General features: G+C 43.4%; 2 protein-coding genes across 4 annotated transcripts; both read right to left on the bottom strand.

Annotated features, from left to right (window-relative positions):
* Window positions 1-944: 944 nt before the first annotated feature.
* Window positions 945-5,753, bottom strand: LOC120033670 (ATP synthase-coupling factor 6, mitochondrial-like). Of its 2 annotated transcripts, none has more exons than XM_038980100.1 (4): window positions 5,653-5,753; window positions 5,057-5,227; window positions 1,792-1,919; window positions 945-1,057 (listed from the first exon to the last, which is right to left on the bottom strand). In XM_038980100.1, the coding sequence occupies exons 2-4, from the start codon at window positions 5,224-5,226 to the stop codon at window positions 1,029-1,031; spliced, it is 327 nt and encodes a 108-aa protein (XP_038836028.1). In that variant the 5' UTR covers window position 5,227; window positions 5,653-5,753; the 3' UTR covers window positions 945-1,028. The 2 variants fall into 2 exon arrangements, with proteins under 2 accessions (XP_038836028.1, XP_038836027.1); XM_038980099.1 differs by lacking the exon at window positions 5,653-5,753 and adding an exon at window positions 5,543-5,598.
* A 3,550-nt stretch (window positions 5,754-9,303) lies between these two features.
* On the bottom strand, window positions 9,304-51,386 carry appa (amyloid beta (A4) precursor protein a). 2 transcript variants are annotated; one of them, XM_038980205.1, is made up of 16 exons: window positions 51,191-51,386; window positions 28,705-28,872; window positions 26,488-26,617; window positions 26,110-26,222; window positions 25,484-25,668; window positions 24,662-24,948; window positions 24,067-24,234; window positions 20,825-20,958; window positions 20,510-20,584; window positions 20,148-20,306; window positions 19,790-19,918; window positions 19,281-19,380; window positions 15,851-16,075; window positions 15,496-15,641; window positions 12,047-12,193; window positions 9,304-11,383 (listed from the first exon to the last, which is right to left on the bottom strand). In XM_038980205.1, the coding sequence occupies exons 1-16, from the start codon at window positions 51,248-51,250 to the stop codon at window positions 11,282-11,284; spliced, it is 2,328 nt and encodes a 775-aa protein (XP_038836133.1). In that variant the 5' UTR covers window positions 51,251-51,386; the 3' UTR covers window positions 9,304-11,281. The 2 variants fall into 2 exon arrangements, with proteins under 2 accessions (XP_038836133.1, XP_038836134.1); XM_038980206.1 differs by having other exon boundaries at window positions 20,148-20,297.
* Between the last annotated feature and the right edge of the window lie 10,142 nt (window positions 51,387-61,528).

The raw sequence follows: 61,528 nt of genomic DNA, 5'->3' as shown, positions 1-61,528 counted from the left end.
CAGCACTGAGGTGCTGAGCCACTCAGGGAACCCAAAATTACGTAGTCGATGTCCTCGCCCCCCCGTTAGTCTAATTAGCATACAGGTAACAAAACAAAAAAAATCCACATCAAAGTCCATCTGTTTTAAGATGAAGAAATAGTTTTTTGTATGGGCCACGCCCCAATAATAGTAAAGCAGTGTTGGTCAGAACAGGAGACATCCCGAAAAACACCAGAGATCACCACAATAGTCTTATGGATTGCTTCCTCCATTTTGAATATAGGCCATCCACTATATTCCTTTCAGAACAGTGCAGGTGAAGGAAATTAGACACTTTGGGATCGATTCAATCCGTAATGACGAAGTTCAGTGCTATGATTGAAATTTAAAGGCGATGTTCCTATTTTCGCAGACTGCCTTCACGTTGAACGCTGCACATGTTGGCTCAATCATAAATTACCTTTACATTTCAATCGCGCAATACTAATTGAATTGAGACCTTTGAGATAGACCCCTGCTCACCCGAAGATGCCTACATTTTCTGTGATGCCCAGTGCCTTTCAAAAGTAGTTGTTATATTCTATCTAGGGGCTCTTTTGTAAGTGTTTTCTTGTTTTGTTTAAGCTAAAGTATTATTGTGCTACTGCATTTTTGTCTAATAGTGTATGTTTCTTAGGCTATGGATGAAGGGGTTGCTGTACGTTTATTCTTTGTAAGATGTTTATTGAGTATTAAAGATTTTCTATCAAACTTGTTCAATCATTTCTCACCATGTGGTCTTCTCCCACAGCCGCTGGAACAGGGTGGAGTGCCATGAGTCAGGCGAGCGAGACTGTAGTGTAACGTCATCATTCAAAATCAGTAAATGATCAAAAATGGAAGCATGTAAAGGTTGAACATGGTTTGCAAAATCACTCTTACTGTAACCCCTTGACTGATTAGCGTAAGAAAACAAAATGTTCTCACATTTAATCCAACATCATTTATTAAATAGTACATTATAGTGGTGACATGTAGGACAGAGACAACGTCATCATGGCCAGTGTTCACTTGGCCACTTCCTGCAGCTGGGGCTCTGGAGAAGAGAGAAGGGAGATTTGAGTAATGCTGGGTCGTATTCATTAGTGCATACCGTAGTAAAACACTTTACAAAACAAAAACAAGTGTTTATTGTTCTGGTAGTTCCTTTCATGTTTTGTGTATATATATATTTTTTATTTTGGTGCCTAATGAATACAACCCTGGTTGATGGTGAATGAATCCTTTAAAACCACCCGTGTCAAACTAATTTCATGGAGGGCTGAGTGTCTGTGGGTTTTTCCTCCTCCCTTGTACTTGATGAATTAAGGTCACTAATTAGTAAAGAACTCCCCTCACTGGTTGTCTAGGTCTTAATTGAAAGGAAAAACACGCAGACACTAGAACCACCATGGAATGACTGACACCCCTGCTTTAAGCATAGAACGAGTAAGCTACGTAGGGTGAGATGGGGGTATTACAATTTAGTCTATGACTAAGCTACCAAGAAATGCTACTTCTGCAGTAGAGCTGGGTGACATCCATATCACAATAATGAGAAATCAAACGACACGTTTGTTAAAATGAATTTACACCCCAGTTACTTTTTCTATTACACTTTAAATGTCATTAGCTATCTATTGTTCCATTAGCAATCGCCCATATTATTTCAAACGTCACATTTCTCTACTGTAGGCAACTTGTCGTTATTAATGATATCAGTAAAATGTCTGATCCTTTTCAGTTTATCGTCCCAGCTCTATACTGCAGCAGTGCATGGCCTTAACGAACCTGTAAATTTGAAGTCAGGGAATTTGGTGAGGTCACCGGTCCCGTATAACCTCTGCAGTTTGGTGATCTCCTCTGAGACACCCTTTTCGTAAGAGGGGCCTGCATCAACAATCCCACCTGCTGCAGCCCTGGAGAAAAGAGAAAGATGGGGAATGAACCTTTAAAAACAACACTGTAGCATAGAATACACTGTTGTTTAGGGCTGACCCCATTTAGTCAACTGGTCAACCGATAATTCTTTATTGGAGCAGTAGCAAAAATATATATAGATATATATCATTGTGTACAAGACACCGGTCTGATTTGCCCCTGTGAGTGGACTAATCCATTGTGGAGGCCGTGGGGATGGCACAGTCAATCACTCTAATACATGTGCTACTAAAATTGTATATGGTTATATTATATTTGAACAACGGTGCAACAATAATAACAAATATATTTTATAACAAATTTGCTTTCTCCCGCGTTTGCTAGTGGTCGCTGTCCACGGTTCTGAAACACACTGTTGATTTGGCACCTTTTCCTAGACCATGTTGCTATGTGCATAATAGCAAAGTTAACGAGCATATTGGTTCACGAGCATAAAGCGGAGGCAGCAGCAGAATGAGGGGAGACACAATAAGGGCTGTTTTCCTAAGAAAAGTGAGGAAACCAACTTATTTAGGTCTAGAAATCAGTAGCCTTACTATTAAATGTGCCTGGCTTTATAAATCATGCATATACACTGCATTTGGAGAGTATTCAGACCCATTCACTTTGGAGCTGGTTTTCATCAAGGACCTGTGTAATTTGCTCCGTTTATCTTTTCCCTCAATCCTGACTAGTGCCCCAGTCCCTGCCACTGAAAAACATCCCCACAGCATGATGCTGCCACCACCATGCTTCACCTTAGGGATGGCACCAGGTTTCCTCCAGACGTGACACTTGGCATTCAGGAGTTCAATCTTGGTTTCATCAGACCAGAGAATCTTGTTTCTCATGGTCAGAGTCCTTTAGGTACCTTTTTTTGGCTGTAATGTGCCTTTTACCGTGGACTACCACTTTTACTACCATAAAGGCCTGATTGGTGAAGTGCTGCAGAGATGGTTGTCCTTCTGGAAGGTTCTCCCAGCTCCACAGAGGAACTCTAGAACTCTGTCAGAGTGACCATTGGGTTTTTGGTCACCTCCCTGACCAAGGCCCTTCTCCCCGGATTGCTCAGTTTGGCCAGGTGGCCAGCTCTAGGAAGAGTCTTGGTGGTTCCACACTTCTTCCATTTAAGATTGATGGAGGCCACGGTGTTCTTGGGGACCTTCAATGCTGCAGAAATGTTTTGCTATCCTTCCCAAGATTTGTACCTCGACACAATCCTGTCTCGGAAATCTACGGACAATTCCATCAACCTAACGGCTTGGTTTTTGCTCTGACATGCACTGTCAACTGTGGGACCTTATATAGACAGGTGTGTGCCTTTCCAAATCATGTCCAATCAATTTAATTTACCACAGGTGGACTCCAATCGAGTTGTAGAAACATCTAAAGGATGATCAACGGAAACAGGATGCACCCGAGTTCAATTTCGAGTCTCACAGCAAAGGGTCTGAATACTTATGTAAATAAGGTATGTTTTTTGTTTTTAATACATTTGCAAAAATTTCTACAAACCTGTTTTCGCTTTGTCATTATGGGTTATTGTGTCTATATTGATGAGGATTTTAAAAATGTAATCCATTTTAGAAAAAGGCTGTAGCGTAACAAAATGTGGAAAAAGTCAAGGGGTCTGAATATTTTCTAAATGCACTGTATGTCTACAGAAATAAGAAAGATCCTGCTTCAGTTGCCTGTTTGACTGTTTGTTTAATAGCCTAATTATTCCGTGAGCACCAAGCTCCATGTCAAGGAAACAACTTCACAAATTTGGCTGTTTTTTATATTTTCTTTACACTTTTTTCCCCGTTAGAACAGCCTCTCTGATATTATTTATAATTTATTTAGTGTTTACACTGTTCCAAATTGTCAGAAAAATAATAATAATAATAAGTAATGTCATTATCATTAGTAGGCTGAGTTGAGCAGCATTGTATAACCACCATTGAGCTGTAGGCCTAAGAGTGCATCCTATTTAGTCCTAATATGTTAACTTACTTAAGCCTACATTTGAAATACTTATTGGATACTGTATCAATCATTCATAAGTTCATGTCATCAAAGCATATGAGTCATTCATGATTTCGTTTTAAAATAAAGCGAACCTCGAATAATTAGCTTAAACAATAAATAAACCGTTCTAGTCTAGTTTATTTGTCACGTACTCTTCATCCATTTTGCTGCCATGGTGTTCGGAATTTGTTAGAACCAATTTATTGATGTGATTATGATATGATATATTATGATATGCTATAGGTCAGGCCCTATAGGTCACGTGCGTGCGATGCTCACGTGTCATGTAAAGAGAGCAAGTGTTGAGGGAATGTTTTTCCTAAACAAATGAGGGATTTCGGTAACAGAACTTTCCAGTCAGAATTTGGCTGTAATTATGTTGCAGCTTAAGCAACACGATAAACACTGATGTTCTGTGGTGGTCACTGCAGCAGGGAGGAGAGACAACAGGTGATTGTCAAAGTCACTCACTGTCTTTTTTTTAACACAGCAAGTCCCTCTAGTCATGTGTGTGTCTTAACTATTTAATCAAGCAGTGTGCTTAAAGCATCAGACAAGCTCAGTGAATATAGTTGATTTGGCTAATGCACAGAACAGGCAAATCTTGGTCGACCAAGATTTTTTGTTGTTGTCGTCGGGGACAGCCCTACCTAATTTCCACCTTTTGTCTATTCCATTTGCACAACAGCATGTGAAATTTATTGTCAATAAGTGTTGCTTCCTAAGTGGACAGTTTGATTTCACAGAAGTGTGATTGACTTGGAGCTACATTGTGTTGTTTAAGTGTTCCCTTTATTTTTTTGAGCAGTGTATATTATATAGAATGAACACGACTCTGACATGTACTGTATAATCAAGAATCAAGTCTGCAAACTCTGTTCCCGACATTTTTATTTGTAACGTCCCACAACGGTCGCCTACTGAACATATGGCCCAGCCTTTTGCAAATAGCTCTGCAGTGCTAAAAGGACGTGCAGTCAGGAAGTCTCCCTGCCACCATCTCTGTCATGACATCACGGGTCATTCCACTTAAGCCTAGCTAATTTATAGCCTACCAACATGAATAAACAAGTAAATTAGCAGTAGTGACAGTAGGACAAATAGTGCGGTTATTTATTGCACTCACTTGCTCTTGGTGCTGTAGTCGCGGATCTTGTCTAGGAATAGTTTCTGGATAGGGTCCAGGTCCTTGGCCCGGTTGAAGAGGACAGCAGACAGGCCGAAATTCCTGCGCAGTGTCAATGACACCGCAGAGCGGAACAGCGAGGACAGCCGGAATAGTTTATGAAGCGCCATACTGTTAAACAGAGAGGGACAAATGACAACTGTTAAGTTTGACAGTAACGCTACCAAACTAGCTAAACTGAACATGTATATTACTGGCGAAAGCTAAACAGTGCGTGTACAGTAGCTAGCTGAAGTTAACGTTGCTAGCTAGTTAACGGTTCCTAGCTAGCTGGATAGCTGACGGCGGTAACGTGGCTGTGGGATCTAGTGGAAACCCAACCCTGTGCATATCTTCCATACACCCATCTGAAGCAACCACAAAAAACATGACACTAGCTAACTTACAGTATTTGGGGGAAGTTACAATATTAGTCGACTCTCTTACCGGCTGGCTATGACTTGTATTAGCATGAAGATGACGAACATGTAAGATTTGGCGTTAATACAATGAAAACGATTATAATGCGTTTAATTCTGCTAAAAAACACCACTCACCTTGGATTTGACACTCGTTCACAGTGATTACTTCCAATGTGATAAACCGCTTTGCATTGTGGCTATTTTTCAATCGGTCGTGTTCCGGAACATCAACGTGCGTCCTGGCTGCGCATCTCTACAGCGATGTTCTTTTCAGCACTACACAGTTTTTATCATAGCAATGTGCACAGCTTTCATATCACTGACATAATAATGATGCTTTATTTGCTACCTTATTTGGTATTTTATTCTGAAATGAAAATCAAACTAGTCAATGCCTTGAAGGTGCATGTCTTTGCCCCTGTGGCAAAGCAACAACTGTCACACAAAAAACATACTTGCTGGATTTACACAAATGATTTCGTCTTTCCCTCAACTTCTTTGTACAGTCCTCTAAATCTATTTTGTTTTTCTTTAGGCTATTGAAAATTGGATTTACAGTGTGTACCAGTAACCTACTGATTGTTTTAATCTCATTAATCTGATTTTAGTTGTCTATGATCACCTACTGAAATAAAATACTACATGGGCTATAATAACATGACAATAAGCAATCATGTGGTGTTGTTCAAAGCAAAATCAAACAGGACAAAAACATACGTATCTTTTCAATTACATACCTTCCTACTCTCTCAGAAAAAGAGGTACATAATTGTAGCCTAGTCTAGGCCTACTTAAATGGGTACAAACTAGAGGGCTACATTCCCACGGGATGCCTGCAGAACCAGATAGAGATCATTGCAGCACAGTCTGCATTTTTCATGCAGCGGGTGGGAGTGGGCAGTCAGAGACTACTTAGGGAGAACGTCAATGACTTAGCAGTGTAGTGCCAGGATAACAATATCTCCTTCAACGTCAGGTTGACCAATGAGCTGGTAGAGGACTGAAGGAGAAAGAGGGGACAGCATGCCCTCATCCACATCGACGGGGCTGTTGTGGAGCAAGTCCAGAGCTTCAAGCTCCTTGGCGTACATATCACTAAGGACTTAACATGGTCCACACACAGCCGCACAGTCATGAACAGGGCACGGCAGCGCCTCTTCCACCTCAGGAGGCTGAATAGATTTGGCAGGGGCCCTCAGATCCTCAAAAAGTTCTACAGCTGCACAATCAAGAGCATCTTGCCTGGCTTCATCACCACTTGATATGGCAATTGCACCACCCTTGATCGCAAAGCGCTACAGAGGGTGGTGCGGACAGCCCAGTACATCACTGGGGCCAAGCTCCCAGCCATCCAGGACCTCAGTAGCTATGATACTTGAAATTGAGCTCAGGTGCATCCTGTTTCCATTGATCATCCTTGAGATGTTTCTACAACTTGCCATATATTTATCAACTGTACTGTTTCACAAAAGTTTTGAAACATTCTATTCTCAAGATTCTACATATTGTAAATTAAAGATAAAATGTTTTGCTAAGAGTATTATTATATTATTAATCAATTGACTTTTTAAATCACCCAGCAGTGCTATTTGCAGAGTAAGCTCCAGGTAAATGTTGCAATTCTTCAGCCTTTCCTGAACTTGCGACCAAAAACAAAACTACATATGGAAAGTACCAAAACAAATTATCCAATGATTCTGTCTCATCGCAGCAAGATCTGCAGAGCTGGTATGGTTGTATCCCCCATCTATATAACATTCTATTGGTTGCAAGAATTTTGTATAATAATTTAAATTGAAAAACTCTACGCTTTGAATCCGGCGTCATTTTGTGTATCAGTTCCATTTGTCATGGAATCAGTACATCGAAAATCTCTTTCCAACTATTTTGCAAACTATATGGCACAGCTGTCAATTTTTTGGGGTCCTTATTAAATAAAACTGGTATACTTTTTTATTTATCACAATTTTCTTTTGCCAATTTTGGTCTTTAATGCAGGTCCGACAGACAAGCTCCTTACTTTCTCCTCCTTCCACTTGCCTCTTCCATTTTTGCAGTAATGCTGCAATTAGATGGTTGTAATTTTGAGTAGAGCAGACATTTCCATATACACTGCTAAAAAATATATAAAGGGAACACTTAAACAACACAATGTAACTCCAAGTCAATCACACTTCTGTGAAATCAAACTGTCCACTTAGGAAGCAACACTGATTGACAATAAATTTCACATGCTGTTGTGCAAATGGAATAGACAACAGGTGGAAATTATAGGCAATTAGCAAGACACCCCCAATAAAGGAGTGGTTCTGCAGGTGGTGACCACAGACCACTTCTCAGTTCCTATGCTTCCTGGCTGATGTTTTGGTCACTTTTGAATGCTGGCGGTGCTTTCACTCTAGTGGTAGCATGAGACGGATTCTAAAACCCACACAAGTGGCTCAGGTAGTGCAGCTCATCCAGGATGGCACATCAATGCGAGCTGTGGCAAGAAGGTTTGCTGTGTCTGTCAGTGTAGTGTCCAGAGCATGGAGGCGCTACCAGGAGTCAGGCCAGTACATCAGGAGACGTGGAGGAGGCTGTAGGAGGGCAACAACCCAGCAGCAGGACCGCTACCTTCGCCTTTGAGCAGGAGGAGCACTGCCAGAGCCCTGCAAAATGACCTCCAGCAGGCCACAAATGTGCATGTCTCTGCTCAAACGGTCAGAAACAGACTCAATGAGGGTGGTATGAGGGCCCGACGTCCACAGGTGGGGGTTGTGCTTACAGCCCAACACCGTGCAGGACGTTTGGCATTTGCCAGAGAACACCAAGATTGGCAAATTCGCCACTGGCGCCCTGTGCTCTTCACAGATGAAAGCAGGTTCACACTGAGCACGTGACAGAGTCTGGAGACGCCGTGGAGAACGTTCTGCTACCTGCAACATCCTCTAGCATGACCGGTTTGGTGGTGGGTCAGTCATGGTGTGGGGTGGCATTTCTTTGGGGGGCCGCACAGCCCTCCATGTGCTCGCCAGAGGTAGCCTGACTGCCATTAGGTACCGAGATGAGATCCTCAGACCCCTTGTGAGACCATATGCTGGTGCGGTTGGCCCTGGGTTCCTCCTAATGCAAGACAATGCTAGACTTCATGTGTCTGGAGTGTGTCAGCAGTTCCTGCAAGAGGAAGGCATTGATGCTATGGACTGGCCCGCCCGTTCCCCAGACCTGAATCCAATTGAGCACATCATGTCTCGCTCCATCCACCAACGACTGTCCAGGAGTTGGCGGATGCTTTAGTCCAGGTCTGGGAGGAGATCCCTTAGGAGACCATCCGCCACCTCATCAGGAGCATGCCCAGGCGTTGTAGGGAGGTCATACAGGCACGTGGAGGCCACACACACTACTGAGCCTCATTTTGACTTGTTTTAAGGACATTACATCACAGTTGGATCAGCCTGTAGTGTGGTTTTCCACTTTAATTTTGAGTGTGACTCCAAATCCAGACCTCCATGGGTTGATAAATTTGATTTCCATTGAAAAAATTTGTGTGATTTTGTTGTCAGCACATTCAACTATGTAAAGAAAAAAGTATTTAATAAGAATATTTCATTCATTTAGATCTAGGATGTGTTATTTTAGTGTTCCCTTTATTTTTTTGAGCAGTGTATAATTAGAAAACAAAATCTAGATCAGGGAACCATTTGGTCCTGTGCTTAAAAGGAGGTAGTGCATAATTCATAAAATCACACTACGGTAGTGAAAATATCCCCATCCCGCAAGACTTAGGAGCCATGACTCAGTGAGAGCTGTATGTACGTTCAAAACTTTATTTATGGAATACAGTGTAGAAAGCGTTTTTCCAGTCAAAGCAAATGGCTTGCACAATTACACACAGTGGAAATAAAGCCACAGAGAAATAAAGAAAGAAACCCTGCTCTCTCTAACTCTATTCTGGCTATAGTGAGGTACTGCATCCTCTGAAAACCCAAGCAAAGACTGACCCACCTGCAGCAGTGTGTGATGCACACAGCTCTACACACCACCACAACACTGCCTTACCTCTAGTACTGCGTCGCAAAATGGCACCCTATCCCAGGCCTATATTTTGCACTACTTCTCACTGAAACTGTAGTCCATCCAATTACTGACGGCCCTGCTACCCCCTGAAAGTTGCCTTCTAGGCCGTGGTAGAGGTCGTCGTATGGCTGGCTCTAGACAAGTGCTTGAGAGAGGTGAGTCGTATGCCTGAAGTAGGGGGAAAGAGGGGAGGAGGGTGGTTGGAGATTCATTTTACAGACTGCCTGTCTGACTATCCATCTGGAACAGCTAGTATCTGGAACAGCTAGTAATTCCCTCTACCTCAAACCTTCCTTCCTTCCTTCTCTCAATCTTTCACATGCACACCCCCCAGGCACTGATCCTGCTCTGTTTCTAGTCTCAGCAGAGAGAGAAAGAAAGAAGGATGAGCTGAAGCAAGAAAGGAACAGATTGGGAAGAGTAAGTAAGCCCAAAATGGTATTTGATTGTTGTTATATATCACAATGTACAGAGGAGAAGAACGGTGTTTATTTCTGCGGAAACATAGAACCGGAACAAGAATTCTAACTAGACTGGAGAACACACAGTCATCCACCCCCATCCCTCCATTCTCCCCTTCCTCCGGCTGGAACCGGCCTTCCCGCCACATACACACCCCCCATCTAAAAAAAAAAAAAAACACAAGACAACATGGAATCAAAGAAAGAAATCAAAAATTAAATAGGGTTGATTCATTAGGTCTGCAAAACGCAATAGGATGCCAACGCAATAAACTAAAGATAATCATAATTCAAATAATAATATACAAATACGGATCAAGCCAGCCCCCCGCAGTTTTAGGAACATAGCATGGTTGAAATAAAAAAGGAAGAAACTTAAATCGAAAAAGCACAGATCTCTCTTACAGTGTATTTAACATGATATCCAAACAGAGAGCCCATTCACCGAGATTCATATATATTTTTTATCCAATGTAATTTAAGTCACGTAATCACGAGAAAGATACTAAATGTACAATCCTGCTAGAATGATCATCTCTATGTGAGAATCTCTCTGGAGACGCAGAATTTGATTATTTTCAATAATAACCCCGTCGTAATGTTTGTCATCATGCACTAAATAGGAACAGCTACTTTGTTACATTACACGCAACTTAAAAAAAGACATTTTTCTCTTTACATATGATTTTTTTCTAATTTTAATTTATTTTTTGAAAAACAAAACCGAAAACGATAGAATAACTAAAATAAAGAGCTCATTCCGAGTACATCATCATTATCATCATTTTAGCCTTGTGTGACCTAACACAGCACAGCTGTCATAAGAATGCACAGAGAAGGAAAGAGGGAGGAAGGAAGGATAGGAGGAGAGGAGGAGAGGAGGCTTCATTGACCCATAGACCTCACCTATTCCCCAGTGTATAGAGAATGCAGTAGTGTAGGGTTGGGGACAGTGTGGCTGGCACTACAGCCAGAGAATGCCCCCTTAAATAACACTGGTCTGGAGTCAGATCTCCCTATCCAAATCCATTCCTCAACTCATTCCAAATCAAACTAAAGACTGACTCTGGACCAGTGTTGAAGGGGACAGTCTATCTACACCAGGAGTGATAGTGGTGCCTGGTTCCAACCTGCACTGCTTGAGGGTAGGATAGGGTTGGTTTGGATTGGGGATAGTGTTAAGGGCATAGGGAGGGTTAGAGCGGTTGGGTAGTGGTCATAGGGGTGAGGGGGCTTGTCATTTCTCAGTTCTGCATCTGCTCGAAAAACTTGTAGGTGGGGTTCTCGTAGCCGTTCTGCTGCATTTTGGACAGGTGGCGCTCCTCAGGGGTGACTGCTGCATCCACCTGCAGAACAGAGAGATGTGTTACACACAAGATATGGTATGTCCTTGTACATCAGGGGTTCATAGTCATTCCACGGGGGCCTAGTGTCTGCAGGTTTTAGTTTTTTCTTTTCAATTAAGACAACCAGGTGAGAGGAGTTCCTTACTAATTAGTGACCTTAATTCATATATCAAGTACAAGGGTGGAGTGAAAACCCACAGACAGTCGTCCCTCCGTGGAATGAGTTTGACACGTGTCATACACTATTGCTGGTTCTTTTTTGTTGTTTAACGAGTGGGGGCTGTTCCCACTCCTTACATGTTCACTGATGCAGTAGGATGGATTCGTACCGATGCTGACACGGTACATGTGCACCGTTTACCTTCTACACAGACTTTAGATTCAAGTCTCAAACTCATAAACAACAGAAAGAGACAAAGGAAATGCTGAGCCAAAGTCAAGAACAGTACACGCATAGCATATATTTTACTATCCTTGTGGAGACCTAAAATTGATTTCCACTCAAAATCCTATTGTCCTAACCCCAAACCACAAACCTCTTAACCTTTATCCTCGTGGGAGAATTTCCCTTGTTTCACTATACTTGTGGGGACGTTTTGGAGATTTCCGGTACCCACTAGGATAGTAATACAAGTCCACACACACATCTCCTCTACCCCTCACCTCGATGACTCCGTGGTGGATGGACGTGTACTGCTTCTTCCTCAGCATCACCAGGGTGATGACGATGACGGTCGCTATGACGACGCCTCCCACCATCAGCCCGATGATTGCGCCCTTGTTAGAGCCGACATCCTCGGCGAAGAACACCTAGAGAGAGGAGAGAGAGAGGGACTGTAAATCACACTGCACAACCAATCACAAATACTGACTGGATTTATGGAGACAGATCTGGGGTCAGGAGTTCAAGGCATTAAGGTGAAATGAAGTTGGAGAGAGTAGGAATAATTTGGGGTTTGGATGGAATACAAAAGACATGATTTGTAATCTAACGTTAGGATGACTCTTTAGGTGTTAAAAGAGGCCGCGGTAAAGTTGAGGGGGTTTGGGATTAAGGTTCAGAGTTACATTATCGAGGGATTTTAGAGGTAAGCTTAAAGTTATACAAGATGATTGTTACATAATCATTTCCCCCCCCCCTTATTTAATGAGGAAAATGACCAAATGTATAAGAGATTTAATTGGGCACGAAACGCCGCTTGTTTTTCTAAGTGTGAATGTACACTGCTCAAAAAAATAAAGGGAACACTTAAACAACACAATGTAACTCCAAGTCAATCACACTTCTGTGAAATCAAACTGTCCACTTAGGAAGCAACACTGATTGACAATAAATTTCACATGCTGTTGTGCAAATGGAATAGACAAAAGGTGGAAATTATAGGCAATTAGCAAGACACCCCCAAAAAAGGAGTGATTCTGCAGGTGGTGACCACAGACCACTTCTCAGTTCCTATGCTTCCTGGCTGATGTTTTGGTCACTTTTGAATGCTGGCGGTGCTCTCACTCTAGTGGTAGCATGAGACGGAGTCTACAACCCACACAAGTGGCTCAGGTAGTGCAGTTCATCCAGGATGGCACATCAATGCGAGCTGTGGCTAAAAGGTTTGCTGTGTCTGTCAGCGTAGTGTCCAGAGCATGGAGGCGCTACCAGGAGACAGGCCAGTACATCAGGAGACGTGGAGGAGGCCGTAGGAGGGCAACAACCCAGCAGCAGGACCGCTACCTCCGCCTTTGTGCAAGGAGGTGCACTGCCAGAGCCCTGCAAAATGACCTCCAGCAGGCCACAAATGTGCATGTGTCAGCATATGGTCTCACAAGGGGTCTGAGGATCTCATCTCGGTACCTAATGGCAGTCAGGCTACCTCTGGCGAGCACATGGAGGGCTGTGCGGCCCCACAAAGAAATGCCACCCCACACCATGACTGACCCATCGCCAAACCGGTCATGCTGGAGGATGTTGCAGGCAGCAGAACGTTCTCCACGGCGTCTCCAGACTCTGTCACGTCTGTCACATGTGCTCATGTGCTCAGTGTGAACCTGCTTTCATCTGTGAAGAGCACAGGGCGCCAGTGGCGAATTTGCCAATCTTGGTGTTCTCTGGCAAATGCCAAACGTCCTGCACGGCGTTGGGCTGTAAGCACAACCCCCACCTGTGGACGTCGGGCCCTCATACCACCCTCATGGAGTCTGTTTCTGACCGTTTGAGCAGACACATGCACATTTGTGGCCTGCTGGAGGTCATTTTGCAGGGCGCTGGCAGTGCACCTCCTTGCACAAAGGCGGATGTAGCGGTCCTGCTGCTGGGTTGTTGCCCTCCTACGGCCTCCTCCACATCTCCTGATGTACTGGCCTGTCTCCTGGTAGCGCCTCCATGCTCTGGACACTACGCTGACAGACACAGTAAACCTTTTTGCCACAGCTCGCATTGATGTGCCATCCTGGATGAACTGCACTACCTGAGCCACTTGTGTGGGTTGTAGACTCCGTCTCATGCTACCACTAGAGTGAGAGCACCGCCAGCATTCAAAAGTGACCAAAACATCAGCCAGGAAGCATAGGAACTGAGAAGTGGTCTGTGGTCACCACCTGCAGAATCACTCCTTTTTTGGGGGTGTCTTGCTAATTGCCTATAATTTCCACCTTTTGTCTATTCCATTTGCACAACAGCATGTGAAATTTATTGTCAATCAGTGTTGCTTCCTAAGTGGACAGTTTGATTTCACAGAAGTGTGATTGACTTGGAGTTACATTGTGTTGTTTAAGTGTTCCCTTTATTTTTTTGAGCAGTGTATGTGTGTCACGGTTTCAGACCTGCCAAACCTGTCCAACTTTTTAAAGTACCAGACGCATGCGCGGCAAGTTGGAGATTCATGTGCTTAGACAAACATTATGGATCACACCTGGTTCAGTTCAGTCCTCTGAAAGGTCTTTACAAAACATAAATAAAAGTAAAAGTACAGAACATATACAAGAAATATATGTTTTGTGGAATTATCACAGATTGTCTGTCTGTTTATTCCATTACATGTACAGTGTAGAATGGAGATGATTATCTATAATGATTTTCTTAGCACATGCCCCCAAGTTTAGTTTCTACAAACAGGGTCATCTCTCAAACAGGGCCAATCAATAGGGCCAGCTCACAAGTATTGGCTTTTTAGACACGGTTCCTAATCAACACTAAAAGCAAAATCATTTTGAAAACATAAAAACAAATGATATAAATTGATCAAATCGCAAATCTAGTGCAAAGGCATTTTAGAAGCATTGCCTCTATAGCTAATACCAGATTCATTCTTCATTGGGCAGTCTTCTAAACTCCCGACATTTAATTCCAAGATGTTTATACTTATTTTTGATTATACTTTTGTAATGCTTTTTGTGACGTGGATCACAATTACAGTTACAGTCTATCAGGTTGCGTGATCCTCGTAATGTTACGTGGAAAATAGAACTTATGGGACGCAGAATTAAATATACATCACACTGGCACAAACGCAACAAGTTATTTTTCATATTTGCATTTACATTTCTTTCACTCGTAAATGCGAGAGCTAAATTGAAACAATTAGTGTTTACCTTTCCACAATTCAGAGTCGAAAAGGTATTTGTCCATGTGTTTACGTACAGCGGACAGTCAGCAAACTCAGGATCACAACAAACAGGAGGGGCAGACATGTGGTAGCTACGTCCAATAATGATGTATTCATCTCCATGTCTGTTGACACGTCTGTGTGTTGCAGCTCGAGAATCGGGATGTTAGATTTACTCCTTGGATTTATTTTTTATTAAAATGTAAAAAAATAAAATCAGGCCCTATTCATTTCTGCGTATCTGAGGACAATTATAAATTAGCGCTGGTGTGAAACTAACATCCTGGCATCGCAGACGCCAGTTACTAACCCTAGTCATCTCGGCAGGCCTTGGTTACCATGCCAACGGTCAGCCAATACATATGACTAGACATACCCATACGAGCATGGATATGTCTGGGATAACTCCATGATGCTTGTATCTGGCCATTTATGAAAAGAGTGCAAATATACAAAATGAAGGTGTGTGTGTGTGTGTGTGTGTACCAGCTTTTGGTGGTATGTGTGTGTAGATACCAGTTTCTGGTGGTGCACTTCAAATCCGGTGCTGTGCCTCTCCTCTGCCTCCATCCTGAGCTCAGGGATCTCCTCTGGCTTCAGACCAGACACTGGTCGTGTTGGAAAGTCTCTATCAGGAATAGGGCGGGCATCCACAGGCTCAACTAGAGAGAAAGTGAAAAGGGAGGATGAGTATCTTCTTAATATAGTTTCGCTTTGACCTCATCCCTGTCAAGACCCTGACAGCTGTCTACAATCAGTTATGGATTCGGTACATTTAATGAGTAATGTGTATGTATAGTACACCTACCCTGGTTCTGTCTGTTCCCACCCTGATTCTGTGTGTATTGATCATAGCTTTAGGCACACCTACCCTGGTTATCTGTGTTGACCTGGTTGAAGCTCTCGGGGTGGATAAATCCCAGTCCGTCCAGGCCCACGCCCAGGTCTTCTTCCTGGGGCAGCAGGTCCAGGGAGGCCCTGGTGCTGTCTGGAATACTGTCAGGCATCAGGGCATCATTGCCGTAGCTCACCCGCACGTCACTCTGCAGGTTGGACAGCTGCTGGGCCATATCTGCCTGCTCCTTCTGCAGCAACTCTGGAGAAAGAAGAAAATGGGAAAAAAGGGGAAGAGGGTGAAAGACAGCAGCAGAGAGGATTAAGAGAGAGAAGAATAGAAAGGGGAGGATGGAAGGTGTAAGAAACAAGGGTAGAGAGAAAAGGAGAGAATATGTCAATGCTGTTGCAATAGAATGGTAAATGACTGTGTAATTGAACAATTACGATTATTTATTAGTACATACAAAGACAAGAAAATAGGATCACTAGAATATGGATGTGTCCCAAATGGCCACCATTTCCTATAAACAGTGCATTCGGGAAAGTATTCAGACCCCTTGACCTTTTCCACGTTTTTGTTTACATTATAGCCTCATTCTAAAATGTACTAAATAATTGATTTTCCGTCATCAATATAAAAAAACTATTCAGACCCTTTGCTATGAGACTCGAAATTGAGCTCAGCTGCATCCTGTTTCCATTGATCATCCTTGAGATGTTTCTATAACTTGATTGGTAAATTCAATTGATTGGACATGATTTGGAAAGGCACACACCTGTCTATCTAAAAGGTCCCACAGTTGACAGTGCAAAAATTAAGCCATGAGGTGGAAGGAATTGTTCGTAGAGCTCTGAGACAGGATTGTGTCAAGGCACAGATCTGGGGAAGGATTGAAGGTCCCCAAGAACACAGTGGCCTCCATCATGCTTAAATGGAAGAAGTTTGGACCCACCAACACTCTTCCTTGAGCTGGCCGCCCTGATAAAGGGAGCAATCAGGGGAGAAGGGCCTTGGATAGGGAGGTGACCAAGAACACAACGGTCACTTTGACAGAGCCCCAGAGTTCCAATGTGGAGATAGGAGAACCTTCCAGAAGGACAACCATCTCTGCAGCACTCCAATGATCAAGTCTTCATGATAGGACCTCAGACTGGGGCGAAGGTTCACCTTCCAACAGGACAACGACCCTAAGCACACAGCCAAGACACAAGCCTACCAGACAAGCTAAATAACTTATATGCTCGCGTCGAGGCAAGCAACACTGAAGCATGCATGAGAGCATCAGCTGTTCCGGACGACTGTGTTATCACACTCTCCATAGCCGATGTGAGTAACACCTTTAAACAGGTCAACATTCACAAGGCCGCAGGGCCAGACGGATTACCAGGATGTGTACTCCGAGCATGCGCTGACCAACTGGCAGGTGTCTTCACTGACATTTTCAACCTGTCCCTGACCGAGTCTGTAATACCAACATGCTTCAAGCTAACCACCACAGACCCTGTGCCCAAGAACACCAAGTCAACCTACCTAGGCAGAGTTGCAAAGAAAAAGCCATCTCTCAGACTGGCCAATAAAAAAAGATTAAGATGGGCAAAAGAACAGACAGGACAGAGGAACTCTGCCTAGAAGGCCAGCATCCCAGAGTCACCTCTTCATTGTTGACGTTGAGACAGGTGTTTTGCGGGTACTATTTAATGAAGCTACCAGTTGAGGACTTGAGGCATCTTTTCCTCAAACTAGACACTAATGTACTTGTCCTCTTGCTCAGTTGTGCACCGGGGCCTCCCACTCCTCTTTCTATTCTGGTTAGAGACAGTTTGCGCTGTTCTGTGAAGGGAGTAGTACACAGCGTTGTACGAGATCTTCAGTTTCTTGGCAATTTCTAGCATGTAATAGCCTTCATTTCTCAGAACAAGAATAGACTGATGAGTTTCAGAAGAAAGTGCTTTGTTTCTGGCCATTTTGAGCCTGTAATCGAACCCACAAATGCTGATGCTCCAGATACTCAACTAGTCTAAAGAAGGCTAGTTTAATTGCTTCTTAAATCAGGACACAGTTTTCAGCTGTGCTAACATAATTGCAAAAGGGTTTTCTAATGATCAATTAGCCTTTTAAAATTATAAACTTGGATTAGCTAACACAACGTGCCATTGGAACAGAGGAGTGATGGTTGCTGATAATGGGCCTCTGTACGCATATGTAGATATCCATTTTAAAAAATCTGCCATTTCCAGCTACAATAGTAATTTACAACATTAACAATGTCTACACTATTTCTGATCAATTTGATGTTATTTTAATGGACAAAAAATGTGCTCTTCACCTCTCGCTACTGTTATTTTATTGTTGCTCCTTAGTTATTTTTCTATTGGTTGTATATAGATTTTTATTTTATTGCATTGTTGGTTCAGGCCTTGTAAGTAACTATTTCACTGTAAGGTCTACACCTTTTGTATTCGGTGCATGTGACAAATAACATCTAATTTGAAGACAACGCAGCAGTGGCTTCGGGACAAGTCTCTGAATGTCCTTGAGTGGCCCAGCCAGAGCCCGGACTTGAACCCGATCAAACATCTCTGGAGAGAGAACGGAAAAATAGCTGTGCAGCGACGCTCCCCATCCAACCTGACAGAGCTTGAAAAGATATGCAAAGAATGGGTCATACCCAGCTTGTAGGGTCATACCCAAGACTCAAGGCTGTAGTCGCTGCCTAAGGTGCTTCAACAAAGTAAAGGGTTATTTAAATTTGTAAAAATGTATAAAAACCTGTTTTTGCTCTGTCATTGTGGGGTATTGTATGTAGATTTATAATGGGAAAAAAATATTTAAATCAATTTTAGAATAAGGCTTTAACCTAACAGAATGTGTAAAAAGTCAAGGGGTCTGAATACTTTCAGAATGCTCTTTAGGTACCCTATAGGCCCTGGTCAAAATCAGTGCACTATATAGGGAATGGGGTACCATTTGGGAGGCACCCTTTAAGTCTTCCTCAGGCACTTCACTTGAAACAAGGTCGCTCTCGGTTCTCATTTGTTTTAAATGACAGGAGAAAACCAAACCAATGTCTGTGTTGCTGGGAGGCGGTGTGTGTGTGCGCAGAGGGCAGGGGAGCAGCCTGAGAGAAGGGGAAACTAGACAGTCTGAGACGGACTCAGACGGCTCGGTGACGCACACAACTCAAGACCCAGACAAACACAGAGAGGGAGGGAGGGAGTGGAAAGAAGTAGTTACAGTTATTGATTTGACAGAGGTGTAGGTGAGAATTGAGAGATGTCATGATGTTATGATTATCTGTATCATGAATGAAAAAGGAAAAGTGGATGAGGGTTTTGTGGATATAAACTATGGATAGTGGTTGGTGACAGGTTACTGGTTCATATCAGTTAATGCTTGCACACAAACCTGGTCAACCTTTACCTGGTTTTAATGAAGGAGAAATGAGACTGAAAAAAAACCTCACCAACTTGGTCCTGGATATCGTCGGCCACTCCGGGAACCTTGTAGAGCAGACCCAGGGACTGGTTCATCCTCTCCTCAATCACACGCAGGTGGGTCAGTACCTACAAGTACATTTGAATGCTATTTAATACAAGCCATCTTCTGTGAGCCATACATTGTACACGTCAGGAGGTTACCAAAATACCATTCAGTGGTGTAATGGTGTTTGTGAGCACATTTGGCATTAGGGGTGGATGAGAAATGTTGTTTCTAGGTTTATTATTTTATTTGGTACAAATGGCAAATATTTTGTTTCTGCACTGGACAGGACTAGAAGGTGCTCAACCAACGTGAGACGGAGGTGCATACAAAAAGTAATAAGAGCATCAATAAAAATCTTTATTCATCTAATTCAAGATCAAATCAAAATGTTTCAGCCTTCACTGGCCTTCATGAGAATGACAAAATTACTGTCACCATGTAAAACACATTCAAATGTGAATTTAAAAAGGCCTTTAGTGGGCTTATTACCTGGGGTCGGATCTGTGCGGCCTTCTTGGGGTCGACCATGCGGACGTGCTCAAAGTGTTTAAGGGTGTGCTGTCTGTCCTTCTGCTCTGCACGGACATACTTCTTCAATAGGCTGAACACATGACGAGGCTAGAGAGAAGGAGAAGAAGGGAAAAAGGGAGAGAGAGAGGGAGCGAGAGAGATATGACTCAGAACGTCAGTCTGTGTGTGGGAGGATTAAGACAATGGGAGGATGATCCATATGTACTGTGTGTGTGTGTGTGTGTCCCTACCCTGGGTGGCTGGGCAGTTAGGTGGCTCTACAGGGCCAGGCAACACCGTGTGTGTTATACTCTGTTACTATGTACTCTCTACCTACCCTGGGTGGTTGGGCCTGCAGGGAGGTCAGGTAGCTCTCCAGGGCCAGGCGACGGCGGTCATTGAGCAGGGCCTCAACCCGGGCCATGTGGGTCTCAACCAGCTGCTGCCTCTCACTGGCTGCCTCCTGCTCCAGGGCCTCCACCTTCTCCTGGAAACGCTGTGTGATAAGACACACACACATTATTATACTGTACAACATGACACATTTAATATACAAACATATTTAACATAGATGATAGGTACATGATAAGACACACATAGTATTTGATACACACAAATTAAAATTCCCTACCACTATGACATTGACAGTCACTGATTTAGCATTTATGAATATGTTTGAGTATCTTCTGTGTGTCTGACCTGGATGACAGCCTTCTTATCAGCACGAGGTAGACTCTTGGCCTCCCTCTCTGCCTCCTCCCACTCCCTCATCACCTACACACATACAAGAAGAAAGACCCGTTACTGCTGTATCTAACTCCTTCCTTCCGGCTATATTCATACATGATCTTTCACCACGACAGTGTGTCTTCGCGTCCTTCCCTTTCTACCCTCCCCAACCTCACCCGTTCTCCATCCTCCCTCCCCCTTTCACTCTCAACCCCTCTTTATCGCCCCTTCCCTCCGCCTTTCCCCCGCTCTTCCACCCTACCCTTCTCGCTCCCTCTATCCTACCTGGGACATCCTCTCGCGGTGTTTGGCCTCCAGACTCTCCTTGGCCTTGGCGAAGTGGGCGTGTTCGTTGTCATCCCCGGGCGTCTCCAGATAACGGTCCACGGCGTCGGGAGGGCTGGGGGCGGCGGTGGGCACTGGGTGGGGGAGCGGGGGAGCGGGGTAAATGGACATGGAGGAGAGGGGTGCGGGTGCAATTGAGGAGAGGGAGGAGAGAGATGGGGATGAGATGGAGAGAAATTTAGAAAATTACTCTTACAATCTGGTCTTCAGATATCCCCCATTGTTCCTTCACCGGGGATCCCTTTTTCTATGTTTCTTCTTTCATTGCTTTCCTCCTCAAAATCCAGACCATCTTTTCCAGAGTGACTTACGATAAGTGCCTTCAGAGTATTTGACTTGACTGAAATAAGGATCCGGAGGCAGTAATATAATACCAATAAACAAAGTAAAAACACAGAAATTCCAAACTACCAACACTATGTAGCAGCTCCATAATAGCAAACACTAAAGCTAGACGATTAATACTAGTGTTAGCAACAACAGGTTGGTTAGTGATTCATCGAGCGAGTGAACGAGAGTAAACAATACAGAGTGAAAAAGCAGAGAAGTGTGCGTTTGAAGGGTGGCTGGTGTCTCTGTGTGTGTGTGTGTGTGTGTGTGTGTGTGTGTGTGTGTGTGTGTGTGTGTGTGTGTGTGTGTGTGTGTGTGTGTGTGTGTGTGTGTGTGTGTGTGTGTGTGTGTGTCCTGGTTGGAGGATTCCAGATTTCCTGCTTGTTCCCTCCAGATTCCGGGGAATTTTCTAACAGTGATTTCTTTAAAATGTTTTTTTTTTAAACAAATCTCTTCCATTAATGTGACTGCCATAGACACTCCAAGTCATTTAGACGTTTGATTAAAATCCTCTAGAAGAGTTACTTTAGCAATTTGCCCATTTATTCTACTACAGAAAAAGCTAGTAAAAAGCTGTTATGCCTTAAGGCTGGGATACCTTGCATGACCTGTATCTATCCATTTGACAGGAAAAAGTAAATTGTGTAATATGTAATATCATTCCGAGAGGAACGATGTTGTAAAATATCCCCAGGCTAAAGTGTATCACATTACGTGACATACTGTACCTTTCATTATCATCCTTGATTAAACATTGAACAGCATAAATATATTATTTCTTACATGAATAAGGAAGCGTTGAATTTGATACTTTGGAACCTGTCATGTGAAGCATGTTTCTTGTTTTAGTTTGTCTCAGAGATTAGCACAACTTCCTTTCACAGACACTCAATAGTCCCAAAACAACCAAGAGCATTTTGCGATCCGAACAAAGTAGAACCATTAATACAATTTTAAACTTGGAAGTCTAAATGTGAGGGTTGCTAGCTGGTGGAACCACAACACTGTCTTTCACACCTCCGATATGCTCAACCAAGTGGAAATCTCACACACAACTTCAGAGGCTGCTACAGAGGAGGTGAGATGGAGTGAAAGACAGGATTAGTGAGACAAGGAGGGAGTGTGAGACATAAGATACTGTATAAAGAAAGTAGGGGGGGGAGGGCGAGAGTGAACCATCGCTGATTGGATCGTTCACACACTCGACTGTCAGGTCACTGCCTCACACAACACTCAAATCAGCGTGAGAGAAACTTTTGCCTTCCCTATCTGTCGCGCACACACACTCTGTCCGCTCATACGGAATCAGTGGAAAAACAGGTGAAATCACTCGTGTTAGTGTCTTCTAAAACCCACAAACAGGTTAAAAGATGTGTTGTGTGTGAATGTATTTGTCCATGAGTACAGTAAACTAGGGTTGGGCGGTATCTAGATTTTCATACAGTCATATCGTTTCTGTACCATATTACCGAATGTGTTACACAACGGCCGCTATTTATAATATATATATTTTTTTATTACGTAACAGGGATCTTGATCTAGGAGGGGATTGAATGTCTTTGCTGTAGCCAAAAAGCTTGATCTTTAGCCCCTTAGCTAGCAGTTAGCAAACCGGATAACATTTTTTATATTTTTTTAAGGGGTGGATCAGCTCTAATATTGCAGAAAGATTTCTGGAAGTAAAGTAATTGTCTGCATCATTTCCGCCATATATTTTTTGGGTAACTATATCCACACACACACTTTTTGTTGTTGAATATACCTTTATTATTCCCTGCAAACCCTACCACCCCTCCCCCAATTGGAGTAAACTAATAAACAATAACACTTAAGCGTCTACCTTATACACATTTTACAGACAATCTATTTTACAATACGGTAGTTATATTTTGTTTGTTTTTAGTCCTTCCTCCATTTCTGATGTCCATCCAGTTTGATTTCTATTTGTAACTGTGCTATTGCACAAATTTCTGAACCTATATACATTTTACAGACCCCGTATGTTTTACATTGGTTATCTTGTTATTAGTCCCCACCCATCAGCTCCATTGAACCCCTACCATATATCTCTTAACACCATCCATTTTGGATTTCTATTGATCTGATAACATTTAATTGACATCTTAGATTTGTTATATTTATACTTAACTTATGGTTATAAGCAGTGGCGTAGTGGCCCTACCCCCGCGAGGCAGGGGGTGCTCCCACCACAAAAAAAGTCTACACACATAAATTATTTTTAACGGTATTGAAAATCATACAGTCTGTATTTCGAAACACCCCGGTATACGGTATATCACCCAAGCCTACAGTAAACACACAATGCGTGGTGGTTAGTGAGACCAGAGTGGTTAGCGGACATGGTTAGTGTAGTTAGCACCAAGGTAGCCAGATGGCTAGGGCCAGACGCTAGCTAGACGGCTAACCAGAAACTAGCTAGCAGACGTGGACACTAACAGTGCAACACACAGACAGACGGTTAGGCAGGGAGCTCTGCTGTCCGTGTGACTGACGATGCTGCAGACAGGCAGTACAACAAGATTTAGTTAAGTGAGCCCACAGGTTAGCGAGAACTAGCATGGTTAACAGCTAGCCAGACGGTAACTAGCCAACATAGACACTACACGCAGACAGACAAGTAGTCTGTGTGACTGACTTACTAACAGTGCAGCAGACAGACAGGCAGTACAAGTGGTGGTTCGTGAGACCAGAGGTTAGCATGTAATGTGAATTAGCATTAGCGTGGTTAGCAGCTAGCTAGCCAGAGGGCTAATGACAGAGGCTAGCTTTCAGACGTGGACACGCAGGCAGACAGACAGGTAGACAGGACGCTGTCTGTGTGACTGACTTACTGACGTTGCTGCATACAGACAGGCAGTACTCCTCCGACTCAAAGTTATTGCGGTTGCCCCCGCAGCCGCCATAGATGAACTGGGCACAGCGGCCCTCCTCGCGGTCAAAGTACCAGCGTGCAAGCATGGCACGGCATGGGCCCGTCTCCGCATTCGCCCAACACACCTCTGGTAGGGGGGCAATGAGCCGTCAGCACACACACACACACAGGGTGAGTCCCAAATGGCACCCGGCCTATTCCCTACATAGGCCTCTGGTCAAAAGCAGTGCACAATGGGCCCTGGTCAAAAAGTAGTGGACTATATAGGGAATAGGGTGCCATTTGGAACACATTCTTATTATCGTACAGGCGTGAGCATACAAATGGTGTGTGAACTTACACACACACACCACTGTAATGTCATACACTCGGGTGAAATATGGGTGGTGGAATGGGGATTTAGCTGAATTCCTACTAATTTAGTGGTGACTTTCTAGATTGCCTGCCCCCCCCCCCCCCAATTCCACCCCTGCATACACTCACTCAACCTTTAAATAGACAAGCAGAGTAAATTATGTACACACACGGTCCCTGGCCCTCCCAGTCCCTCTCACCTCTGACCACTTCCTCCACAGACTCGGTGGTAGTAGTAGTGGTGGTGGTAGTCATGGCGATGTTGGTGGTGGGCTCGCTATCATCGCGCTCGTCAATGACGTCATCGTCATCATCCTCCTCGTCGTCGTCCTCATCCCCGTCTCCATCCTGGTCGTTGTCCAGCACCTCCTGCCCCTCCTCTTCCTCATCTTCCTCTACCATGGCAGGGGATGTCTCCTCTGTCTCCTCCTCCTCCTGTTGTTGCTGGGGTGTGAATCCAGCTGGCTCTGCTGCCCCCCTTGCCATACTGCGAGAGGGATGATTGAGGGAGAAGGATAGAGGTAGTTAGAAAGAGGGAGAGAAATAGGGGGGGGGGGGTGAGGATGTGTGTGAGTAACGTGGTTATGAGTGAGTGTACTGTGTGTGAGTGCTGGTATAAGTATAATCTCGCTCCCAGACACTTCTGCCCAAATGGGCAAAAAGTCTGGTGGATCAGCGAGTCAAACTTAGCTGCTGTTAGCCACTACCGAAAGACCGGTAGAAACTCCAGGCGCATAGGCATTGGCTTAATGTACCAACCAATCACAACACCTTCCCCCTACCCTATGTGTCATGCGCACTTCAGTTTACGTTCAGCCTCGCAGTCGTGTGATTAGCTCAAATTAAATGACAAATACTTTACTCAGTAGGTCACTCCCATAGAATTCTATGGTCTCTCCCACTAAGGCCAACTTTGAATTGTTGATATCCCAGGCTGATATGCACTGTGCACAATAGCCTAGGGACGAGGATAGTATAAGTATGAATGTAAGGGGGTACTGTATGAGCTCCTGTGTGTGTACCTGTTGTCAGTGTAGTCAGTCTCGGCTCCTCCCCACCACACATCCGAGTCGTCCTCGTCCTGCTCAGTGCTGTCGGTCTCCCTGTCTGACGGACAGCACACAAACTCCACCCCCCGGAAACGGTCGATGCCGCACGGCAACAGCATCCCGTAGTCGTGGAGATTCAAAGTGCGGTCTCCACAGGACTGGGTGAGAGAGGGATGGGGCAGTTAGAGCAAGGGCTGCGTGTACCAAGAGTAGGAGCGCTGATCTAGGATCAGTTCCCCCCTGTCCATGTCATTCTATTCATGGTGATCTAAAAGGCAAAACTGATCTTAAATCGGCACTACTGAGAATTGATTCATACGGCTTCAGGTTTTGTGAATTATACACTACATGCCCAAAAGTAGGTGGACACCTGCTTGACACAAATCTCATTCTAAAATCATGGGTATTAATATGGAGTTGGACCCTCTTTGCTGCTATAACAGCCTCCACTCTTCTGGGAAGGCTATCCACTAGATGTTGGAACATTACTGCAGGGACTTGCTTCCAATCAGCCACAAGAGCATTAGTGAGGTCAGGCACTGACGTTGGGCGATTAGGCCTGGCGTTGTATGCATGTACGTGTGCACGCGTGATCTCACCTCTTTGGCCACAGTGTGCCAGTGCAGGTGGCTCTCACACATGTCCATGCGCTCCTGGTGCAGGAACTTGCACTTATCAGGAACCAGCAGGGCATCACTGACAAACTCCCCCACTGAACCATGCACAAACAGAGCCAATAAATATAAAGACATAAGAAATAAAAAAACATCAGCCAACAACAAAATAACCACTTTTTACTAAGGGATGGAATTCAAATAGTACAAACGCACACATAAATCTCAATTTATCCCTCAATCTCTTTTTCTCTCCCCCCTCACAACACATATTTTGCCCCTACACACAGTCAACCCCACCCAACACACCCCTATGCACACTCAAGCCTCCCCACACCCCACCCCCATACAGTGCATTTGTACCTAGGCATCGGTAGGGCACCACGATGTGCAGGTGACTGCGGCACTGCTTGCGGCCCTTCTTGCACCAGTTCTGGACGCTGACTGGCTGGTTGGCCTCCACCACATTGGTGATCTGCAGCTCGGGGTATACCTGGGAGAGAAGAAACACGGAGTCTGTCTATCATTATCTCCTTTCACCCCCCCATCCCATTTTCTATCTATGATTGATCTCTCATCCTCCCTCATCATCACCCATCTGTTCACAGGGCGGTGAGCACTCTTTTTCGCTCTCTCCCAATCACTGTTCGTCCACATCCTCCCATCTGTCCCTAACATCCGGTCACAGCCCTCTTGCTTCCTTACTCCCCCCTCTCTCTATATCCCCCTCTCCCCTTTTAATTGTTCTCAGTTCTTCTCTAATCCACCTCTCCAAGTATTACTTTGTTCTGCTCCTCTCATCCAATTACTTCACTAACTCACTCCACCCCTCCTTTCCTCCCTTTCAATTGGTTTGTCATTTATCCACCGTTTCCCTGACCCAATTCTTCTCAATCTCCATTTTAACAGCATTACACTCCAACTCCTCTCTATGCACATGCCTTTCGGTTGTCTCTTTCTCTCCCTCCCTTTAGTTTATTCATCACACAATTCAGAGTTCAACTGTATTGTGCCATGTAAATGAATTACATTTATTGACCTTGAACCCCCCCCCCCCCTCTCCCACCCTCTCCCAGCAATATTGCAGGGTGACGATTTGGCTCTTGATTCTTCAGCTCCCCCCAACTCTACCACCTTCCCTCCCGCCTAGCTCCTGGCAATATGTAGCTCTTGATTCACGTCTCTCCTCCCCATCTATCCCCCCCTTCCTCTCCCACCTCCGGGCAGTCCTGGTTGATGCCAAAGACACCCTTTCTACTCCCTCTTCTCTCCTCCTACCAGTACTGCAGGATGCTGATACATTTGGATACATCCCTCTCTCATTCCCCTCCCTGTCCCTTCTCTCCCATGTGTGTTCTCACTTTGCAGTATTTTTGCATTGCATGTTGTTGTATTATAGTGCATTTATATTGTGTATAGGTCCCGTGTGGCTTAGTTGGTAGAGCATGGCACTTGCAACGCCAGGGTTGTGGGTTTGATTCCCACGAGGAACTAGTACGAACAAATATGAAAATGTATGCACTCACTACTGTAAGTCGCTCTGGATAAGAGCGTCTGCTAAATTACATAAGTGTATTTAGTACGGTGACCTAACAAAATTAATTTCCATGTCTATGGACATTATAGTAGGTCCTCTGTAGCTTAGTTGGTAGAGCATAGTGCTTGCAACGCCAGAATACTACTACTAATAATAATGTGGGTGCTTTCATTTGTCCTATTTCATACATGTGCAAGTGTGTATTATATACACATATGTGAATTGAAAATTAGTTATGCATATCCCACTCCCTGAGACACCCTTGGAGAATAAGTCATTACTGATGGTGATCCTGGAGCAATTAGGGTTAAGTGCTTTGCTCAAAGGTACGTCAGATTTTTCAGAGAGTCGGCTCAGGGATTCGAAGCAGCGATCTTTAGGTTACTGGCCCAACACTCTTAAAGGGACACTTCGGGATTTTGCCAACGAGGCCACTTTACTTCTCCAGAGTCAGATGAACTCGTGAATAACATTATGTCTCTGTGTCCAGTATGAAGGAAGTTAGAGGTAGTTTCGCAAGCTAATGCTGACTAGCGTGTAGCGCTATGAATGAAAGTCTATCAGGTCTTGATGGTCGAATTGCTGCAAAGAAACCACTACTAAAGGACACCAATTAGAAGATACTTGCTTGGGCCAAGGAACATGAGCAATGGACATTAGACTGGTGGAAATGTGTCCTTTGGTCTGGAGTCCAAATTGGAGATTATTGGTTCCTGCAGCGATACGCCAACCCACATGGTTTGGGCTTAGTGGGACTATCATTTGTTAATCAACAGGACAAATGACCCATCACACCTCTAGGCTCTGTAAGGGCTATTTTACCAGGAAGACGAACCTCAAATATATTTAGATTTTTTGGTTACTACATGATTCCATGTGTTATTTCATTGTTTTGATGTCTTCACTATTATTCTACAATGTAGAATAAAGAAAAATATATAAAGGAAAACATTTGAATGAGTAGGTGTTCTAAAACTTTTGACCGGGAGTGTACATTAAGTTATTGTATCGTATCATATCATATCCAACCCCAATCTCCATACCTCCTGACAGTACTGCAGGATGCCCTCCTTGGTGCCGATACAGCTCTTGGTGCCGGAGGGGTCTGACTCCCATTTGCCGCTCTGGACATCCACATGCATGTTGAGCTTCCCACAGAACATGGCCACCTGGGGCTCCGCCAGCAGGCCCATCCCACCATCTGTCGGCACCTTGAGAGGGAGGGAGAAGTGGAGGGATGGAGAGACAAAAAGAGAATTGTTAATTTACTCTCGTTCTGTAGTATTAGGTAGGCATGTGCGAGAAGTGAGAAATCCAAATGGTCCGCAGAAAATATTTGATACAACATTTTACGAAAAAGGTTCCTTTCATTTAGCTTTTATTTATACAGTTTGCTGTCATTGTTGTTTGCCAGGGAGACTTGTTCAAGATGGCAGTAGTTTCTAAAACATGCTCCACAAAGAATTGGCAATACATGACACATAGAACAATATAATACAAAGAATGTTTAAAAAATACATTTTCATAAAACGTCAGAATGATGTAGAGAAGGAATGGATGGAGGGAATAGAGAGGACAGTGATGGACGATTGGAGAAACACACTTTCAGTTTAAGGAAGAGAACGGGGTAATGATTAAAGAAAAAAAGCGGGAGAGGCAGGAATAAGAGGAGAACAAAGACGGAAAAATAGGGGGAAGATGGCTTGAGGTGTAAGTGGGGAAAAGACAAAGGGCCGAGGGAGGAGATAGCCCCTTTATTCGCAAACTACTTTTGATCAGGGCTCAATAGTGCGCCTTTGGGATAGATGCACAGATTAGAGTTTGGGTGGCGTTTCAGGCATGGACTTGTTACATCAATGAGGCTCCGGTGTGAGGTTCCCCTCAGTACAGGTCTAGGATCAGCTTCCCCTACCCCAATCCTAACTTTTAAGATATGTGGGAGAAATGCAAAACTGACCCAAGATCAGCATCCTAGGGGCAAATTCACACTACACCCATCAATGGCAAAAGGAGAGGCTTTCTTTGACGTTCTTTGATGGTGAGAGAAAATAATTGCTACTGTAGACTTTCCTACTGAATTGTGATTGAAAACCCCATAGCAGTCTCATATGAAACCTCCCCAACCTAAAGCTTTTACACACGCAGGCACGCACACACATTGGACTGCATACACACGCACATATTCTCAATATCCTACAGGTGGCAGCACTGAGAAAGAACATGTACTGTAGTGTGCCAGCCTGCCAAGGGGTATGCATGCTTGGCTTGGCTCACGTGTGTGCGCGCCCCTTTGTTGTCCATCCAATGCCTATTCGCGGGTACTAATTATATTATGTAACTCTATTGATGTGTGTACATTATCTCTGCGAGTATGTTTGTGTGTGTGTGCGTATGTGTCCATTGCTACTGCATAAGGAGGTTTTGTAATGACAATCCTGTAAGAAGGGAGGTGGGGACAAACAAAAGACTGAAAGAAAGCATTGCACTAGGGAACGAGGGAGAAGAGAGAGAGCGAGAGGAGAGAAAGAGACTGATTGCATTGTGTTTTTCTATAATCTTGTTAGTGGTTTGGCAGTAAAACAAATGTTTGTGAAGTAGAGGATGACATACTGTGAATGGACTTGATTCTTTTCCGAGCTAATGCACAATGTAATCCTTATCCACACACACAGACAGTGCACGCACATTCACAGACACACACATTCACAGAAACACGCCCATTCAGACACGAGCACAAGCCCATTCATATGCACGCGCACATTCATATGCACACGCACACGCCCATTCATTTGCACACGCACACACCCATTCATTTGCACGCGCACACACCCATTCATTTGCACGCGCACACACCCATTCATTTGCACGCGCACTCAGTGCACGCACACATTCTGGCATGCACATGTACACACACACACACTCTGACAGATCAGATTGCAATGTAGTTCTGAGGGACGGATGTGTCGCCTAAAGAGGTTCATGTCCTTCAAGCCAACCTGTTAGGCCACATGCCCTAGCGCCAAGCAAATCTGTAAATCCCTCAGACACATGCACACACACGCAGACACAGTTGAAAAACAGGTGAAATCACTTGTGTTAGTGTCTTCTATCAATCAAATGTATTTATAAAGCCCTTTTTACATCCGTAGAGGTCAAAGTGCCATACAGAAACCCAGCCGAAAACCACAAACAGCAAGCAATGCAGATGTAGAAGCACAGTGGCTAGGAAAAACTCCCTAGAAAGGCTGGAACCTACGAAGAAACCAGACTCTGAAGGGTGGCCAGTCCTCTTCTGGCTGTGCCGGGTGGAGATAACAGTACATGGCCATTTAAGGCCAGATTGTTATAAAACCCACAAACAGGTTAAAAGAAGTGTGTGTGTGTATGTATGTATTCGTCCATGTGTACAGTATCTAGATTTCCAGTCATACCGTTTCTGTACCATACCAGTGTATACAGTATTACCAAATGTGCATAAAAGGGGCACTATAAAAAAAAATGCAACCCACAAATCCATTTAGGTAACAGGGATCTCTCTCCAGGAGGGGATTGAATGTCTGCTGTAACCAAGAAGCTTGATCTTGACATCGAGCCCCTTAGCTATCAAACCCGGATAACATTTGACATCTTAGATTTATTATTTATACTTAGCTTGTAGTTATAAGTAGTGACACACCGCGAAACAGGGGGTGCCCCCCCAAAAAAAAGTATATACTAGGGTTGCAAAGGGTCGGAAACTCCGGTAAAATTCTGGAAATTTTCCATGGGAAGTTAAGCCCTGGAATTTGGCAGATTTTGCTTAAAGTCATCAAAAAAGTTAGATTATAACAGTGAACCTTTTTGTGGGATACACAAGGCAATTCTAGGTGACATATTTTGGTTAAACTATACCCAATTCAATGGAATTGTGCATGTACAGCTGATTCTCAAGATCTTGCACACTAATGAGATGATATTGATACTACACTGTCTGAGCCAAGGACTACATGCTTTCTGGTAAGTTTTGATTATAATACTGGGTGGGGTGAATATACTTTATATAACATACATGATTTTTTGTTAACTAGTAAATAGTAGCCTACAGCAAAGTATGTTTAAATCATTTCTAACTTGTTAACAATTTCTGCTAGTTAGTTTTTGCTACCATGTGAGTTTTGATGTTCAAGAGTTGGACAGTGAGGAGGTCCAGGGAGAAGACATGGAAGCCTGAGAGGAAGACAGTCTAGAAACTAAAGCTTTGGTTATCATTTTACAGATGTGTTGAAAAATGTTTTTGGGACATATTATGGATCATTGGGGATCCTTCAATATTCCCTTTTGTTGTTCAGTGAAATCATCCCATGTGAAGAGTCAACTCATTTAAATAAAGTTCAATTCGTAACTAAATTGTATTTTTTATTTCTATTGGAAGGATTTAATCATTTGCAATGGTGGTCTACTTATGATAAGGTAAAAGGTTTATGTTTCTGTCTCCATATGATATGGTAAATATATCCAATGCAAAATACATCTACATTTAAAATGGTATTAATATGCATATATTCCCATAGAAAGTTTCCACCTCTGAAAATCCCCCAAAATGTGCAACCCTAGTATATACATATTTTTAACAGTAATGAAAATCATAGTCTGTATTTCGAAATACCCCGGTATCTGTACTGAGTGAAGTAACGTAGCAGGCGTAACAAATGCCTGAGCGGTGCATTCCTGACGAGAAAAAAATAAATGTTGGGAGAGGTTCTGTTCTGCACTGGTCAACCAATCCAGTAAATGTGGAGGAGGAGTTAAGATGGAGTGTCGCCTTGTTAATGTCCAAAAGCAGAAGTCACGTCACAGGCTCTTTCTATTTTCCCTGAAAACCGTATGCATCCAGTTGTTTACCGGGGGGGGGGGCGGGGGTCGTTTTTCTACTTAGACAAACTCATGGATACCATTTTTGTGTCTCTGCGTGCAGTTCGGAGATAATTGAAGTTAGCATATCTCTAGCTTAGGGCAATTGCTAGATGTCCCCTGGTACAATAGCCAGCGCTTCTCAAAAGTAGGGAAATAGACCTTCCAACTACTCCAAAACGGGGTGGTTGGCCTCCACTTTTTGCAACGGAAAACGACAATGAGTGTTTCTTATTGGACAACTTCAAGAAGTCATTCTGTGTTTGTCAGTTTTCTTCGGTATGGTGCACAATGATCATGACCCTAGAGTCAGCTTTGTGTTGACATGTTCCAGAAGGCACGACCCCAGGTGGTGAAGGTAGGCAACAACACCTCCACAAGGGTGAGTGCTCAGCCCCCATCCTGTACCCCCCTGTTCACATGGCAATGCGCGTCTCCAACTTAATCATCAAGTTTGCAGACAAAAGTGGCAGGCCTGATTACCAAAATGGACGAGACAGCCTACAGGGAGGAGAGGGCCCAGGAAAATACCCTCTCCCTCAACATCAACAAAATGAAGGAGCTGATCGTGGACAGCAGAGAGAGCACACCCCCATCCAAAACCACTGATCTGCAGTAGAGAAGGTGAAAAGCTTTAAGTTCCTTGGCGTGCACGTCACTGACAAGCTGAAATGATCCATTCACAGACAGTGTGGTGAAAAAGGCGCAAGTGCCTATTCAACCACAAACTTCTACAGATGCGCCATTGAGAGTATCCAATCAGGCTGTATCGCCACCTGGTATAGCAATTGCAACCACAGGGCTCTCCAGAGGGTGGTTCGGTCAGCCCAACGCATCCCCGGGGCCACACTGCCTGCCCTCCAGGACATCTACAGCACCCAGTGTCACAGGAAGGCCAAGAAGATCAGCAAGGAGTCAGGACCTCAGCTACTGCAGCCATGGCCTGTTCACCCTGCTATCATCTACAACCGAGAGACTGAAAAACAGCTTCTATTTCCAGGTCATCAGACAGTTAAACAGTCACTTAGGCTTCCGCCCAGTACTCTACCTTGAACTTTAGTCACTGTTACTAGCCGGCTACCACCTGGTACTCAACCTTGCACCTTAGAGACTGCTGCTCTATATAGTCATTGGACACTGTAGGACTGACCCCAATTAGTCAACGGGTCAATTGTTTGGCCGATAGGCTGTCAGTCAACTAAGATGTTCTTTTGTTGAGGAGTAGCAAAAAATATATATTTTTTAAAATATATTTATATATTATACACACACATATACATATATATATATACATATATACACATATACATATATATACACATACATATATATATATATATATATATATATATATATATATATATATAAATCAAATATATATATATATATATATATCAATCAAATGTAAATCAAATCTAGCCGTTGAACTGATGCCCTTGCCCAGTGGGTAGATCTGCAGTTAGCTGAAACATCTGCTTGTCAGTCATGTCATTTTCTTCTGTATATTTACACTAGTGGAAAGGTACACCTCCCTTGTGATGTGTGTGCAAGGTCAGTCTTAGTTCTGCTCTACAAGAAATCAATGGTGTAGAACAGGGTTCTCCAACTTTTGATCCAGCCCTGCAGTTACTGACAAACCTGATTCAGCTAATTCCGGTCCAGAGAGACAACCTTTAGTTTAATATTTGAATAATGTGCATTACTGCAGGGCTGGATCAAAAGTCTGCACGCAAAATGATTGGAGTTGGAGAACCCTGTAGATCGGGTCAGATAGCACATGACGCTCCTATACCCACATTATCATACCAACCAAAACCATATTGCTTTGATATTTTCTTTTCACATCGCTAGGTCCTTCCTGTTTGGCCCTGTCCGGGGGTATCATCGAATGGGGCCACAGTGTCTCCTGACCCCTCCTGTCTCAGCCTCCAGTATTTATGCTGCAATAGTTTGTGTCGGGGGGCTAGGGTCAGTTGGTTATATCTGGAGTACTTCTCCTGTCTTATCCGGTGTCCTGTGTGAATTTAAGTATGCTCTCTCTAATTCTCTCCTTCTCTCTTTCTTTCTCTCTCTCGGAGGACCTGAGCCCTAGGACCATGCGTCAGGACTACCGGGCATGATGACTCCTTGCTGTCCCCAGTCCACCTGGCCTTGCTGCTGTTCCAGTTTCAACTGTTCTGCCTGCGGCTATGGAACCCTGACCTGTCCACCGGACGTGCTACCTGCCCCAGACCTGCTGTTTTCAACTCTCTAGAGACCGCAGGAGCGGTAGAGATACTCTTAATGATCGGCTATGAAAAGCCAACTGACATTTACTCCTGATTATTATTTGACCATGCTGGTCATTTATGAACATTTGAACATCTTGGCCATGTTCTGTTATAATCTCCACCCGGCACAGCCAGAAGAGGACTGGCCACCCCTCATAGCCTGGTTCCTCTCTAGGTTTCTTCCTAGGTTTTGGCCTTTCTAGGGAGTTTTTCCTAGCCGCCGTGCTTCTACACCTGCATTGCTTGCTGTTTGGGGTTTTAGGCTGGGTTTCTGTACAGCACTTCGAGATATTAGCTGATGTACGAAGGGCTATATAAAATAAACTTGATTTGATTTGATTTAGGTCCAGTTACTAAAAACGAGCTGAGCTGGCCCCCTAACATATCCGTTTCCAGCCCAAAGTGAATATAGGCATAGTTAGCTTGCCATGCCCCACTCAAATCATGCTGGAAAGAAGCAGTTCGTAACAAAAGCAGGCTGGCCATGGTCCCAGTCAGTACTCACTGGAAAGCGAGCCAAAAGAGCACAGTTCAGGTTGACACAATAGTGTGAAAAAGGTTATTGTTATAGAAAGACTACGATGACCCAATTCCACTTTGTGACAACTGCTGATGTATAAAGGACTTTAGAATGTGTTTGAAATTTGACCCAGTTCCATGTCGCGCCCCCCCATCTACTTATCACTTAGATGTTAAGTGTCTTAAATGTGAAGAAATTGGAACAGAGGCCTAGGTGGAGCAATCCCTATATTGCTTTTAGACCTACCCGCTACTCTGATGTGTGAACACTCTCCCTCTCTCTAAACCACTCTTCCAGTATTCAAAATCACCTCATCTGTTTTTGCCTTGTAAATCATGTCCTTCCTCTATTCCCTCGCTTCTCCATCCCCCTCTCTTCTCCATCCCTCTGCAAACAGTTGGGGGGGGGGGGCCTGGGGAGCAGCCAAATCCCACTGCAGTCTTGTAAATCAGACTGTTTGGAATGGAAAGGTTAGAAAGAGCGAGAGAGAAAGCAACAAAGCGAGAGACGAAAGAGGGCGGGATATAAATGGACAATGAGGCTTTGTGCGTATGAGGTTCAAGTATGGTGATGTACGTAAGGTGTATAAACTTTGAGCACCTGCGGAGTAGGGTGAAGTTGCCCCTGGATCTTAGTGCAGGAAATACAAAGCTGACCCAAAGTTTAAGGTTAGGAACGGGGGAGGGAAAGCAGATCCTCGATATGTACCTTGGGAAAACTTCACCCTGGAGCACAAACCAGTCGGTAGAGGTAGAACAGTAATGATTAACGATTCTCCTAGTTGCAGGGTTCAAAACATGAGAGAGAGACGGGAGAGAGAAAGCGAATAATAGAACAGAGGAGTAGTGGACATGAGGAGACAGGGCTTTCCCTGAGCCACCTGCTCCATCGCTTGCCTCTGCCCACTCTCATCCATCGCCAGCATTGCAATCTCATCTATCGGCTGGCCAGCCTGCCGGCAGTAAGCTGGGTGGGGGATTACGCTGAGCTGCCTGGCCGAGATATCCCACAGAGGGCCCAATCCACACTGATACCACCCATGGTACCCTCCTGCTGCTGTCACAACAAGATACTGTTGTCTCACTACTGCACCACCGAACTAGATATTGCATGTAAAGTACCCCACATAGGACCATATTGGAGGTAACACAGACCTATGTACTGTTGTCGTAAGCACACAGTAAAAAGGCTAATACAGTTGACTTAAGCTTCATTTAGGGAAATACAGGAATAACAGTCCCGGCTCGCAACATCAAGAGTTTTCCCCACAAACGGCCAACAAACAATTTATACCTGTGCAATTAATGGTCAACCGCGGCACACCAAATGTAAAGTGATAGCACATCGGGCAATTCTCTGGGAGAATCGGGAAGAAAGGCATTCGACCAGACTGCTCCTAAGTGTAATTCACATAGAAATGACAGTACTCCCCAATGTAAATCTACCTTAATCCAAAGCGTGGTACTGCTGGTACTAGCCTTACTAGCACAGCACATGGGAGACTGCTCTCATCAATCACGCCTTTGGCGCTGGTGCACTGCATTGGTTAGTGATCCCAGTTGCACACATCTTCACCAGCAAAAAGGTGATGCCATGGAAACTAGAACACGCATTACAATAGATCCAGCCACCGCCTGAAAACACAGGGAAGATTTGTCTCATCCTGAAAGTGGGCCATGAAACAGACAGTGTCCGTTTCTGAAAATAAAGTCAGTCAATCCTATACCCACGCATAATCTTTGGACAGCGCCTAGCCAGCTGGTTGCTGGTACTAGTAGGAACGTACTGTCGACATACTTACACAGAGACAAACTATCAACGTGGCTTATTTTCTATGATAGTGTGTAAGGGAAGCAGACCTGGGTATATTGCATTAACAGAAATTACGGTAACCAAACAAACATTGTAGATTAGAAATGATGGGAATTAATGGTAAATGTACTACTCTGTGCCATCCCCGCGGCCTCCGCAATGGATTAGTCCACTGAGAAAGGTGTCAAAGACATGCAATAAATACTGTTTTTACTCTAAGAGTTAAAAAAAGGATCGGTCAACCAACAGCCTACCAACCAAACAATCCACCAGTCGACAAAAAAAATAAAAAAAAATGGGGTCAGCCCTACACAGGACAAAAAGTTATTTGAATTGAATCATGGCCTCATTTCAGTCGGGTGACCTCGTTCAGTGACCTATATTGAAACCAGACAAAACATACCAGGTCTCTATCACACATGATCTTTGCTCCATATTGTATCCAAGAGTCACAGTCTTTGCGTCAGTATTGACTCGTTTGGTTTAACAGAAAACTTGCCTGGTACCTATTGTCCAGTGAGAATGTGTCATTGTGCTATTATTGGTGGGTCACTGACCGTTCCTCTAGCTCGACCAATGGGTATAGGGTGCTTCCCTTTGGTTTGCATGGGGATCTCGTGGGTTTTGACCAGGGGTTATAATTCTTCCGGCTGGGTCCACCCTCTGCTTTGTCATTCTATTAGCATGAAAACGAACATGCACACCCGCACCTCATATGCATGCACGTGCAGTGGCGTACATACACGCATACACACACTGAAGAACAAGTGTATAATATCATCACACACACACATTGATTTAATCCTCCCAGGCCCTGTTCTGTGAACCAGTCCCACAATCCCGGGGCGGCATTAATTCTGGCTCTGTTGCGGTGGTGTTATCTGAGTGACCCAGGCCTGCCACTGGGATCAGCTTCAGACCTAGGAAGACCCTCTGGCGGAGCGAGTGTCGCCCGAGATCAGCTATTATGTCTGGAGAGTGTACGGACACGGGAGTCTGGAGAGTGTCCTCTGCCTGTCTCTACCCACCAGAGACACAGAGTGAGTCTGAAATGGCACCCTATTCCCCATGTAGTGCACTACTAGTACAACACTCTATGGTGTGCTCCCTGGCTGTGTTTGAAATGTGCTCTGGTCAAAAGTTGTGTACTGTAAAGGTAATAGGATGCCATTTTAGATGCAGCCAGGCCGTATAGAGACAGACCATAAACAGATTGAGAAGAATGACAGACAGATACTGAGTAGACAGACACAACAATGACTGGGGAGGAAAGAGACATAGCCAGAGGCCTTGTATAAAAACATAGACAGACTGACTTACAAACAAATAAAAATACTTTGAATACTACTTAAGTAGTTTTCTTGGGTATCTTTACTATATATATATTTTTTTTTTTTTGACTACTTTTAATATACTCCACTACATTCCTAAAGAAAATATGTACTTAACACCCATTTTCCCTGACACCCAAAATAACTCGTTACATTTCAAATGCTCAGGCACAACAGCAATATGGTCCAATTCAGGCACCTATCATCCCTACTGCCTCTGATCTGGTGGATACTAAACACATATTGCGCATGTAAATGGTGTCTGAATGTTGGAGTGTGCCCCTGGCTGTCCTTAAATTAAAAGGAAATTTTTTTAAATTGTGCCATCTGGTTTGCACAATATAAGGAATTTGATGAATAGCATTTACTTACTCAAGTCTGACAATTGTACTTTTCCACCACTTTTACTCAAATAGTATTTCACTGGGTGACTTTCACTTTTAGTCTAGTCATTTTCTATTAAGGCATCTTTACTTTTACTCAAGTTAGTACTTTTCCCACCACTGACCTGGAGGACAGAGCCCTGTTCTGTTTGGAATACGGGTTGGACGCTATGGGAAAATGGTACATGTGCTTGGTCTTTGGAGGGTGTGTCTGTTTATGAGTGTGTGTGTGTGTGTAATGCTATCGGTGCTAGTCTCTGGGACCGGATCCTCGGGTAGGTTGGGTGTGGGAGTGTGTTACAGTGATTAGAGGGCAGTCAGCCCTTCGTTTCCCTCACACCCTGCCTGCCAACATTCCAATTACACCCTGCACCCGGAACGGAAGACTGGTTGCCGTGGCCATGACGTCTTTTCCCATCTGGCCGAGATGTGCTACTGTGTCCCTATGACGACAGTCGACAGTAACATAACAAAATGTGGAAATAGTCAGGGGTCTGAATACTTTCCGAATGCACTGTATTTTTTTTAACTAGCAAGTCAGTTAAGAACAAATTCTTATTTACAATGACAGCCTACAAAAAAGTCTCCAAAAAAGTTGACATCTACTCATTCAAGTTTTTTTTTGTTATTTTTACTATTTGAACACATGGAACACATGGAAATCATGTAGTAACCAAAAAAGTGCTAAACAAATCTAAATACATTTTACATTCTTCAAAGTAGCCACCCTTTGCACACGCTTGGCATTCTCTCAACCAGCTTCATGAGGTAGTCACCTGGAATGCATTTCAACTAACAGGTGCGCCTTGGTAAAAATTAATTTGTGGAATTTCTTTCCTTCTTAATGCGTTTGAGCCAATCAGTTGTGTTGTGACAAGGTAGGGGTGGTATACAGAATATATCCCTATTTAGTAAAATACCAAGTCCATATTATGGCAAGAACAGCTCAAATAAGCAAAGAGAAATGACAGTCCATTACAGTGCAGTCGCAAAACCCATCAAGCTCTATGATGAAACTGGCACTCATGAGGACCGCCACAGGAAAGGAAGACCCGGCGTTACCTCTGCTGCAGAGGATAAGTTCATTAGAGTTACCAGCCTCAGAAATTGTAGACCAAATAAATGCTTCAGAGATCAAGTAACAGACATCACAACATCAACTGTTCAGAGGAGACTGCGTGAATCAGGCCTTCATGGTTGAATTGCTGCAAAGAAACCACTACTAAAGGACACCAATAATAAGAAGAAGAAGAAGAGACTTGTTTGGGCCAATAAACACGAGCAATGAATATTAGACCGATGGAAATTTGTCCTTTGGTCTGATGAGTCCAAATTTGAGATTTCTGGTTCTAACCGCTGAGTCTTTGTAAGATGCAGAGTAGTTGAATGGATGATCTCCGCATGTGTGGTTCCCAAAGTGAAGCATGGAGGTGGTGTGATGGTGCTTTGCTGTCTGTGATTTATTTAGAATTCAAGACACACTTAACCAGCATGGCTACCACAGCATTCTGCAGCGATACGCCATCCAGTCTGGTTTGCGCTTAATTGTACTTAATTGTATCATTTGTTTTCAACAGAAGAATGACCCAACACACCTCCAGGCTGTGTAAGGGCTATTTGACCAAGAAGGAGAGTGATGGAGTGCTGCATCAGATGACCTGGCCTCCACAATCACCCGACCTCAACCCAATTGAGATGGTTTGGGATGCGTTGGACCGCTGAGTCAAGGAAAAGCAGCCAACAAGTGGTCATATGTGGGAACTCCTTCAAGTCTGTTGGAAAAGCATTCCAGGTGAAGCTGATTGAGAGAATGTCAAGAGTGTGCAAAGCTACATGATTACATGTGTTATTTCATATACAAAATTTAAAAAAAAACTTGAATGAGGGCTTTTGACTGGTACTGCATGTGCATGTATATATACACACAGTGCAAGTATTCAGACCCCTTGACCTTTTCCACATTGATATTTAACCAATTTTAGAACAAGGCTGTAACGATCTACACACAATACCCCATAATCAAAGCAAACAGGTTTTTAGACATTTTTGCAAAAAGTATTCAGACCCTCTGCTATGAGACTAAAAATTGAGCTCAGGTGCATCCTGTTTCCATTTTTATCAGAATCTAAGGGAGAGCTAAGCAGTTAACACACACTTGGGTGCTGCCATTGATTTACATTAGAAGTGCCCATCCAAGAAGGCTCAAGGCCAAAGATAAAATGACATCAAATCACATATCTACCATAGCTTTGATTGGACTAATCATGTCAACATTAAATTTTCAAAATCTTAGCTAGCAAGCAGTCATCATGAATCACGTTGACAATCTACTGTCAAAACGTTTAATTCCTGTCAAATGAAGAGAAATTGATAAAAACGTATCAGTGCTCAGCAGCCAATGGACATAAACATTACACAAAAAGTAAAAAAATGTATTAAAAAAAATTATATATTAAATTTGCAAATTCAACAATGAGTGGTTTGGAAAGAATCAGTGGCTAACTGCAAGCATTTCAAAGCAATCCCTATTCTGCTTCCTCTGTCTGCTATTCGGTGGGGAGGGTGTGTGGTCCAAGTCTGAGTTTAAGGATTTAAAACAGTATTCAGACCCATGGACTTTCACATTTTGATACGTTACAGCCTTATTCTAAAATTGATCAAATTGTTTTTTCCCCCTCAATCTACACACACTACCCAATAATGACAAAGCAAAAACAGGTTTTCGCTAATTTATAAAATCACATTTAAATAAATATTCAGACTCTTTACTCAGTACTTTGTTGAAGCACCTCTGGCATTGACTACAGCCTCGAGTCTTCTTGGGTATGACGCTACAAGCTTGGAACACCTGTATTTGGGGAGTTTCTCCCATTCTTCTCTGCAGATCCTCAAGCGCTGTCAGGTTGGATGGGGAGCGTTGCTGCACAGCTATTTTCAGGTCTCTCCAGAGAAGTTCGTTCAGATTCAAGTCCGGGGTCTGGTTTGGCCATTCAAGAACATTCAGAGACTTGTCCCAAAGCCACTCCTGCATTGTCTTGGCTGTGTACTTAGGGTCATTGTCCTGTTGGAAGGTGAACCTTCACCCTAGTCTGAGGTCCTGAGCAGGTTTTCATCAACGATCTCTGTACTTTGCTCCGTTCATCTTTGCCTCGATCCTGACTAGTCTCCCAGTTCCTGCCGCTGAAAAACATCCCCACAATGCTTCACTGTAGGGATGGTGTTAGGTTTCCTCCTGACGTGACACTTGGCATTCATGACAAACCATCTTGGTTTCATCAGGCCAGAGAATCTTGTTTCTCATGGTCTGAGAGTCTAGGTGCCTTTTGGCAAATTGCAAGCGGGCTGTCATGTGCCTTTTACTGAGGAGTGGCTTCCGTCTGGCCACTACACCATAAAGGCCTGATTGGTGGAGTGATGCAGAGATGGGAGAACCTTCCAGAAGGACAACAATCTCCACAAAGGAATATTTACTGTTTATATGTAGATGCAGGAGCTCCACAAGAGGAATAGGAGCTCAAAGCAGTCGAAAATTTGAGGTGTCTGTACTCAGCTCCTGCCCAAGTCAAGCTCTGCTCCTTAACCCTTGCCAAATAGCCTATAGCTGTGTCTGTCCAGAGCTCACTGGTGTGGGAAACAGAGCCCAGAATATTTTATACAATGTTGCAAGTCAAGCTTCGGGCTGGACCCAAGTTAATAGTTGATACGTTTCAAGTTAGTTGCAGTCAGGCCATGCATAGCCAATGTGATTCATAGGATATTTATTTTGATCAGGATATTTTCTACCTGCAGGCTGCAATATTTTAATTTGTTCGCTTTATGTAAGCTATTTTTACATATAGAAGTTAATATCCTTTTTTTTTTTTTTTTTTTAAGTATACCCCCCCAAACTCGTGATATGTCTTGTCCGTACGGGAGTTGCAGCAATGGGACATGGGAGAGGCGAAGGTCGAGAGCCATGCGTTCTAAGAAACACTACCCTGCCAAGCCGAACTGCTTCTTGATACACTGCTCGCTTAACCCTGGCACATTGGTGCCAGCCACACCAATGTGTCGAAGGAAAAAATCGTACGATTGGCAACCGTGTCAGCATCAACCCGCCAGTCGTCGTCACTAGAGCAAGACGAGACAGGGACATCTCGGCCGGCCAAACCTTCCCCTAACCCGGACGATGCTGGGCCAATTGTTCGCCCCCTCATGGGTCTCCCGGTCGCGATGCAGTGCCTTCAACCGCTGCACCACTCAGGAGGCCAGAAGTAACTTTTTAGGTTTGTATCATTTTCATTTAGATGTGAAGATGTTATTAGAAATTAAATGAATCTGTTGCATGCAAACGTGCATATGAAAGCCATAACTGGCAATCAGATCTGTAGAAATTGTAAGATAAACTGGCATTCCACATGAGAAAGGTTGCCGATTCCTCATGTAGCCTATTACCGGCCACTTAAGTTCTCTAGGATAGGTGGCAACATTTTCACGTTTGGATGAAAAGCATGCCCAGAGTAAACTGCCTCCTACTCAGTCCCAGATGCTAATATATGCATATTATTATTAGCATTGGATAGAAAACACTCTGAAGTTTCTAAAACTGTTTGAATCATGTATGTGACTATAACATAACTTATTTGGCAGGCAAAACCCCGAGGACAAAACATTCAGATTTTTTTTTTGTTTTTTTTTTGAGGTCACTCTTTTCAATGGGTTTTTAACGGGAATCCAGATTTCTAAAGGGACCTTCCTGCAGTTCCTATCGCTTCCACTGGATGTCAACAGTCTTTAGAAACTGGTTGAGGTTTTTCCTTTGAGAAATGAAGAAGTAGCCATGTTCAGAATGAGGCTCCAGTAAAGTGTACTGTTTGTTAGAGGCGCGTGACCAGAAAGCATGCTACACATTGTTTTCCTCCGGTATTGAACACAGATCATCCAGTCTTCAATTTTATAGATTATTTACATAAAAAATACCACGTTGTGCAAGTTGGAACCGGTGTTTTTCTGGATCAAACGCGCCAAATAAATGGACATTTTGGATATATTTCGACGGAATTAATCGAACAAAAGGACCATTTGTGATGTTTATGGGACATTGGAGTGTCAACAGAAGAAGCTCGTCAAAGTTAAGGCATGAATTATATCTTTATTTCTGCATTTTGTGTCCCGCCGGGAGGGTTGAAATATGATGGTCTGTGATTGTTAGCTGGGGTGCTATCCTCAGATAATAGCATTGTTTGCTTTCGCCGTAAAGCATTTTTGAAATCTGACACATTGGTTGGATTCACAACAAGTGTAGCTTTAATTTGGTATATTGAATGTGTGATTTCATGAAAGTTTAATTTTTATAGTAATTTATTTGAATTTGGCGTTCTGCATTTTCACTGGATGTTGGCCAGGTGGGACGCTACCGTCCCACATATCCCAGAGAGGTTAAGGGGAGTAATGGCAGAAACTGCAAAAGTCAGCAGGAGAGTGAAGAATGGTTGGGTCAGGTTAAGTTTTTTCCCCCCCTTCTGGTTATCCAGATCTATGGCTCCCTCTTGAGTCATTTGTCTTATTTCATAAAACAGTGCACTTAAAGCATCAGAAAAGCTCAATGCATATATTTGATTTTATTAAAACCCATGGGGTTATCTATCGATGTAAAAAAAAAAAATATATATATATATATATATATATATATACACATATACACACACACAGCGGGGAGAACAAGTATTTGATACACTGCCGATTTTGCAGGTTTTCCTACTTACAAAGCATGTAGAGGTCTGTAATTGTTTATCATAGGTACACTTCAACTGTGAGAGACGGAATCTAAAATCCAGAAAATCACATTGTATGATTTTTAAGTAATTAATTTGCATTTTATTGCATGACATAAGTATTTGATACATCAGAAAAGCAGAACTTAATATTTGGTACAGAAACCTTTCTTTGCAATTACAGAGATCATACGTTTCCTGTAGTTCTTGACCAGGTTTGCACACACTGCAGCAGGGATTTTGGCCCACTCCTCCATACAGACCTTCTCCAGATCCTTCAGGTTTCGGGGCTGTCGCTGGGCAATACGGACTTTCAGCTCCCTCCAAAGATTTTCTATTGGGTTCCGGTCTGGAGACTGGCTAGGCCACTCCAGGACCTTGAGATGCTTCTTACGGAGCCACTCCTTAGTTGCCCTGGCTGTGTGTTTCGGGTCGTTGTCATGCTGGAAGACCCAGCCACGACCCATCTTCAATGCTCTTACTGAGGGAAGGAGGTTGTTGGCCAAGATCTCGCGATACATGGCCCCATCCATCCTCCCCTCAATACGGGGTCTATAACAAGCGGCAACAGAGAGAGACTTATTTCTGGGAAGGTGGACTTTTAATTGGGCATAGACCTGGATAGCATGACAGAACTCTGCAAGCTAACTCCACCCCCTTTGGCAGTTCCATCTTGGTGGAAAATGTAGTTGGGGTGGAAATTTCAGAATTTGTGGTGGCCTTCCTAAGCCAGGATTCAGACACAGCTAGGACATCAGGGTTGCGGAGTGTGCTAAAGCAGTGAATAAAACAAACTTAGGGAAGAGGCTTCTAATGTTAGCTTCTTCCAACATCAAGCATTCGCTTTGAAAATGTTTTACTAAACTAGGCAAGTCAGTTAAGAACAAATTCTTATTTACAATGACGGACTACCCTGGCCAAACCATCTCCTAACCCGGACAACACTAGGCCAATTGTGCGCCGCCCTATGGGACACCCGATCACGGCCGGTTGTGTTACAGCCCGGGATTGAACTAGGATCTGTAGTGACGCCTCTAGCACTGAGATGCAGTGCCTTAGACCGCTGCGCCACTCGGGAGGCTTGGTAACAGAGAAATCCCTCCTGTATCAAGAGCCTTGCTGGCTAATATTTGTTTTGTGCGTGCAGCAAACTGGGTAGCATTTTTGAGTCATGTATAGTTTAGGTCAGAAACTGTACAAAATGTTCGCAACGCGATCGTTAGCATTTTCTATGGGATTTTACAGGTACTTGTTAGCATTGCTAACCTTTGGATTACAGAGTATCAGTGGGGTTTGAAAACAGCACTCCTTGTGTTCAGAGACGGTGTTACCAATTATGCCAGTATGGCACAAGGTCGGAATGAAAGTATAACATTCTGCATACCGCTCAAGCCTAGTACAAGTATTCTACCAACTGTGCCACAATGGAACAAGTCTACTATGTGAAGTCAATGTATGATACATGTTTCCAAGAACTAGCTCCCCATACTGAGAAATAAGGTAATGCATAGGGTCAGCAGCATACCCTTGCAGTGACGCATTGCTTACCCGTCCCACATATCTTAGTGGGGCATTGAACACACAATTAATCAAGTGAGATTAAAATGCACACACACGGGAGATACACAAAACAAATCAAGTGTGAGACAAACACGCCTGCACACACACACACCCATGTTCCATTACTGTCACACACACACAGTAGTCTATACGTCTCCTCCTGCGTCCCACAAATACAGGAAACCCACCCCAGGTAATGGTAGGGGGACAAGGAAACAGGAACTGGGAATAGCAGGGCACTGCCAAGAATAACCGACTCCTTCTTGACGCCACACACACGCTATGCTACTCACAGTTCAGCTAAGTTATTTAGTTCATGAAACAAAGTGGACCTTTTAGAGATAGATACTTCAAAACAACTGCAAACTATAAATCAACAACGCAATTTTGAGCAAGTGGATTAAATCAAAGGCCAAATCAACATTTAGACCAGCACTGAATCAATTCTCCAAATGTCCGGTCATAGTCGATTGAAACTGTTGTAAAGCGATACGCATAACTCCCTTCACAGTACATGTAGCAATAAATATACACAAGGCCAATATACAGAGGGACACTGTCGAGGGTTGAGCGAGGGAAGCGTTGGCCTGTCTTGGAGAAAAAGGCAGTAAAAAGACAGAGATAAGGAGGGAACGAAAAGGAGAAATGGGAGCAAGATATTGAATGAGGGAAGACTTAGGCCTGTTGCTTCTGAAGAAAGAGGCAGTGAAAAAACTTGAATAAGGGAGGAATGAAAGGAAGAAAGCGTGAGAGAGCAGAGACAGGAATATCTCTGGGAGGCGGCGCTCTAATTATAGCGCGGGTGCCAGGCGACCGGGGAGGGCACCGCTGCCACCAAAACACAGGAGGAGGGAAGAGGGGGATAAGGAGGGAGAAGAGGAGGTGGGCAAGGCGGGTAGCTCAATCATTTCAAAAAGAGACCCAACATGGGAGAAAGAGGGATAATTGATGAGGTGAGGAATAATTGCTCAATTCCAGATCAACCCCTAGCCCCCTACTCCCTGTCGATCTGAGAGAACTGGATGGTTAGATCGGTGGAATCAATATGGCTATATTTACACCCTAGCTAAATGAAATGGTAAAAGTAAGCAATTACCAATACCTACCAAATTATTTCAGAAACAGTCAGCTCTATAGGAGTGTCTAGGCGTGTAGCCTGTACACGGTAGGGGCTAGGGGTTGATTTGGAATTCAGAAAATACATGTTTTAGAGTATTTATTTGATTGCTTTGGGAGACATTTGGTCAAGTAGGACAAGTCAATCAAGAATAAAGGAGGCTGACTGAAGAAGGAGTGGCCATTTTGTAGTCAGAGGGACTAGTGTGTAGCATAATTCCTAAGACACATGCTGCTGTGTTTGTGTGATTATGTATTGGCGTTGTTGTGTAGAGTGAGCGTGCACGTGTGTCTAACTGTCTGTGTGTATGTCAGGAGCATGTTGCCATCGGACGTATTATTAATTAATATATCCACGTGGGCTAAATCAACGGGTCACACAGATCACTGTCCCATACGTCAATGTCAATCACATTGACCTTACTGCCCTCCCTCTTTTCTCTTTCCATCGCTCTCTTACTCTCTGCAGCTATATGTTAACGGTGGACTATGTCTACATCCCAAATGGCACTGTACTCCTTATGTAGTGCGCTACTATTTACCAGAGCCCTATTGGAAAGGCGACATAAGGAATATGGTGCCATTTTGGACTAATTCTATAAAACTATAAGCCACAGTGAGTCAGCCCCCTAAAAACTGAAATCATCACGAACGACCCCCACCAGGCTCTTTGACTGCGCTTGGTCGCTCAGATTATCAAGTTCCAGGTTTGTATGTGGGGACGTGAAAGTCACACATGACTCGCCATGGGCAGCGTCCATGACGGTGACACTGACAGTTAAGACGTGATCCACTGGCCTATTACAGGGCAGCGGTGGGGTTGCCATAGCAGCAGGGCTATAGGGCGCATTCCAGGTCATCATTATTGCAGATGATCAGAACTCAAAGCCTAGAGAAGTGTTTAATGATTCAGGTGCTACTTTATTATGATAGAGTAGTCTTTGAGATGTGCAGCATGACTGCAAAAAGACAACCTGGAACACACCCATTCTCTCCTGGTTGGAGGTGGGGTCCCTGATAACTCTCATCCAGGTTTCATTGGGGAGCATTGGAATGGAGCAGCACCTGCACAGAACCACTGATCTGTATAGATGAGGGATTGTGAAAAGTGGGGCCGGAGTTGCTTCACAATCGAGCCCATCCTGATGTTGTGAGAGCCTCTAAATGTGGTCTGTACCAGACACTGCTGCACATTTCATATCAGATGATACCGTGATATCATGATATATTTGCTCTGTAAAGCTCTTCATGGTCATGTTCATTAGGACACAACGTCGCAAAATGTTTTGCAACAGAATGTGAAAACAAACATCTCTCATTGGACAAATTCAGGTAGTCACTCACTGTTTCACTCCATTTCATGCCAACTGAACACAGCCCATGGCCAGCAAGATAGAGATAACCAGCCATGGATGCTATCTGAAAGGCCAGGTTACAGCGCACAAAGCCAGCCTTACACCACCATGCCAGGTGTTTTCACCGATCAGCTCTCCTGAAAACCTGCCATGCCATTAAAGGGATAGGTGACATGACCTTTTCAGACAAACATTACTTAAAAGGTGAGGATGTCCAGTGTGGCTACATGGGAGAGAAAGAGGGTACAAAATACAACAAATCCTGAAATGGGAGGAACATCCCAACGTGGGGAGAACAACAAAACAAACGTACCATGACAACGCCATAAAGGGCCAGGAATTTCTATCTGGCAGGCAGAAAAAGAGGCACCGCCACCAAAACATAAAAAGGGGCTTAAAATGGAGGATGGTTGGCATGGCTTGAAAAACATCTCAAAACAGAGACAATGAATGGCACACAACAAACCATTACAAGGGTAGGAATTGTAGACTGTAACAGAGCTAATTGTCCCTTTAAAGCGCTATTGGAAACTGGCGCTTTAAATGGATGGTTGGATGAAGCTGCAACATGAGCAGTGGATGCCAAAGGGAGACAATGGGTATAATGTACTCTAATGGGTGTGAGGCTGTGTTGCCCTGGGCTTGAATGACTGCAGTGCATTGACAGACTGCCTGGGTTGCTCTTCGACCAATTTTTCAAGGATGGGAAAGGGAAATTCTGCTCCTCCTGTATAGAGGTCGGATTAACAAGAGAGCCCTGCCCTCTGTGTCCTTACACTGTTCAATTTTGTGGGTTATACATGTGTATACCAAGTAATAAAGCATTATAAACTACGTCAGATTTCTTTTCCCATCAAATTTTTGGAATTAATTGTCAATTATTGACAACCCACAATATGAGAAATACAAACTAACTATGAACTTCTGTATTGGGAGGTTTGAAAATCAACCTCATAGCCTATTTGGCATTTAATTGACTGAAATGATCTTAATATGTTGAAATATCACCAACACCCTTTGGCTATATTGAACTAAGATCAAGAACTGATACATATAGTCAGAAACAGTAGGGGTAATACATATAACAACTAGCTATGTTAAAGGTGTATGGATGTGAGAAGGCCTAGTAAAACCTGAGTGACATTGACATACTGAACTTGAGGTGTGTGAAGAGTAATGTTTGTGTGGGTAGCCTAGCTAGCCCACAGACCCGCATCGACCTGTTACAAGTATCACCCATATCAAATGTATCCGCTTACTGCCTGGTATCATTTGTTAAAATTCAAACCGCAGTACCCACACACAGGCATACCAAATGTAGCAACGCAGCCGCAATTGCAGTGTTACACTGTAACACTATAAGAACGTCGTGAAAGAGCAATTGTTGTCTCTCTCTTTACAAGGCCACATTCACACCGACATGGCATAGCGCCTGAGAGAGATGATCGGTGATTGTGTGCAACATCTCCACACCAGGGCCATTTCCAGACAACTCATGACTAACACACATTTTAGCAGGGTATTTTCTTGAAACGGTTAGATAAGTTGTGATAAATAAAAACTGGAAGCCAGCCTATCGGTTGAAATGTTAACCTAATGGTTCCCGCGAGAGACCGTGTCCCTGCGTTCCGAGCCTCTGGGTTCATGGAATGCTGCAGTGCACCGCCGCCATCTTACTTCTGTCTCACTACATTATCTTTATTCTCTAGCTTAACATGAAACAGGTTGACGTAGGGAAAACATAGGCGATTTTACCCTTATCCACGGGCGCGATGTGCAGAATTAATGGGTCATAGGTCTACTCGTTGGCTCTTTTTAGGGAGTAGCCTGTGTCTTTAGGCTACAGAAAGCTACATCTAAGGTAAAGAATAACCCACTTTAACGTTAGATGTTTACTTTCACGCCCACCACCAAAATATACCATCGAGCCATGAAAAAAACACTACACAAGTTGCTACAAAATGGTGATCATATTACCCATAATCTCCGGATACAACAATCAATATTGCCACTACAAACCTGTTTAGACTAGGCTGTGTTTTGAAGTGCAATTATGCACAGAAACAAAAAATCACGTTCGTTTACATAGGTTACACAGGAATCTCAGCCGTAGCCTAGATAGAAAGACCTGATGAAGCATTCCATTCTGTGCAAAACAAATGTAATTATTTCTCATCTTGAATTATGAAAAATAAAACTTATCCATAGGCTATAAAACTAGATTTCAATTCAAGCAATGGCAGAAATATAGCAGTTTATAACAGCACTGGGCAAAGGAGGATCTAAACACTGGCTATTCTACTTCTATGATTTCGAGTCAGACTAAATTCGATAAAAGCTGTCCAACATATATTCAGGCGTGGAATATGATCACAGCCTTGCTGAATGTCTGGTTTCATTTTGTTCTATTCGTGCGTAATTAGCCCCCATGGTTTGGAATCACCCGGCTGCTCGCTCCCGCTATAGCAGCGGAAGAGAAGAAATAGCCATGGAGCTCAGCCTTGTCCCGACTCCCGTCTTTCTTTCCCCAGTTTCTTACCTCAACTGCTAACGCCGTGGTCGCAACAACCAGCAGCAACAAAGCCATACGGTCCCCCATACCGTATTATTGTCACAACGCGTCCTATGTATGGTGTATTGGGGTTTATTCTATGTTCCGTCGGTATGTATTCAGAGCTCGTCTCCGTGGCAGTGCCGCTGACTGTGTTTGTTTAATGGGGAACGATACCGAGGCTGCTCGAGCGCCAAGTCACCTGACCGGACAACGAATGAACGGAATTATTAGGGAGAGGCCCAAAACATCTGAGGATAGCTCTGGGTGTGGTCCCGATGGGGGCTAAACACTGAATTTAGCATTTTTCAAACACCTGAAACAGATTTTCCTGCAATCTAGAGCCATAATAATTATGCTTAATTCTATGTAATATATATATATATATACAGTACCAGTCAAAAGTTTCGACATATCGCTTATTCTAGGGTTTTTATTTTTTACTATTTTCTACATTGTAGAATAATAGTGAAGACATAAAAACTATGAAATAACACATATGGAATCATGTAGTAACCAAAACAGTGTTAAATAAATAAAAATATATTTTAGATTTTAGATTCTTCAAAGTAGCCACCCTTTGCCTTGGTGACAGCTTTGCACAAGCTTGGCATTCTCTCAACCAGCTTCAGGAGGTAGTCACCTGGAATGCATTTCAATTAACAGGTGTGCTTTGTTAAAAGTCAATTTGTAGAATTTCTTTCCTTAATGCGTTTGAGCCAATCAGTTGTGTTGTGACAAGGTAGGGGTGGTATACAAAAGATAGCCCTATTTGGTAAAAGACTGTCCATATTATGGCAAGAACAGCTCAAATAAGCAAAGAGAAACGACAGTCCATCATTACTTTAAGACATGAAGGTCAGTCAATCAAAGAACTTTGAAAGTTACTTCAAGTGCAGTTGCAAAAACCATCAAACGCTATGATGAAACTGGCTCTCATGAGGACCGCCACAGGAAAGGAAGACCCAGAGTTACCTCTGCTGCAGAGGATAAGTTCATTAGGGTTACCAGCCTCAGAAATCTGCAATTAACTGCACCTCAGATTGCAACACAAATAAATGCTTCACAGAGTTCAAGTAACAGGCACATCTCAAAATCAACTGTTCAGAGGAGACTACATGAATCAGGCCTTCATGGTCAAATTGCTGCAAATAACCACTACTAAAGGACACCAATAATAATAAGAAGAGACTTGCTTGGGCCAATAAACATGAGCAATGGACATTAGACCGGTGGATATCTGTTCTTTGGTCTGAAGATTTTTGGTTCCAACCTCCGTGTCTTTGTGAGACACAGAGTAGGTGAATGGATGATCTCAGCATGTGTGGTTCCCACCGTGAAGCAAGGAGGAAGTATGATAGCGTGGGGATGCTTTGCTGGTGACACTGTCTGTGATTTATTTAGAATTCAAGGCACACTTAACCAGCATGGCTACCACAGCATTCTGCAACGATATGCCATCCCATCTGGGTTTCCCTTAGTGGGACTGTCATTTGTTTTTCAACAGGACAATGACACAACACACCTCCAAGCTGTGTAAGGGCTATTTGGCCAAGAAGGGGAGTGATGGAGTGCTGCATCAGATGACCTGGCCCCCACAATCACCTGACCTCAACCAAATTGAGATGGTTTGGGATGAGTTGGACCACAGTGTAGGAAAAGCACCCAACAAGTGCTCCGCATATGTGGGAACTCCTTCAAGACTGTTGGAAAAGCATTCCAGGTGAAGCTGGTTGAGAGAATGCCAAGTGCTTTTGGGAGAGCAAAACATTAAATATTCTATTGCAAGTATTGAACCCTGCCAAATAATTACTAGTCAGATGCACTAACCTCAACCCTAGCATACATGTATTTTGAAATATCTTAATACAGTGCAAGCCTCTGAGTACAAAAGAGTGCATTTTCCACAGCCTGCCAAGAGATTGAATCATGCAACCCTTAGGGTTAGCAAATTACCTCAACAGGCTACTTGTGCGAGAAGGCAGAGCGGATTGATGCTGGTTGATGAATTTGACAATGAATGTACGAGGGAAGTACTATTTTCTCAAACAGAGGTGACTGAATTAATGTTCAGGATGATTGATAATCGTTGTTGAAATAGTAATCAAGTATAATTTCAAAACATGAACATAAAAACAGGTAATAATAAACATGAATCATCATTATCAGGGGCGCAACTTTCACTGGGGACGGTGGAGACATGTCCCCCCCACATTCTGAAATTGCATTTTTGTCCCCCCCAGTTTTATCATTGGAATGTGATGCGGACGCCTCCGAGCGGTATAGAAGGCTGTTTGGAGTGTTTATCCGACTGGAAAAAAAGTTGTGTCCCACCCCCACTTCTAAAACCAAAGTTGCACCCCTGATCATTATATTAATTCACAGTAATCTGTTGAATACTTTTCAGTCCTTCCTCTTGCATTAGCAGTGTGGAAAGGGACAGAAAAAATGTGTGCAGGAGTTTTCCTGTGCAGGGCAGTGGTGTATCCAGAGAGATAACTAATCTTCTGAAATTTAATTTGTGGTCTTTATGCTGCCATCTATTGGAATAATTTATTAATTGCAGTAATACAGAATAAGTGTATATCCTTACTAATGTCGTTATTACTCAGACTTGCAAAATATAAAATGTTATATTTAATTTGATCAGTTACAACGATAAAATAACCATTTATAGCATAACAATAAACAATGAAACTGACAGAAACCAAAAACACCTTACATTTAGTTATTAAAAAAAATGCTCTTAGAACATTCAGACTGCCATTGTTTTGGGGAAATAGGGATATGTCTGTCTATTTCCTCAAATATCTCAAAATGTATGTATTTTTCTGGGTTGAAGTCCTACACCATTTTAATCCGGACGATCTCCTCTTTGTAAGGATGTAAGGCTGGGCAGCGTAGTCAGTTGTCATCATAAACTAGCATGTAAAATGTCAGAAATTACACATTACTGTTGGAATTCTGAGGCTGCCCCAATGTTTGCCTATGAGAAAATTCTACACGGACATGTCTGTCTATTTTGCCAAATATCTCACAGTATCATGCAGACATGCCCTCGCTGTGAGCATTCCTATGAATGGAACAGTCAGCCACTTTATGGCAAGTATCCGGCAGGCAACCTTCGGCAGCTGCTTTCACAGGGCATTATTTGTTGCTTATTCTCTACTTCTTGGGTGAATATAATGTCCTGGACATAACCTAGCCTGGTGGAACCAGCCTGTCACCATTCTATTTCAATTCACATTTTATTATATCTGAAGTGAAATAGAAAGGTGAACACAGCGATCAGGTTGGTTCTACCAGGATAATCATAACCGACATTGATAATGTAATCAGTGCTCTGTGTGTGTGTGTGTGACCGACCATTATCTTTGACGAGGGGCCAGGTATCAGGATAAAGGTAAGACACGGATGCAGACCGTGTCGAAGTAACAATGTTTATTACAGCAACAGGGGCAAAAGTACAGGGCGGGCAGGCAGGCTCAGGTCAGGCAGAGGTTGGTAATCCAGAGGTGGGGCAAAGGTCAAAACCAGGAGGACGAGAAAAGAGAGACGTGGGAAAAGCAAGCGCTGATACAAAAACGCTAGTTGACTTGACAAAGAAGACAAACTGGCAACAGACAAACAGGGAACACAGGTTTAAAATAAACAGGGAATAATGGGGAAGATGGGCGACACCTGGAGCGGGGTGGAGACAATCACAACGACAGGTGAAACAGATTAGGGTGTGACACCAGGAGCATCTACTCCCCATTAATGGGGCTCTGGGAAAGACTTCACCTCCAGCCTCAGCTCCTGCCTGCTTACCAATGGCCGTTGATAGGGAGAACGGAATTAGGTAGGCTTAGTCTGACCTGTTCAAACTTCAACATAGTATGTTTGTGTGTCAGATATCACGTATTCCTAACTGCCATTGGTAATAGACCAGTGACTGTGTGTATGTTTTCAAAGATGCATGAGATGCAGAGAGAACTGGCACTCAACACATCCACAATGAGGTGATTACTAATAATACAGTACATCAGAAATGTCCAGTAATAGCAACACCATTTTCATTTCATCTGTCACTGGTGAACTCTGCCTATTTCTGCAGATGGACTAGAGATGCCTATTCCACGGCAGCCTCAGTCGTTTGATGGGGAGACCATAATTGGGTAGGTTTAATCTGACCTGTTCAAACTTCAACATAGTACCTGTTAGGGATAGCTCATATCTGATACACAAACTGTCATTGGTAATAGAACAGTGACTATGTGTGTATGTGTTCACAGAAACATGTATGGAGCCAGCACATGGAGACTTGCAAGATGATGTGATGAAGTCCAGACAGGCTTGATACTGATGTCTCTGAATGGAGAGACAACTTTTACTTGTATTGAATATTTTTATTCAGTTGAATGGTATCAATCAAAATGGGGAGGGGAGGGGAGGGACCCTGTGTATTCTGCACCAGGATCAGGGAACTTCTGTTGTGTATGAGACACCACACAGGAAGGTATGACCTCTGTGACTGCCATGGGGGCCCGCAATAAAACTGCCATGGGGGCGTGCAGAGAGCTGGATGGAATGGTCCACTCAAAGTGGGTGAGCGGCTGTAGCGACCAGGATGGGGCCCCCTGATGACCCAGGTCGACCAGGAGAGAGGAAACGGTGGATGGAGACAACTACAAGAATGGCCGTGGCTGCTAGCTAGAAGGTATTGGAGACCTTTATGTTCAAGGGGACTTTGTTGTTTGTTTTGAGTAAATATGTTTTTTTATTTTTTTATTGTTTTTGCTAACCGGTGTGTGAAACATAATATTGCACGTATGTCATTTTGCAGTGTTTTCACTCACTAGTGTGAGGAAACACTAATTTTAAAGTGGGTGAGAATGTCACAGGTGCCACTACTTTCCATGTGTAACAATCAAGCATTCCTATTGCATGGTTAACGTATCATGTGATTTTGAATTGTGTACTTTAATCACTCTGTTTTTGTCTTCCAGGCAGCCACCCACAGGAAGGGGTGTAGTCCAGAGGCATGGTGGATCCTTGTTGCAACAAAGCTTATGACGTGCCACTGGCATTAAACAAAGCCTGTGTGTACATACATGTATGCTGATGATTCAACCATACGTGTCAGCAACCACAGCTAATGAAGTCACTGAATCTCTTAACAAGGAGTTGCAGTCCGTTTTGGAATGGGTGGCCAGAAATAGACTGGCCCTGAGAATCTCTAAATCTAAGAGCATTGTACTTGGTACAAATCGTTCCCTAAGCTCTAGTCCTCAACTGAATCTGGTAATGAATGGTGTGGTTGTTGAACAAGTTGAAGAAACTAAATGACTTGGTGTTACCTTAGATTGTAAACTGTCATGGTCAAAACATAGATTCAATGGTTGTAAAGATAGGGAGAGGCTTTTTTGTTGACACCACTCTCAAAAAACCAAGTCCTGCAGGCTCTAGTTTTGGCTTATCTTGATTATTGTCCAGTAATGTGGTCAAGTGCTGCAAATAAATACCTAGTTAAGCTGCAGCTGGCCCAGAACAGAGTGGCATGTTTATTTTATTAAACTAAGCAAGTCAGTTAAGAACAAATTCTTATTTACAATGATGGCCTACCGGGGAACAGTGGGTTAACTGCCTTGTTCAGGGGCAGAACAGAGTTTTACCTTGTGTCATGTTCGTCGTAAGAATTATCGGACCAAGGTGCAGCGTGATATGGTTTCCACATGTTTTTTAACTGTAACGCACAATAACGAACGAAACGTGAGGACAATGGCGTGCTCACAGGCAACGACACATAAACAAGATCCCACAAATACAGGTGTGAAAAAGAACTACTTAAATATGATCCCCAATTAGAGACAACGATTACCAGCTGCCTCTAATTGGGAATCATACAAAACACCAACATAGAAAAAAAAAACTAGAACACAACATAGATATACTAGATCACCCCCTAGTCATGCCCTGACCTACTACACCATAGAGAAACAATGGCTCTCTATGGTCAGGGTGTGACACCTTGTCAGCTCAGGGATTCAATCCAGCAACCTTTTGGTTACTGGCCCAACACTCTAGGCTACCTGAAGGCCAACACTGTCCTGTGGGACTCTCAATCATGGCCGGTTGTGCTACAGCCTGGATTCAAACCAGAGTGTCTCTAGTGACACCTCTAGCACTGAGCTGTAGTGCTTTAGACCGCTGCGCCACTTGGGAGCCCAATATTAAAACAGTTAATTCCCATACTGGGAGTCGAACCTGGGCAGCCTAGGTGAAAACCAGGAATCCTAACCGCTAAACCATATGGGAACCAATCATGTTTTGCTCTTCAGTATAATGAGAGGGCTAATAGAAATACTATGCATACCAGTCTCTATTGGCTAAGAGTTGAGGAGAGACTGACTGTGTCACTTCTTTTTATAAGAAACAGGTGAAAACAGTCCCCAAATCCAGAACAAATTCAAGAAAGCGTACAGTATTATATAAATCCATTATTGCATGGAACTCCCTTCCATCTCATATTGCTCAAATGAACAGCAAACCTAGTTTAAAAAAACAGATAAAGCAACTCCTCTCCCCTATTTGACCTATAAATTGTGTGTATGCATTGATATATATAGGCTTTGTGTGCCATTTTTAAATGTATGTAGTTCTGTCGTTGAGCTGTTCTTGTCTATTAATGTTTTGTATTAATGCCATGTTTGTAAGGTACTGGGTGTCGGGAGTGTGAAGTCAGGCACAGGAAAACAGAGAGTTAAATATAATGCTCTTTTAATGCATTCACGGTGAGCTAAACCACGGCCACCCCACTAAACACTGGGTGCTCAAAATAAACTGCCCCAGACACGGGGAACGAAAACAGTCCAGCACTATACACGAACATAAACAAACATGTACGTCTGAAACAAACACCAGGCTTACAATAATCAATCCCGCACAAAGAAACGGGAGGGCCGGCTGACTAATAAAGCCCAACTAATTACAACAAACTCAAAACAGGTGTAATCAATAAACACATAAGGAGGGGGAGAGAAGAATCAGTGGCAGCTAATAGGCCGGTGACGACGACCGCCGAGCGCCACCCGAACGGGAAGGGGAGCCTGCTTCGGTCGGAGTCGTGACAATGTTTAAGTTGTGAAGAGTAGCTGCTGCTTTCGCAACAGGTTTTGGGATCCTAATCAAATACCAAAAGCTTAAGACTGTAATGTTCGATGAGATCACATGGCAAATGGACTTTGCTGTATAGGGCACGGCTCCACTAGAGGGTTGAAACTCGTGTTGAAGTTTTTTGTTTTTGTTTTTAAGATATCTTTAGGGTTTATACAACTTTGAATAAGTGGGATATATATATATATATATATATATATATATATATATATATATATATATATACTAGTTTATACGTAATGAATCATTATTTCTTATTACGGATTTACAAATGATCTGTAAACTATTTACACAGGTATTCCCATTGTTATTTTCAGTACCTAAATGCGTCTGAGTTAGGGATGGATCAACATTGACAGAATGGTTACCTGGAGGAAAATGGGGGAGGGTCATGCTTTTTAAATGTCAGTCAATGGGATGGTTTAGTGTGTTTTAAATCTAGTCAAGGGGGAAGGTCATGTAATTTGTAATTGATAAAATTTCAATATTTCTCAGTGTTTTAGAATGAGTTGCTTATTAGGCTATATATCGATGTGTGCTTCATCTCTGATTCTCCACTGGGCGTGCAATATCAATTGCGCCTATAGGCTATTTCATGTGGTCTCAATTCAATGATCCATAGTCTATGGGCTAGGAAGTGCGTGCTCGGAGAAGCACAGAGCAAAGTTATATTGCTAAGATGGATCCCGGGATGGTGTAAATAAAACTAGGCTGCATTACACACTGCAATTTGTATTCAAATCAAATCAAATCAAATGTATTTATATAGCCCTTCTTACATCAGCTGATATCTCAAAGTGCAGTACAGAAACCCAGCCTAAAACCCCAAACAGCAAGCAATGCAGGTGTAGAAGCACGGTGGCTAGGAAAAACTCCCTAGAAAGGCCGAAACCTAGGAAGAAACCTAGAGAGGAACCAGGCTATGAGGGGTGGCCAGTCCTCTTCTGGCTGTGCCGGGTGGAGATTATAACAGAACATGGCCAAGATGTTCAAATGTTCATAAATTACCAGCATGGTCAAATAATAATAATCACAGTAGTTGTCGAGGGTGCAGCAAGTCAGCACCTCAGGAGTACATGTCAGTTGGCTTTTCTAATCCTAAACCCCGGCCTGCTCTGCTCTTACTGATCAAAAACGTGTTTGTATACTGCTTAACCACTACGTTGGCAGTTTAAGAGTCAAAGGTTTCTTCCGAAAATAATTTATGATTAGGCCTAGTCCAAAAACCTCTCTTCTGTGAGGAATAGCCTATGTTCTCTTTAGTTTGAGGAGAGCACGAAGATGAGAAGGAGGACCGGAGGTCCACTTTAATAGCTTGCTACTACTATAATTGAATTTATAAAATATGTTTCTTGCATATTATGTATTTATTAGAGTTATTGACCTCACAATAAGCCAGATTTGAGTAACTTACATTGTGGTGCCGAACCTTGAAGCAGCAGACCCAGCTGCTACCTGCCTTCGGGGCGGCAGGTAGCCTAGTGGTTAGAACGTTGGACTAGTAACCAAAAGGTTGCAAGATCGAATCCCTGAGTTGACAAGGTACAAATCTGTCGTTCTGCCCCTGAACAAGGCAGTTAACCCACTGTTCCTAGGCCGTCATTGAAAATAAGAATTTGTTCTTAACTGACTTGCCTAGTTAAATAAAGGTAAAATAAAAAATAATAATAAATCAGTCGGAAATGGACAGCTCATGGTGCAAATTCGAGTAGGCACAATTCATTTCAATCACAATTAATTCCAATTTGAGTATTATAGAAATGGTCCTCAAGATTAAAGAAATGTGCTCAAACAAAATTTCATAGCCATGGGAAATTACACATTTTTGCCATGAAGCACATGTCAAAAACCACCAATGGTCAATACCAGCTCCGATAACCTTAGGTTTGTGTCTCAAATGGCACCCTATAGCGCACTACTTATGACCTCAATAACCAGCAGTAGCCTACCTGTTGTGATTCGAGGCACCAACCGAGCTGCCTGCATGAATACTATGTGTAGGGTGAAGCTGCTCCTAGGCCTAGACATTGATATTGGATAATTTTTTCCCCCCAGGCTAATGGCGAAGGTTAGGATTTGGGGAGGGGAAGCTGATCCTAGATCTGTACCTAGGGGGAAACTTCATCCCGGAGCTGAACAATATGGCAGAGGTAAAATATTTTTAACAGTTGGAAATACAAATTGGATTAAACTTCAATATGAGCGATTTTGAAGGAGTGGGAAAATTGCCTTGCACGATCCCTTATTGAATAAAAGGGTTGATTTGCTTAGCAATTTCACTGCAGCGAAGTGCTGGCTGTCTTCCTCCTTTGTGTGAGCAGAATGACCACCTCAAAAAGCCTTTATGCAGAGGCTTACTTTTACTTGAATCTGGAGCACAAATTATGTCTAGGCTGGACTTGTTGTTGTGCTCTCTCCCTTCTACATCCTCTCTGGTGTACACTCACTGATTCACACTTACCGATTCACACACACACGCGGGTACATGCTTGTGCATGCACACACACGGCCATTGACTGGTGTACTGAGTTTAGAAGTTTTCTTGGGTATTTATTGAGGCAGAGTAGACAATATGATTTGGAAACTTTAATTTAACTTTCATCCTGAACATGTTCATAGCGACAACATATAAACAACACTGAAAGATTGTTGAGAAACATCACCATCATAGGAATCATAGGATCATCATTCCTCCGAGAGCAGGCCCAGACCCGTCTTCACTGTGCACATGCAGGCAGCCTTGCTCAGAGTAGGGTAAAGTTGCCCCTAGACGCTGACCTGGACAATGGCGCCGGAGGGGATGGCTGGCGCTTTACGGGCTCCTAACCCGTAACTTATTTTTGAACTTGTAGATAATGTTGCTGCTACCATCTCTTATGACCGAAAATAACTTCTGGACATCAAACAGCGATTACTCAACTCGAACTGGACAAGGATTTTTTCTTTCACGAGTCCGACGAGAAGGATATACTGCCTTCTCGCGTGAAGAAAAGACAGAGAAAAAAGGGGCGGAGGTCGGGCTGCCTTCTGAGAATTCGTAGGCGAGTGAGTAAACCTCCACTACCATCCGTTCTATTGGCCAACGTGCAATCATTGGAAAACAAAATGGATGATATATGATCAACGGGACATTAAAAACTGTAATATCTTATGTTTCTCTGAGTTGTTGCT

Source organism: Salvelinus namaycush, chromosome 40 (assembly GCF_016432855.1).
Source record: "Salvelinus namaycush isolate Seneca chromosome 40, SaNama_1.0, whole genome shotgun sequence".
Lineage (NCBI taxonomy): Eukaryota > Metazoa > Chordata > Actinopteri > Salmoniformes > Salmonidae > Salvelinus > Salvelinus namaycush.
This window is presented reverse-complemented; position numbering and strand designations above follow the sequence as displayed.

Excerpts from the sequence above, each read along its gene's own strand:
- LOC120033670 (XM_038980099.1), bottom strand. The coding sequence starts at position 5,583 with ATGTTCGTCATCTTCATGCTAATACAAGTCATAGCCAGCCG. Across the intron at positions 5,228-5,542 it reads ATACAAGTCATAGCCAGCCG|TATGGCGCTTCATAAACTAT; the intron begins GTAAGAGAGTCG and ends TCTGTTTAACAG. Across the intron at positions 1,058-1,791 it reads CCCTGACTTCAAATTTACAG|AGCCCCAGCTGCAGGAAGTG; the intron begins GTTCGTTAAGGC and ends TCTCTTCTCCAG.
- appa (XM_038980205.1), bottom strand. The coding sequence starts at position 51,250 with ATGGGGGACCGTATGGCTTTGTTGCTGCTGGTTGTTGCGACCACGGCG. Across the intron at positions 20,585-20,824 it reads ACCGCGAGAGGATGTCCCAG|GTGATGAGGGAGTGGGAGGA; the intron begins GTAGGATAGAGG and ends GTATGTGTGTAG. Across the intron at positions 16,076-19,280 it reads CGATATCCAGGACCAAGTTG|AGTTGCTGCAGAAGGAGCAG; the intron begins GTGAGGTTTTTT and ends TTCTTTCTCCAG.